General features: G+C 39.9%; 1 pseudogene; it reads right to left on the reverse strand.

The window, feature by feature from the left end:
• Positions 1-22,753: 22,753 nt before the first annotated feature.
• Positions 22,754-22,896, reverse strand: LOC121827043 (U1 spliceosomal RNA; annotated as a pseudogene).
• Between the last annotated feature and the right edge of the window lie 49,193 nt (positions 22,897-72,089).

The following is a 72,089-nucleotide window of genomic DNA, read 5'->3' on the forward strand; positions in this document are numbered from 1 at the left end:
TGCAATCAGTACTCTTTACCATGGCTTACAAGACCTTGGTCTTCCTCCCTGCCAGAACCAAACTCATCTTGAAGCATTGATTCATTTTACTGTAGACACAGCTGTTGTTATGATCCATGAGGTGAAGATCACACCTCACAACCTCAAGGACCTTGTATTTCCTGCATCTTCTTTCTGGATGATGGACCTTTTCATTGTCCCTTCAACGAGCCTCTCCCTTACCAGATATTTGGAAGGCAATCTCTTGGCACCTTTCCATCTTGGTCCCACTTTTTGGTCCTACATTAGTATACTTTCTAGACATTAAAACAGAGCCTGATATCAATCAAAAAATATCAATGGAATGAATGACTGAGGAGCATCCATCCATAGCTACATGCCTTGGTCTTTCATAGCATTCATGGAATTTGTCGTGGTAAACAGGAACCGATTTTCATAGTTTAGGGTAAAAAGTCTTTGGAAATGTGACTGAACTGTTAAGAAGTGCTACGACTGTTAAAACATAATTATTATACTCTGCACCACTTAAATAAAACTACATTTACTGCAGGCAAATGAATAACAACAGAAATTTCAGGATTATTAGAGTTTGTTTACTAGTTGTTTCTTATAAAATGTCAAGGGGTTTTCAGTGGTGTAGACAGACCAATGCATCCATGTCTAAGATTTTATCCAGGGTGTGGTAGTGGTGCTACAAATGAATATGTATGAATCACAAGACAAAAAAAAACCCACCTCTGAAATCAATTTAAATGTGCAGTAGGCAGCCTAATAAACCCTCCAGAAAGATGACTATTCTAATTGTTGAAACTATTATAAAAAAAAGATTACTTAATGTCATTGAAAGTTGTTATTTTAACTTGTCAAGTGTACTTACAATGTGATCTTATTTTCATCAAAGAGAAAACTGTGATATTTAAATACATAAAATTATACCTAATGAAAAGTTTGAGCAGGTATATGACACAATGTAAGCAGTGGGTAGGAGAATTATGAGTCACTATCTATACTTTCAAATTTTTCTACAATGAACTGCATGTTTTAATTTATAAAAACAGCAATTTGTCAGGGCTTTGAACAGATATAAATATATAAAAATGACTCATATATCCTCTGGAAAGAATATTGTCAAGCTGGGCATAGTAGCTTATGCCTATACTCTTAAAACTTGAGAGGTGGAAGAAGGTGTATCAGGAGTTCAAGTCATAGAGATGTAGAGAAGGTTCATTCTGTCCTGGTCTGCATGAGAATTTCTCTTTAAAAAACTAAAATAAAGTTAATAAAGAATATCATCACAGTGAAAGACAGGACAAAGAATAAATGAAAAACAATTGTGTCTCTTTATTCCCTGCCCCTCCCTCATTCTCTCTCCCTCACAGCAGCCTTTGGCAATACTGTTTAGTGCATAGATTCTCTCCACCCAAGTGTCTCTTTTATTTTGTCAATGACTGGAAAACACTGAAGTGTAAGGGAGTGTCATGATTTAATTACTTAAGTAACAATTGGTATTGGGTTGCTCTAGGTTTATTTTCTTCTCTTATGAAAGATGATTCAGGGCAAAAAAGAAATCTGTAACTTAATTACTAGTCACAAATTGTATAACTATTAATATTGTGATGGATATCATGAAATTGATTCTCCCCAAATACAGCAGTTAAATGATCTTAGTGACCTGCTTTGGGGGTGCCTCTTATGTCGTGACAGTATTAGTTAGAAGATGCTTCATTCTTTCAATTAACACATGAGAAAATCCAAAGCCAGCATTTTTATGAGCTAGGGAATCTTAACTGGATGATTCCCAATGATACTTTTGACATTTGTGGTTTCCATTTCTTCAAATTGTTCAATCAAACCCAAGGAAGCATGTTCAACTGCACAATAAAGAAAAAATGTTGTAACAATGAAGAAACTAAGAGCCCTGGCCTTGAATTTTAGGGCCCTTTTTTTGGCATGTAAATGTGACACAGAGTGATTGTGTCCTTGAATTTGAGGAGAAGATGCAGTGTCATTCAGAGATGACCCTTGGATCAAAGCACTGGGTTCCATGTGCAGCCCACAATGGCCCTGTGTTGAAAGACCATAATGGATATCATGCAAGGTCCATATGAGTGACGATGGTATAAAAGAAAGGTTATGGCACGGCCCTATGGAGTCCACTTTGTGGCTAGGCCATTGTGTTCTGCAGGGTATGTAGGCTTAGGGGGAGTAGGTCATTGACACTGGAAGCATGTGACATTCACATGAAAAATTCCTAGCATATGAGTTAATGACAAATGACCTCTTCAGCATTTGAAAGTTCAACATTGGGCCTTTTCTACCCAAGTAAGGTGACGGGAGCCAATAGCATATCTGCTGAATATTGTCCTCAAAAAACAGCCACTGGAGAGGAGGTCAAAAGAAGTCTTCACTTCATTAACTTGAATTCTTTGCTTTCTTAGTACAAATTGGATTTGCTTATTCTATCTGTCCTAGGGTATGCCTGTATCTAAAAGTAGTTTACAATTTTAATAAAGAGTATATTGGTTTTGCTACTCTTAAAACGGCCATTTATAGAATGAAATATATTTAGAACATACAACAATTTCATGTAATTACTTCAAAGTAGATATAGTAAAGAAATCTTTGTGGGGCTGAAGCCAGAGCAAGAAAGTGAAGACAATGGGATCCTTGTAGCTTGAGATACCACTCTCTTCTTGATGGAAAAAAAAATGGGTGGTTATTTGTTAAATATTAAAAAAAATATATATCCTTGAGAAGAGAGACACTAGTTCTTACAGTCCTGGAGCTCAGGAGGAAAGAAGGCTAGGTTGTGAATAGAAAGCACCCAGTAGCAACAAGGTTAATGTCTCTAATAAATGAATATGAGGCGCAAGGGTGATGGGCTACAATACTGAGGTGCATCATTCCAAAATGGGATGGAAGTCCACCATGCCAGCCTGGGCAACTGTGAAACTCACTGTTATGTCCCAAATACCAGTCAAAACTCTTTATGCGCAATTCCTTAATTCTTGTGAAAGGCACTTGATGTGGTTACTATTTTTGTGATTATTTAAAAAAATGATGAAAAAAAACAATGAAGGGATCACAGTTTACCACATTTATATGACTAACACATAGTGATAACAAGCTTTAAAGCATTGTAGCCAAATTAGAGACTCCTCATCTTCAATCAACTCCACTCAGGAATTATGGAACCAGGTAATTTAAAAGCCTTGGAGAAGTATTCATATCTGGTCAGTGTGTTATTTGAAATATTTCTACCAGAGGTTAATTTTGTCCTGTATAATATTTGTGGTCCACTCAATTATTGTGAGTTTTCTCATAGATAACTTGAATCTGACACATGCGGATCCCAATGAATTTTAATGCCTCCAATGAGAGAGCTGTTGGTGAGAAAGGACTGCCAGTCTCAAGACTACACTTCCCAGCCTGCCTTCCATCTAGGAGGAATTGGGTGACTAGTATGTTGGATGAATATAAGATGTAATCCATGTCCTTTACAGGTCAAAAATGATAAGTATCTGTGTGTCGTCACACACTCCTCTTCTTTATCCAAAGAGGACAGTGTCCTTTGATTCCAGATACCAGGTTACCTTAGTGAGTCACTGTCTGACAAACAGCTCAGGTCCACCCTGTTACACAAACACTGTACATGGCATGAGTAGGAAATGCACATTCAGTATGCTCACTTCCTGGAACCTGAGACTGGTTACAGTGCTTAACCCTACAAGGTTAATTTTGAATATAAAAGTGACTTAAAAGTAAAAACAGATATGAGGCTCCTATTAAGTGCCTGTCAGCAACAGCTCATCAGTGTTCATCGCCACCCCCCCAATTCTAGTTCTACTGTTTAATCTTATCTCTAACAAATTGGATAGAAAGGGCTAGATGAAAATTTGTAAGTAAAGTGGGTTGCACTGTGTCTTTCAAGGCAGATGTGAATTAAGAGAAGTAGCTTACTTAGAATTTCTTTTTTTTTTAATTTTGTTTGTTTGTTTTGTGATCCCAGGGATTAAACAATTAAACCCAGAACTGTGTTCTTGCCAGACAAGTGCTGAAACTGAGCTACATCCCCAGCAGTTTTTCAGAACTTCTTCATGATGTGTGGTGTGTGTGTGTGTGTGTGTGTGTGTGTGTGTGTGTGTGTGTGTGTGTGTGTAACCCAGAGAACAACCCCAGGTGTCATTATGCAGATACAACCCACGTTTCCTTTTGAGGTACAGTCTATCATTGGCCTGGAACTTACCAAGTAAGCTAGACTGGCTGACTAGGGAGCACCAGGGATCTGGCTATCCCGAGCTCTCTAGCACTTAGATTTCAAGTGTTTGCAGTTACACATAGATTTTATAAACATGGTGCTAAGAATCAAACTTATATTTTCATATCTGCAAAATGAGGATTACCAGCAGCTACTTCTCCAATGCTCTGGAGCAATTTTTGAGACCCTGTAGCTTTTTTCTCATTCTTATCTAAGTATCAGCCTTTACCTTAATCAGCTATTTAAGACTCATATCCTCCACACCGTATTACTGTTCAAAGAGACACAAATGATAGCTAGACCATGACATGTGCCAACTCTGTTTGCATTCTAATGGACTAAAGATTGCCACCAAGCTTCAAGCTTTGACTGCTGACATACTCCAGCATCCATCACTCTAACCCACAGAAGGGTATTCAGGTGATGGAGGTTACCCTTTTCCTGAACAGACCATCCAACGAGCCCTGCCAAAGCCATCTGAGAGACTCACGTGATTTCTATTAGATGGAAGATACATGCCCTTAACACATTTGACTCTGCCCACGAGGCCCCTTACTACCACTGAGGCTATGCCCCACACTGACTCTCTTGTGTCTCCATGAGCCTTTTCTAAGACATTTCTGTAGGTCCTGTGACAAAGCTCTTAGGGGCAAAGACAACTCAAGGCTGAAAACATTTATTCCTTAATAGATTCTCCCCACTGCTTGTTTCCTGAATTCCCACCATTATATCTTCTTAAAATCTTTCTCCTATCTTCATTTTTTGAAGTAAGCTATCATGCTATAGCTTGGGTTGGCTTGAAACTCATTATGTAGCCCAGGCTAGGTTCGGACTCATGACAGTCCACCTGTCTCAGTCCCAAGGGCTGTGATTACCATCATGAGCCACCACATCCAGCTATTTCCACCATTGTAAACCCATTTGTTCCTCTTAGATTTTTAATTCTTCACATCTCAAAGGGACATTCAGTGTTTTGTACTTTGAGTGTTAAAAGGTGGTTTGTCTTTGGTGATGAGAAGAGGCACTGGCATAATGAACGTGCATGACAGGAATTTGTGGGGACTGACCTTCTGGAAGACCCTCTTGCCTTTCTAGTCTTTTACATAACTGGTTATTTCTGATGATGAGCTGTCTCCTAGGTACTAATTAGCGTACTGTGACCACCGAGAGGTGACATCCCTTAGTACGTCTCCTATGCATGTGACCCCTTCAAAACTTCAGGCTGTCTTTGCCTTTGACAGATACACAGTTAGACTGGTTTCTGACATTCACAATGAACTGCTGACACATATATTTGGTGTTACTCATATATTGCTGTATGGTACATTGTGACATACTTAGTCACTTAAGATTATACACAGTCATTCTTGTCATTCTATAGGTCAGATGTCTAGGCACAGATATTTTCAAACCTCTTCTTAGAAATTTCTTAGCAGGCTGTAATCAAGTTGTTCAGTAGAGCTGGTATCTCCTCTACAATAGATACTAGTTTATGTATCTGAACCCAAGGTTGCTTATATCATTCTTAGAAAGATTTAGATTGCTGTAGGCTGGTACAGTGATAGCCTCAGCCCTTCGGCTGCATCTTGGCCAGAGGCATCTATCTACTCCGTGCCATATGGACTTTTCTATTATGGCCATTTTCTTTTTTAAGTCCAAAAAGAGAGTAAAAACAAAACTCTGATATCTCCTTTCCATATGATAGTTCTCAGTAATCATTTCAAACGTGCCTTAGATTTTTTTTTGTTGCTGTTCTTCTTAAAATCTTCAAATAGTTTTCCATTACATTTAGAGTCCAAACTATTTAATAAGGGAACTGACTGAGGCAGTGTCTAGTTCTCTAATTTAAACTAGTTTTTTTCTCATAAGGTCTTCAATCACTTCCCCTAATGCTCCAAGCTTATTTCATACCCAAGGGTCTTGCTCATGTGGCTTCCTATGTCTTGGTCTCAACATCAGAAATTAATTATTATTCTTTATGAAAACTACCTTCTGTTCAATGTTCTTTCTTAATCAAAGAAACATCTCCACACACATTTTCAATCACATCATCTGATGTTATTTTCTCTTTAACATTTAGAACTCTTTAGAATCATATTTTTATTGTTTCTTTGCTCTGTATCCCTACATCAAGATTTAAAGTTAATATATCTCATTATTATTACTAAATATATACTATATTTATATATTTGTAAATATATTTAACATTATTAAATATACACCATATTTATATGCTTATATTTATTTTATATATTACATAAATTCTATATATTTATAATATATTGTTAAATTTATTATATCATATATTATAATCTATTTAATAACATATATAATATTATAGAGAGAGAGAAAAAGAAACTAGATGTGCTTTTCCTTTTTTATAGAATATCATTGGATGGATGGATGGATGGATGGATGGATGGATGGACAGATATTCTGTAACTATTTCAGGATGCTATAAAGTGATATTGCTATAGCTCTTTTGTGGGAGGGCTCATGTGGTAAAGGAGAATAAGTTCTTGAGCCATGGGGACCTGTCAAGTAGACAGACAGACTCTGTCTTATAGGCAGTTTTCCATACAAAGCGCAGTATCCTCATAGACGGAAAGTCAGGAGTGGCAAGATTTGAAGTGCTTTTGTCCTCTGTACAGTCGAGAGAGTTCTGAGTAGCAGACACACCGGAACTAGGTGTGCACAAGCAGAGAAGGTAGACAGTGGGGAGTAAGGTATCTAGAAGGTATCTGGGAATATTGCCTGACTACCACTTCTAGTGGTATGAATGCCACTTCTAGGCCATGAACCATGCAGAAGGAAAATGTGGCTGCTCAACAGACCATGGCTAAGCAAGGCCAAGAGACAAGAAAATCCTAGAAGAGCAGAAACCTAGCAGGGCTGCAGGACATTGAAAGGCCAGCAGAGCGGCGGCGGGGTGGGGGGTTGGGGGGGAGGGGGGCGGGGGGGGGGGGAGGGGGGCGGGGGGGCTTGAAACCATGAGACATATCCAGAGTGCAGAAGGCAGCCTTGCTGTGTCGCCCCCCCCCCTCTCCGAGCTTGTCACTCTTTATCACCGTAGAACTTCAGTTGACACAGAAGTGACTGGAGTCCCTTCTCCCTGCTATTTCACTTTTGTAAAGGGGAGAAAGTATGATACTCAAAAGGTGGTTAAGGTCAAGATCAAATTGCATCCCCTTTGGCCATTTACGAAAAGAGGTCTGATCATGTCAATACTCAGAGCATATCTCTAAGTGAAAGAAATGTAACGGAACAAAGGAACTCAGAGGCCCAGTTCAGAATCTGACCTTTTCAGATGGCAAGCTATGTGTATTTGTGTGTTTTCCTTCCTTAGCCCTATTTTTTCCAACTACCAAACAAGTGACACCCCTCCTGGATATACACTCAAAGGACTCCAAGTCAACATACACAGAAATACTCTCACACCCATCCGCATTTCCTGCAACAGTCACAATGGCCAAGTTATGGAATCAGCCTAGACACCCACAAACAAACAGAAAAAATAGATACAGAAAATAGGATACATATTAACAATTGAGTTTTATTCATTCTTATTAGAGAATGAAAATATGGATTTGCTAGGAAAATGGATGCAACTGGAGACCTAGTGAAATCAGCCAGACTAAAAAGAGAAATGGTGCCTGTTTTCTCTTATTTGTAGAGACTGGATTTCATATAAATACATAAAAGCATGTGTATATGACAGTGAAGGAAGAAAAGCAGGAAGGGAAGGAGGGAGGGAGGGAGGGAGGGAGGGAGGGAGGGAGGGAGGGAGGGAGGGAGGGAGGGAGGGAGGGGGAAAGGGGACATTATGAAGGGATGCACAGAATCAATGTAGATGATGTACTTGAAAAAATTGTCCTTATGGAAACTTCACTATATATTAACGAAAATAGACCAGTAATCTATTGACAACTACAACAGAATCACATATGGAACGGTCAAGCACAAGAGTTACACCTTCGTTCCAATGTTTCCAGGTACCAGGCAGATTTTGCCAGTGGGTAAGGTAGACTTGGGGGTAAGGTGATGCCAGAGGAGGGTTGGGAAAAGGACAGCCTCCTTAATGGAACCACATATGAAAATGAGTAAATAGATGTACAAATTATTCATAAATAGATATTCAGACCATCAATTAGATACTCTTGCTAGCATTGTTTTGTGGCTCCTAAGAATGCTAACATAGTTTGTGCTTCTACTAATTTTACTTGTTCCTAAAAGTTGTAAATTCGGTGTATCCACTAGATTCCAAGGAAGAATGAGCCCATTGCATTCCAAGGGAAACTGAGAGTGCTTACTATGAATCTGTATAAGAGAGGAGGCTTTGACTACCTTCACCAAGCAGGCTTTCTTGGAAAGTAGAGGCAGCCTCTGAGCATGTGCTCTGGTTACATATGCTGTGCAGGACTTTCCTGTGCCCATTTCCTACTGAAGCTCACCACAGCTACCTTCCCAGCACAGCTTGGGATTTCTGTGTTCCTCTGACTGATCGCCTCTGCTCACCCCTGGGAATGTGGACAAGTGGGGAAACTGGCACCAGTGTATAGGGTCTTACATACTGGGAATGCATAGTTCCCTGTGGATCAGGCTTCTTGGTTGACTCCTTCAGACAGCACAGCAAACACACAACTAGATGTGGTAGCCCCAAGGTGTTCCCTTGCACAGAGAAACCTAAGGAGGGCAAGGGATGGCAGGCAGAGTGCAAAGCAGGTCGGCATCACACATACTAAACGCCTCTCCATCTGGCCTGGACCAGGGAAGCAAACTCCAAAGTGAAAATAAGGTTGCATGAAGTCACCTTATCAGTTCTGCATCCATGAACCTCCCAAGAGGCATGATAGCGCTAATGGCCAATTTTTGACAGGTCATGAGTACACTGTTGTTAACATGTTATTTTTTTTCTTTGGGATTGCTGGAGGCCGTTTCTCCACCTCCCTATACAACATCTGGTTTTTCTTCCCACTTTAGTCTGGTAACTGATGATAGGTGGCCTTGTCACCTGCTGGTGAGATCAACACTAAGACTTCCCACAGTTCTCCCTGAAGAGAAGCGCATGTGCCCTTTAGTGAGTCTTGTATTCTTGTGAACATTCTTCCCTCCCCTTTAGGAATGACTCCAACTTCCACCTGCAATTCCCAAGTGTGCATGCTTGTAAAAGTGCCACTTCAACACCCCGTTTCTAAGAGCTCTTCTGAAATGTGCTTTACACCCTCCCACCTGCTAAAGCCCAGAAATTCTAAATTCTTTGCTTGGAATCTCTCAGCAGACTCATGAATATCACTAAGATGTATCCTAGCATCTTTCTACACCAGCCCCCAACAACTTGATACTCAGCACACGTTCACAAGGAAAAGGCCAGTAATTGGTTTTGCTGGGAGAACAACCTCAGAGATAAATGTCCTGTGTACAGCCATTTACCTTCCCTGGGTGTGTGTGTGTGTTTCTGTCTCCGGTGCCAAGCCCTCTCATTGCTCACTCCCTGCACCCAGAGTGCCATCCTGGTGACGGAGGGGCTGTCAGAACTGTCACCAAACAGCTTCTGGAAAAGGTGTATCATTTGGAGAGGAGGCTTGCTTTCCTGGCTCAGGCAGGCAGGCACATGGCTCCCAAATCAATTTGCTCCTCCTTCACACAAACCTCTTTTTAGTTACCGTGTCAGAAAGCAGGCTTTAAAAAGAAAGGCTATTTGGCAATATTAATTCATTGGAGTGGGTGTGGGAGGGGAAAGAGCCAGGTGAATTCTGCACCCTCCTTTCTTATAGAGGACGTTCAAGCTGTTTCTCATTGAATATAGAGATGCTACTTTCTGGCTTCTATCTCTATAGTCCCTTGAGGTTTCCCTCAGCAATAATTGTCTGGTCTCACCAAATACCTAGAGCTAGCTCCATCAAGCTGCTGACATTTTACAGCGTGTCGGTGTCTGTTTCATCTTCATGGGGAGCATGTGTTATTTCCTCAGCCTGGAGTGTGATTCCCTCCCTGGCTGCTTTTCTAACCCAGAACATCTTCGTCTGTTGGTATGAATGAAGGTCATCTGGTCTAGACTGGAGCCGTCTTTAACCTGCCTCAGTTCCTGTCTGGCTTTGCATTTCCTCAAGCACCAGAGCCCTGCAAACACTAGCTGTGGAGTCTCCTGTGTGATGGGTGGTCTGCCTAAGGGGCTTCCCTGATTTCCCATCTTGGAGGATAAGTGCCTTGAAAACATGACAGATTGCACTGATAAGGGCATCAGCCTATCCCCTACTGGATAGTCATGGTATTCTCTTCTTTCACATGGTGTTACAAGGCTTCAAGTTCAAAACTTTCAACAGATCATTACTAATGGATGCTGTTGCCATCAAGGCATGCAAGACACTGTATTTGAAATTCTGGGTTTTTTTTTATTCCAACCCCATCCCATTCTAGTGATATGATTTTGGTGAAAGTTCTCATCTTTCCCTAATTAGTCCATTGGGTTTTACTCCAAGAACTCCAAGAAACAACCAAATGAACTAAAACTCTATGAAGCTTTCCAGTATGTTTCTTATGAGAAATGAACTAATAACCCTCCCTGGGCTCATGTTATTTGCAGATGGACAGCACTGACAATTTTCTTGCCTATAAAATATAGACAGTGTCATTTATCATTGGGTGTTTACAGATGATGTGTGAAGAATTACACCACATCTCTGTGTGTACGTAAGTAAACAAATTCTGCACACACCTTACATATATTTGTGTGTGCATATCTGCATGCCTGTGTGCAAGTTAGGTGTGTATTCTATCCATGTTTGTGTGTGCCCATGTAAGTGAATGTGTTTTACTGTCCCAGATTTGCAGCATGGTTCTTTTAATCAGGGCTTTAGGTCAGTGCTCAGTGTAGAAATTACAAGTAAAAAGATCTCTTGGGGTAATAAATTTGCCATTTCTTTGTAGGATGCACCACACGCTGGCTTTTCTAGCCATGATTACTTGAATGTGTCCTTCACGTTGTCATGTATTAAAGAGTGGATATGTTGAAAATAATTGGAGACGGGGCCTAGGGAAGGTGATTGAGATTAGCTGAAATGGGAGTGGGTCCTTTAGATGGCATTCATGACTTTGCTAGGAGGAAGAGAGAATACAAGCTAAGACTCATCCTACCTCACCACATAATATCTACAGCCATGGTATGGTGTCCATCTCCTGCCACGTGCCTGGGGTTCTCAGCCTCTAGAACCTAAACCAATCTCTATCTTTGTAAATTTTCTAAGGTGCAGTATTTGTTTATGCCAGTGAGAATATACCATGACATGAGGTTTCCATTGAGAATTCAGAAAACAAAACATGAACCCTGTCATTATTTCAGAAACTCCAACCATCTCTAGTCACTCCACTGATGACCCACCATAGGGCTAGAAGGAGAGCAAATCAATCATTCAACCAACCACTTGTCATGCTGAGTGACAAGTCTCTGAGTTTCTATCATTTATTCATCATGTGATACTCTCCACTCAAGCCATTATATGGTCTTGAGCAGCACTGGGATGGGTGTGTCCTAAGCTTGGAAAATGTCAAGTCCTATGTTAGAGGGTGTTTTTGTTGCTGATGTGATTGTTTTCCAGAAATGACCAACCAAGCTGAAATATGGTATGCTCGAGCCCTTCCTAAGTCATGCCAACATTGTTCTGACAAGCCTTGGGCTAATCATACTTTCTGGGTATCCAACATCTCCAAAGTGAGGCTGTCAACAAATAAGAGGAGTTAAAAACACTCAAGCTGTGAGCATCATCACCCATGGCAACCTTGATGCAGAATCTGAGAGGGCTCAGACACTGCCTGTGATGCACTGCCACTGGAGGAAATTAAAAGAGGAACAGAGGAAATGAAGCTGGATCCTGGGGACAAGAATGCTGAGTTATAGCCAGAGCAATCACTTGCCAGCATTTCAATGCTTGCAGGCAGAAATACAGTAATATGTGTGTCTCAGACCCCATTGCGACAAAATGGTCAAAAATGAATGCTGGACACAGAGTTAGGATCTAATCACTGGACACAGACCCCAGGTCTGCTTGCATTCAAGAGCCTGGCCGGAGATTTATTATACAACCTCACCAGGTCATTTTCTTTGACTGTAACATAAAGAACTATTACAGGTATTTACAAACTTGTACAGGCAGCTTTAGATGTCTATGGCTTTCACATCAAGATTAAAAACATAAAAAAATTCATTTCTATTGAATATGTACAGATCTTCTAGGAATTCTGTGAATAATACAACGTGCCCTGTTAATTTGCATTTACATTGCATGAAGTATTCTATCTAGAAATGATTGGCAGCATGGGGGTTACGTACAGGTTATATGCAAACATTATTACATATTATAAGAGACTTATTTTCATATCTGTAAGTGGCCCTGGAACCAAGTCCCCATGGATACTAAGGAACATCTACATGTTCAAGATAGGAGCAATCTGTTCTATAATGGGAGCACAGTCATTGTTTTAGATCTGCCACACTGTGACCATCTTGGGCCCGACACTGTTTTCTGAAGCTCCAGAAATTGCTGCCACCCTCAAATGGAGCCTCCTCTGAAAAAATTCTACCTAGGCCAATCAGGCAGCATGAACTCTGCCATTCTTCACAGTGGTTGAGTGTTCCTAAGGAAATAGACATCAGAGTGGCCACAATACTGCCTATACTGCCACTTTGTGAAACATTGCTTAGAACTTCTGAATCTTTGGTTCATAATCCAGACAATGAGAATTAGAAGTCATAGATTTATGATGAGGAAAACTTAAGATAGCATATAGTGAGACACACACACCATTCCTGTTTAATAAAGCTGGGAAAACAGACCTGAAACCAGTACATTTACATGAAAGTTGTGAGGAAACACTCCCTATCCTAGTCATGATTACAAATAATTACATTATTACTTCCTATTCTTACTCAGAGACATCCTGATTTCTAGTGCTTATACCTTTCTTACCTTGGGACATCACAGAGTACTGTGACTATGTTTGGCCCACAGCACAAGTGGTAATGATGGGTGACAAGCTTTTAGTTTCCTGCCACTATCCTCCTACAAATGCAAGACCATTCAGCCCTAAGATGAACACACAATGCATAGACAGCCAGGTGGAAATGGGACAGGATGAAGAAGATTAAACAGAAGCCAGTCCTCAGCCCTCATTGCCCAAGCACCAGTGTGGTAGACCTAGAGATTAACCAGGCACGGCAGAGCTGTGGAACCCTCCATGGGTATGCCCCTGAGTAGCTCCCAGCATATGTAGAATACTTAAGAAATGATCATGGTAGACAGTATGTAGCCATGTGTTATTTCTTGGAATTCAGAAAATTGATGAATAGTAAGCAGTGCTCTTCCCATGAGTTTGCAGGGAGTCACAGGGAAAAAAAAGGAAAGTAGCAGAAGGAGCTGTGACATCCCAGATATGGTCCCAAGGGCCACAGAGTCAAAAATAATTAGATTTTTATAATTCTTACTAATTCTAAGATGACTTATTTTTTATTAAATTTTGCTGTTGGTATCAGCTAAAACCAGCTCTTCTCTGACTCGTATGTCGCTACGGCTAATCCTGATTGTTTGAGAGCAAGAACAGCTTTGCTGCGATAAGCAGCGATAGAGCAAATGTTGCCATGCAGGCCTCAGATGTATTAGCCTGTGAACTGAGCTAACCTCACAGACTTTGCCTGCCTCCACCTCATCCAACAGCAGCCATTTCGAAGAAAGAACTCTCTGCTTACAGAATCTAGAATGCTCATGGCATTATATCAATATTCTTTGCTACTAATTAGACTTTAGGTTTTGATGTTTTAGTATTAGGTAGTCGATACTTTTTTTATGCTATAAGAAGAAAATAAATCCTAGAGCTGACTAAACAGCCCATGGGACAAAAACCGAAATACAGAAAAAAAAAAAAAAAAAAAAACCTTTGATCACTCTCCTTCTGGCTCTCTTAACCTCCTTGGCTCTATCTATCTATCTATCTATCTATCTATCTATCTATCTATCTATCTATCTATCTATTTATCACTATCTCTTGAAATATGTCCACCACCTGCCATAAAACCCAAAGCAAAAGACCCTTGCCTACAAATGACCATCCAGGTCCCTGAATAACCATTGATACTAAACATGACTCTAACTGTCTTCATGTAGACAATGACCAGGCTAGCTTAATCAGGCTGCTCACCCTGCCAAGTTAACAATACCACTGGAGGAAAATATAGCAGGAACGGCTACTGTGTTATATTCTTCTGAGAAGGACACGGGTTTCAGAATTTTATATCGGCTACCGGATGCTAGAGACACAAGGTGCCTCTACATAGTGTACCATCTGAGTTGAATGAATCGTACATTCCACTGGAAAAACACATCAGAGAGTAAGGCAAGTAAGAAGCCTTCTCTTGCATAGCTAAGGAAGTCTGTATTTCACCATGCAGCATCAGTGGCTTGTCCCTCCCAGGAGCAGAGACAAACATGGCGAATCGAAATAGAAGCAAGATCCAGACCCTATCCTCCAGGGTATGTGGGATACTAAAACCACAGACCGAATGCCATTTAGCCTATGGGTAATTCAGGCTCAGAGTTGTTACCCAGGCTGCCTAGGCAGTTTGAAAGGATGAGCCATTTCCTGAACTTGCAATATCCATTCATGGGACATGGAGTAGCCGTTGGTTCTGACCAACATCAAGAATTTAGCAGTTATTTCTTCTCACAACTAAAAGTTATAACACATTCACTAAACATAGGAAACCGGAACTAAAAACTTAGGTAGGTACTATGTTTAGATCTTACCCAATATACAGTAAGCAATGAAGAGTCTAGACACAGGATCAGGAAATCTAAGAACAGTTCTTGTAGATTCAATGAAAAGTATATTAAGGAGTGCACTGACTTGAATGAACGAGATAGAGTTTGCAGGTGCTGAAAGTCTATGAAGAGACTCTAAGGTAGAGGTACTACCAGTCCTACATGCCCACGTGCAAATGTACATACATGGTTTTTAATCTAGATTCTGCCTGTGAGAGGAAACATGACACCTGTCTTTCTGAGTCTGATTTATTTTGCCCAATGCAGAGATTTCCAGTTGCATCCATTTTTCCTGTAAATGTCCCATGTGTTTTCATTACAGTAGGGACTCAGCTTCTCTAAGCATGCTCACAGTTACCCTTCTAGCAACAGACATAATTTCCACTGGACACACACTAACCTTTCTCTGTCTTTTCACTGCCATGACTCCAGGAGGACATGGCAAGGTGTTTGCTTTACTAAGCTGTCCATTTTCTCTGGGGGCCAACAACTCCTTCTACTGAAGGCTAGAACCTTGCTTGTATGGTCAGCATACCAGCTTACCCGCTTCCCACTCAGCTCTTTAATGCTGGGACCTTAGGGGCACATATGCAGAACACAGAAGAAAAACAAATTAATAAAACATCAAGAGTCAAGGGCTAGGATCTGCAAACCCTATAACCTATGCCTTGACCAAGCAAGTCCCGCCACCTGCCTGAGATCATTCCTGCTCAAACAGAAGTCCACACATTTCTCACAGAGGGCTTGCCCCTTAATGAAATCCCAGATCTGTTTTGTCTTGCTACTGAAAGTCAATTCTGACACTGGACAAAAGTCATCTTGGAGAGATGAGAGTGCATGTGTCTAACTCTTGGAGACAATCATGTGTGATCTTACAGAGCTTTGTGGATTGGCAGGTAGGGAGAGAAAGGCATTTGCCCCTTTCACTCTCACCCTATCAAAGTGACCCACTTTTAGAAATGAAGTAATGAGCGTAAGACAGTATCGATGTATAAAGGAACAGCCAGCGTCATTTGTCTCCACTAGAGTTCACAATCAGGTAAACATAGGACTTCCAGCAAAAGTGTGTATCTCTGCATATAGTTTTATATATTCTAGTAGTAATATTCTGTATGTGTATTATTATTCATTTTCTTGGTGTCTATGGCTATGTGTACAATGGTTACGTGCATGCAGGTAGACACATATGTTCAGATGTGTGTGTACATATGTGGAACCCAGAGGAAAACCTCAGGAATGGTTCCTCGGGTGTCATCCAACTTTTCTTTTTGATTGATAGAGTCTCTCACTGTTCCGGGTTTGACAAAATTCAATGGGATGACTGGACACAGACCCTCAGGGATTCTCCTATTTCTGCCTCCTAGGCCTGTGATAAGAAGCTCATGTCACTGCACTCACATGTATGATGTGAGCTCTAGAGATTGAAAGCAAGTCCTCATGCTTGCACAACCAGCATTTTACCAACCCAGTCTTAGATTTCACATATAGTTTAGATCTATGTCTCTTGTCTCTAAAGTTGCGAGAATAACACTACCCTTGCCGTCTAGTCCATGGGCTAATTAAGTGAGCCATAAAATTCTAAAGATAATCATGACATAAAATAGTATCTGAAATAAGTTTGCAATTGTTACTGTCAGCACTGCCAATTTCAGGCAATGCTAATTCACTATGCTTATAAGGGACTTTCAGTGTGCTGAATGTTTTCGTGTTCAGTACTGGTTATTGTCTCCATTTATAGAGCATAAAGAAGTTAAGTGGCTTGCCCCAGGGTTCAGGCTAAAACTGACTATGCTGTGACTATGGTGGTTAAGAGCTTGGCTGTTGACTTCAGATTGGAAGGATATAAATCTTTGCTTTACTACTATTTTGCTATGCAATATTGGTAACATTCCTTAGCCACATGATGCGTTCCATTCTTTACCTCTAATAGGTTGTTGTGGAGTTAAAATAAGATAATTGATTAAAGGTACTGGGAGATGCATCTGGGAAAAAGCATTTGCTCAATAAACTGCACATATTAATCAATGAACTGGGATTTTCAGAGTCCACAGCTCTTTACACAATAGAGCTTCAAAGATAGCATACCGAAAACTCTGCCTTAAAGTTAAAATTAACTGGAAATTGTGACTATATGTCTACTCACATGTAAGAGGTGGTGATAGTAGTCACCTGGTAATATATGCCAAGTACATCAGAGATATACAGACTATGCAAATACTCTGTGTGCCTACACACTCCATGATATGACTGGTTTTTTCCTTAATGTACATTATCAAATAACCATAAAAAGTAAAGAGGAATTTCAACTCTCCAAGAGCTGCTAGCAGCCTACTTATGATATAAGCAGGCTGTCTTGCAAGCCTCTAGCCTGTTTCCTCAAAGAAAAAAGGAAAATACTGTGAGTGGCATAAATGGAGGCAGATTCTGGTGATATAGAAAGACAAGATCCAGAAAGAAAGTTACGATACTATCACATGATGGAGCTGAGATTTGAATTTGGGTTTGCTTCAACTTCTTGGTCTACATACATTTACTGGTATTCCAAATTTCCTTTTCCTTAAGGAAATAAAAAGAGAGATACAGATGTATGCATTGGCTATTATAACAATTGCTAAAATTAAATATGATGAGATGCACGTGAGGAATCTTTCACAGTGCCAGGCACACAGTGGGCACTCACAGTCATGTAATACAAACTCGACCACTATTAACTTACCTATCTTGGGTTACAAGTATCATAGAGTTCAAGGAACTAACATGAAGTCTCACATAGGCAGGAATGCAAGAGAGTATATGGCTGGAATTAGACAGGGATTTACAGAAGTGAAATTTTGATGCTAAAATTAACAATTATATGGCAGGGAAAGAAATACTGTTCAAGTATGAAGTGACTCAGACAAGAGTCTCTGACAACAAGGACTGAAAGGTCTGCAAGAATGTATGTGAGCAAGGAGAGTGGAAGCAGGTGCACTCCACACCCATGCTGAGGTAGCTGGGAAAAGCTCCACCCAGAACAAACTAATGCTCAAAAGTACTGTAAAGTAAAACAGCAGAGTCTTCACAACTCTGCTCTGTGAGCAGTTGATCAAGGAAATTAGAAGCACTCTGTGTGAATGGTGATGATACATAACTAACCTCAGGGAAGACCAACACAATTCCATACAGTCTTTTTTTTTTTTTTCTTATCTTCCCTGTAGTCTCAGAGATCAGTCTGAAAGCCTGAAAGGCCAAATCAATGTCAGCTTGTCACATGTGATAGGAAGAAGGTGGGATGGAGGCCTGAGCAAACGTTAAATGAGCTGTAGCACGAATCTTAAAAGGGCTTATTAATAAAAACAAACCTGAAGCCAGGTATTGGGGTGATCATATGCTGGAAGATCAGAGAAGCAGAACAAGCCACAGCCACCTTACCTCGCCAATTCCTCAGCTGATCCTGTTTCCTCAGACTGGAAGCTTCTGAGTCCTCATTCAAATGAATCTCAGCTAAATTGCTGCTCAAAAGCCTAAAAGCTTAACTGAGACTCTAGTTCCTGGTCCTCACGCCTTATATACCTTTCTGCTTCCTGCCATCACTTCCTGGGATTATAGGTGTGTGTCACCATGACTGGCTGTTTCCAGTGTAGCTTTGAACTCACAGAGATCCAGACAGATCTCTGCCTTTGGAAAGCTAGGATTAAAGGTGTGTGTGCCACCATTTTCTGGCCTCTATATCTAGTGGCTGTTCTATTCTCTGAGCCCAGATAAGTTTATTAGGGTACGCAATATATTAGGGAACACAATATCACCACAATGAGCTCACAGCTGCCAGGGTCAAAGGGTCACCAGCAACCAGCAGCTGCTGGTGCACAGTTCCTCCGGGCTGATGTCAGAACCTTTACTTTTACACCTGGTGATGTGCAGCATTTGAGAACAAACAAACAAAAACAATGGTACCTAGCTTGTGTGTTAAGGAAATTGCCATGGCTTCTGGATTGGGAAGAAATGGGAGAAGGGCAAAGGTTGAATCCAGATGAGTGACCATGTAAAATTATACACTAAAGCCTCAAGGCGGAAATGATAGCACAGTGGTCCAGGAAGTGAGCCTTAGAGGAAAAGAAAGGCATATGCACAACAGTGGAAGCATTTTACTATGAAAAAACATCAGATAAACAAAAAATAATAATAACATGAAAGTCAAAACATTACCCACCAGAAAACCAGCCCATGGGATGCCTTGTCTTTCCTAAGGTCATTTTTAAAACTGTTGTATTTATATTTGGTATTATAACATAATTACAACATTTTCTTCTTTTATTCCATCCATCCAAAGCCTCCCATATCACCATCTTTGCTCTCTTTCAAATTACAGCCTCTTCTGTCATTAATTGTTGTTCTGCATTCACACCACAGACACACAGGTGCAAACACAGACATACAGCACACACGAGCACACACACACATATACAAGTATATATATATATATATATATATATATATATATATATATATATATATTTGTATATACATATATATATATATATTCCTAAATATATAAGTACAACCTTCTCAGTCTATAAAATGTTACTTGTATGTATCTGTTTTCAGGGTAAACCATTTGGTATTAGATAACCCGTTGATATGGGGAGGACTATTTCTCCCAATCTCCCCAACTACATTCTGAATATTTGTCCTTATAGCCATGGATAAGCATAGTTAGTCCTCGACCCTCATCAAAGAAACTTCTCTTTGCAACAGCAGAGACTATTCCAGAAAGTCACAACCAATCAAAATACAGATTTGTTGAGCCCAGTTTCAACTGATAAACATACAACACACCTGCACCTAAGTCTCATGAGACACTACAAGAGAGGGGTTGGGAATATTTTAAGAGGTAGAGAAACCAGGGAATTGGCTGTGAACATGTATTCCTAGGAATGTCAGAAGCCACACCCAGAAAGTCTCACCATCATGAATGCCTAAACATGAGCTGAATAAGGATGACATCCAGTGATGTGCTAAAGTGTATGGTGGAAACCTGTAGGTTTATTTTTCTCAGTAGCCTTTGGACAGTGAGAAGCAAACACAAATCTTAAATACATCAGCATATGTCTCTAAAAATTAAAGAATTGTTAAAATATAACCACATTGTTGTTTTCATATCTGAAAAGCATAGTAGTTCCTGAACAGCATCAGATATCTAATTAGCATTCAAATGTACTCTCTTGCCTCATATTTGTGCTTTTAAATTTTCCTTTGGAGATCAGTATTCAAACAAAGTCCATGAACTGCATCTTGTCCATGTCCACTAAGGTATTATAGCCTAGAGATTCCTCTTCCATTTTGTAAAGATTTCCTTAATTTAAAAAGAAGAAGGTTAAGCCGGGCGGTGGTGGCGCATGCCTTTAATCCCAGCACTCAGGAGGCAGAGCCAGGCGGATCTCTGTGAGTTCGAGGCCAGCATGGGCTACCAAGTGAGTTCCAGGAAAGGTGCAAAGCTACACAGAGAAACCCTGTCTCGAAAAACAAAAACAAAAAAAGAAGAAGGAGGAGGTTGTTAGTGTGAGCGTTATAGATTTTGCTGCATTGTAGCTTTTGCTAGATGTGTTTTGGCGGTTCTTTAGCATATTTCTCTGGAACTCCACCTCTGTAAGCTGGCGATGACAGTTGGATTTTTGATTAGGATTCACTTTTCTAGAAGACTATAGATGATGAAACATACTTTCATTGGTAGACAAATGTCTGATTGTCCTATAAATGCAACAATTACCACACTGCTCCACCAGGAATCATCCCCTCGGCTTTATATCCCATGTTTTCGGGAGATATTAAGAAGCACAGCACTCGTGCACTAATTTAGGCTTAAAATTGTGGTATTGGAGGCTGGGGAGATAGTTCAGAGGGTAAAGTGCTAGCCAAGAAAACTTAAGGACCTGAGTTTGGATGCCCAGCATCCACATAGAAGCCTGGCATGACAGCAAGCACCTGGAACCCTACTGCTGGAGAGTGTAGACAGAAAGCTCTCTGGGACTTCCTGGGCAGCTAGTCTTTTCCAATCAGTGAGCTCCACATCCAGGGGGAGACTTGATCTCAAAAACTAAAGTCTTTTCCTTTTGTAAGTCTTATTTGGTCCCTAGCCCCTTCAGATCTGTTTCTTGGCCACTAAGAAATGAACAAACTTCTTCCACTGCCTGTCCTTAGAATAGCCTACTGCTGTGTGGCCACAGGCACAAAGCAATGGGACCAAGAAGCTGAGACCTCTGAAATGTGAGCCAACATACACACAGCCAGGGAAAGCTGACTAACAAGCCCGGCAAACATCCATCTGTTTATAGAATAGAATCATGAAGTAGCATAGTCCTCTACAAATTCACCTATATTAGTAGACCATTAAATTTGGGTTCCTGAGTAATGTCAAATGGTACAGGAAAGTTTGTGTCAATATTCACCTTCAGAAGGACATCTGGATTGCTCCTAGTCAAGAAATATTGTTAGGAGAACGTCTGTGAAGATTTGTGTAGAGAGTGCTGTGTGAGGAAAGTTCTCAATTACCTAGGATATATGCGCAGGAACACAATTGCTGATTCATGCAGTAGTTACACGTTCAATTTTAAAGAAATTTCCAGGCAGGTTTCAGGGTAGTTATGCCATTTTTCATTCCCAACAGCCATATGTGAGGGAACCAGTTTCTCTGCTCTCTCACTTTCATCTTTTTGGTTTTTATTTTCCTTTGTGTCTCTGGCTGTTTAAATTTCTTCAGCACCATTCACTAAAAAGTTATTCAAAAACCACAGACTTGTGCACACAGTTGAAAAAAAAAGCCACAGGTCTCTGAAACAAGCTGTTTGTTATGTTTATAATCTATTTGCTCTCTGTTTTTCATTACTCCCATACACATTTAGGTTCCCCATTCTGCCTTTAGGGATTACTGCCAGGAATATTTGGGGGTTTTGGTTTACTACCCTGCCTTTGCTGATACTGGGATGAAAATAATGTGTTCTTCAGGTGGCTCCACTTGCTTGATGGGAGTTAGGGTGACATAATTAAACTAGAGGGTGCTGGCACCCCAGATCTCCACTGTGTCTCCTCTGGCAGAACTCCACTGAGTATAAATAGGACTTGCCACCTCATTCCCAGGTATAGTAGAAACCTGGCTGTTCCTATCCTTTCTGTTCATCTTACCTTGGTGGGGGGCAGTGTTGTTTCCAGCTGGGTTTCTTTCCTCATTGATTTATCTCTGCTAGCCAGCAGGGTGATTGGGAAAGTGCAAGTCTAGGTTTCCCACGACATTTTCTGAAATGGCTAATTGTGAGGACATACTTGTTCTGTGGCTTTTGGCAAGAATATGATGCCTATTGTCTAGAAAGTTCCTGTCTTCCTCAGATGCTCATTTGCTATTCATTAGGATACATACAGAGAACAGGATTTTGAAGCAACCCTTGGTTTGAATTTACTGGCCATTTGAAGCTCCCATTCTCATGTTCCAAATCTCTATATATGAGGCACACAAGGAAATCCTAGGGAGCTCACCAAATGGTTTCTTTGTGTTCCATGGCCCAATATTCATTTTTTTCTCTTCATCTTTCAGCATCTCATGTTTGTTATAAATACAATGTCCAGGGATTTTGCTTATATTTAGGGGCAGGGAAAGTAGAAAAATGCAAATACTACATATTCCTAGAGGTAAAAGTCTATCTTTTTTTTTTAAACAGGGGAAAACTTGAGCACACTCTTCCACTACCACAAATTACACAGGGAAATTACATGGACCAACACATCCTGAGTGCAATAGAAAAGTCTCGCCCTGAGAAAAACACCTTCATGATTATGTTATCTCCCCTGCTAGGGAAGTATCAGAAGTCGACTTTTAATGCCCCAAATGGTCACTATTTTCATCAAGAAAAGAATCTTCCATCTGTCATCACTCCCTGTAGCAGGCTTTCTTTGGAATGCCAATCAGCTTCCAAATAAAGACATGGAGACTTAATATTAGTTATGAATGCTCAACCTTAGTTTAGACTTGTCCCACTATCTCTTATAACTTTACCTGTTTCTCTTCATTCATGTTTTTGCCTCAGTGCTTTTTACCTTTCTTTCCTTCTGTATGTCCTACTTCCCTGTTTTCTCTGTGTCTGGTTGCTGGAAGCTGGCTGGCTGGCTGGCCCTGGGCATCTCCCTCTTTTCCTCCTTTGTTCTCTCCTCTCTCATGCCTAGAGTTCTCCTCTTAACTTACTTTCTATGTCCACCAGCCATGCCTATCCCTCCTCTGCCTAACTATTCATCCTTCATCTTTTTGTTAGACCAATAAGATGCCTTAGGCAGACAAAGTAATAATCTTTACATAATTAAACAAATGCAGCATAAACAACTGTAACACATCTTTACATAGTTAAAGCAGTATTTCTCCACAACTCCTCATCTGTCTTGCTATCTTGGCAATCATCACTGGTGCCCTTGATTTCTGTACAGTCAGGTGTTCTGCATTCTTTATCTTTAATCTGTGTAAGATTTTGTGTGTGTGTGTGTGTGTGTGTGTGTGTGTGTGTGTGTGTGTGTATGTGTGTGTAGACAATGCTGCAGTGTGGTCACTAGCAATGTGATTCTGGAAACACTTTATGTTTGGTGATTCTTCTTTTGCTTTTATGGTTTTGGCATTTTCATTTTTTACTTTGCATGTAGCACACAGATCATTCCAAATCTAGTTGAAGTAATTTTAGTATCTATAGTTGTATCAAAATTGCTATGCATGCTGCATAATTTAAGGCTCATTTGTGTTACTGCCATTTGAATTTGAAGGATTTTTTACTTCTATCTTAATTTGGGGTGTATTTCATAGTTATATAGCATAGAACACAATTCTAAGTTAAATACCTGAAATAAGGCGTGTACACGGGTGCCTGGCATTCTCCTGCGCTCCGTCTTTGTGCTTCTCCCAACATTGACTTGAGGTATTAAATTCATTTTATAAAGCATATGTTGAGAAACGCTTTGTTTCTGACCTTTGTATCTGTAATTGTGTTTTTGCTGTGCATGCAGAGGATGAAGAGGGCCTTCTGTATCTGTTCATCCCTGGATGTGTGGCATGTAAACTGTGAGCTTCATGAGCCATGATATCACTTTGCAAACCAATTCCAAATTTTCTTCTTTTTCTTAACCAATTTAGATCCTCCCTTCTCCTCTCTCTCTCTCTCTCTCTCTCTCTCTCTCTCTCTCTCTCTCTCTCTCTCTCCAATAGCATCAGCTTTACTCAACATTCCTTCACTTCTCAGTTCCTCCCTTTCTAAAGACCTTATGTAGGGTGTGGTGCCTTACTACTTTTGGTACTTTCACATCTACCAATATTTAATGTTTTCACAAAATCCCTATCTGGGCTCCCGCAGTGGCCTCTCCTACCCTTTGTACAGAGTTGCTAAGGAGAAAATGGGATGGTGTTTTATTTTTAAAAAGTTGTTGTTTTTTTTTAAAGGACCACAGGTGTTGCTGTCTCCTTGGCCTGGATCAAGACTCTACTATAAATTCCATATCAAAAGTGTCACTCTTTACCCCATCTGTGATGACCTGTCTTCCAGTCAGTCATCCTCCATCAGCCAGGGTGCAATATTGGACATCAATATGGATAAGGTTTCACAATCTGGGGTCAACCAGAGCAGATAGCCCTCCTTTTGACATGTCATCAGATTTATAGTTGCCTAACACTACCACAATGCCTACATCATCATCTCTCTCCATCTCACTCTGTAGACAATGTATAATCTCTCATCATCATCATCATCATTATCATCATCATCACAGAGGATGAGGGATGAATATAGTAAAGTAAGTATTAAAAGTATTAAAGTATGAATATAGTAAAGTATTTTAAGAAAACAGACATTCAGACAACTTCTAGCCAGAATACCCTTGCAATTGTTACATTTTACTATAAGTTTGTTAACCTCACTAAGCATAATTTATAAGTTCCATTTTAATGTAGCCATTTATATGTAGGTGAAAACACAGCAGATGGTGAGTTTGATATCATATATGGTTTCAGGTACTCAGTGAGGGTCTTAAAGCATATTCCTATGGATAGGAGTGCACCCCTCATGCAAGCAATGTGCTGTGTGCAGAACTCTCTCCAGGAAGAGATGTCCTTGGAAATAAGTTTCTTCGTGATATTATAGCTATAGTGGTGTTTCCTTGGAGTTCCTTGTTGCAAATAAAAACTAACATCCAAGCTATCTAAATTAAAGGAAGAATCTATTAGAAATATAGAAGGTTTCATAAACCTGAACAATGAGGACTGAAAAAGCATAGGGTATATGTGACTATTTGGGGATGACAGGTGGTAAACAGAGCAACTGAGTTATCTGGGAAGTATCTATAATGATTGACTTCGAGCTAAAGATAGCCATGAGTACCCAGGAAAACCACCTCAGCCTCTATGAGTGCACCAAAAATATGGGTGAGTTCATCTTTATATCACCTTATCCAAAACTAAGTCCTAGACACAAGAATCTGATTGAAGAAGCCAGGGTCATGTGCCTTCAGGCTGTCTGCCAAGTGGTATTAAAGAGTACAAAGTGCTCACCTTTGACCTGCATCATGATGGACTTCCACTGTGGGGAATATAGCACCATATGCTACCAGTAAGATGTACAGTGGGTGAATTTGCCAACTATAAGAGCATGTTTAATATTGGACAGCTAAAAAATAAATGACAAAATCTTCATTACACAAGATAAAAAGCACTTGCAGATAAGACACTTCAGCCTTGGAACTCTGAGAAAGTAAGAATACTGGGGAGGATATAGGTCTGGTGACAAAATACATGAGTTTATAATTTCCAAAAGGTAGCAGATGTGGGATTATAAACAGTGAGATAATAAACTGGGGAGTGCTGGCAGCAAGGAGCACACTGAGGTGAGGTATCAAGACTGATCAGCATCAAGGTCAAGAACGGAGTTGGTCCAGCAATATTCTGAAAGAGCTTTATTGAATGGCTCATCTGCTACCATTGAAATATTGTAGTGCACAGGAGCTAATGCTTTCAGCTATGGGATTATAATTCAAACAGAAGTTAAAAGCCAGGAATCCTGGGCCAAATACACTGAAATAAATGGAACAAATGTAATTGGGGCAAATGTGAAATTTTGCATGTAAGTGATGGCTCAGAAATGTAGTGACATAAATAACATGAAAGATCATATAGCTCCTGGCCTCATTTGACCAAGATGCTGATACGAAGCAGCAAAGGGCAGGAATACCTTAGGGACTCACAGCCAGTGATGGAACCAGAATTGACACTCATGCTTCAGATTTGTTTCCTTTAAAACTCTTAAGAACTACTCCTATAGGAGCCCTTTAACTTGGCACCCATTCCTAAGATTTTGATTCAAGGAGGCTTCAGAAAGTATGTACTTAATAATGCCATGAGCATTGTGTAGCTGCAGATACACAATAACATAACCCTAACCCATATTGGAAGAAGTACAGAACCATAGGCTGGAAGTGAATGTTGCTTCGACTTGTCCCCAGTCACCCATTTCTGGATAATACTGTTTAGTTCTTCCAATTATGCTTAAGAAAATTTTAGTTAATTAAAAAGATTATGATTGAGGAAGGGGGATGAAGAAGGTTCTGGAACCACAGAAATCATTGGAGGAAAGGTGAATGGGAAAAGAAGCAGGTAAGGAAAGATGGTGGCTGCTCTCGTTTATATGAAAAACTGTTTAGAGAAAAAAAAAGAAGGGTTTTCATAATCCTGAATCAGGATGACTTCTGGGTGAAGGCAATAAGGCAAACTGCACCATTATCAGGGAATGTGGGCCTCTGTGGGTGGAACTATATAAATAAGACTTCATTTCTCATGCACGGAGTCCGTCAGTGAGGGATACAGCCACGTGCAATATAAGCATCCTTTCAACTCTCAGCTATTTGTGGTTCTATTACTTTCCTAAGGTGGACATGACTCTTTTTCTCCACAATATATCAAAGTCTTTGAAATTAAGCCCATTATAATATTTCAGGAAGAGATGACCCTATTTTACATTCCTTATGGTCCCCTCAGTGCCCAGGACAATGAAAAGTACACAGGAAATATTCAGTCAATACTGGCAGCTGACAAAACCTTTGAAACCCCTTTCTATTGCTCCCCTTTCTGCCACCATCATTGATCCTGACCCATCTATGGCAGAGTGGTAAAGAAGAAATTGCTGGACCCATATATGCACAGTGTTATAAGGGTGTCTTCAAGCAAATAGAAAAAAAAATGAGAAAAGGGTGTTAAGATGTTGGTACTTGGGCAAAATTATTCTCAAACATTTACTTGTTGAGAACTAAAATGTTAATGTTGACTTCACACAGTATACACAAGAGCACACAGCAAAGCTCTGGGTCATTCCTATGCTTTCTTTTCCTCAGCCCAGTATGTTTCTCTACAACCATCTTCTTCTGAGATGCAAATTATTACAGTAAGATGGGGTGGTGGGTGAAGGGACATTTACAACAGAGCTTCTGGTTTCCATGATAACTCTAATAATGGATCTATTACTCTCATGGTGTGCTCATAGGACAGTGATTTCAGTACTAGCCTCTGTGTACTCAATGCAAAGCCAGAAACAATACTGCATTAGCTCTACATGTTGTCAGGAGAATTGATGTAAAGTCTGTAAAATCACAGGCACTCATGTGAATTCCCTTTGTGTTTGTCTCTGAGAATCCTCCAAGCAGGAGTCATTCCATGAAACCTCTCAGGGTTTCTCACTGTAGGAATTTTCACAGCTACTACCAACAGGATTTCCACACTAAGAATGGAAATTGTGTGTTGATCCACTTGCCTGCTCTGTTCAGTTGGTGGTGAATGCCCAGAGCACTACTCAGAGTGCATTTTAACCACCCAAGGCATTTCAGGAAGAAACAAAAGAGAACAGAGGTATTTCTGAGTACCACAGTGGAAAGGTACTATAAGATGGTCATGTCATGGTCTACATGAACCATACAAGAAATGAAAAACGGGACAATCTATATTAGAAATCTGAATGTGAAGTACACTTAATTCATTGAAATTACATTGATCTTGGTTTTTATAACTGTAAAACGATTGAAATTAACAAATTAATGGTGATAATGATGACAGTTATCCTGATTCATTGAAATATTGAAAAGGATGATTGTGAAGGCATTTGGAAAACTGGACGTCATAAACCAATAAGGAAATGCAGCTCATAGGGTGCAATAGCAGAATCAGAATGATAGAGGAGTCCACTTGGGTGGTCTGGGTAACCAGAGGTGCTAAAGAGAATATGAAGAGAAAAGAGTGACCCAAGAATCCTACACAAATTATACTATTAATATGCACAGGTTCATCGTACAGCATGCCCTGCTCTTCAGCCTTGGATGTTGAGGAATCACTCCAAAACAAAACCAAGCCATTGAGGAAGAAAACACTACCATTGCCAAATTAATGAGCTGTTGTTCTATCCTCTGCACTCAGGAAAAGTGAAGCTGGCCTGTAAGGGCTAAAGCTCCTGAAGCCCTTTATCCTCTACAGAGACACTACTCGTCTGGCTCAGAGAATTGGCAGGCCTGTGTGGCAGGCCTTTACCTTTAAGGTGAGAAGAAAAAGGAAGGGGAATCCATCTCTGATAAATGGTGGTAAGGGGTTAGTTATTCAAACTAGTTCCTATTTGTTAAGTTCCAATGTTGAATGAAGCACCCAACTGCAATGGTTAAAAAGGTAAATGATGTTTGCATAGACAAGGCCCAAAAAGGTTTTATTGGAAGGCGAAATGAGCCAGATTTGATGAAATAAATCAGGATGTGGTATAAGAAAACACATTGTAGGCTAAGCAGACTCCCATGAGTGGAGTGTAGTATTATTTGCAAAATCATGAATATACATCTGAGACCTACTCAAGGTGGAGGGTGGGCATGTGTATGGCCATGAATGTAAACACATGTGTGCTGATGTCGTACTCCGCCTGCAGTGATGGAGGTGGGGTAGGAACAAGGGACATATTAGGAACAAGAAAATTTGTGCTGAGAACCTGAGGCCCTATGGGGGGGGGGAAGCCTAGAGAAACTGTCAACTCCTCCAAGTGGTGAACAGTAACAGCAGGAAGTACGAAGGTAGAGACTCACAAGCTCTGCTGTCAGCCCACACTGGGACAAGCTGTACTAACATCTGTGATAATGGATGTGTGGTTTTAGTTCCTGGCTTCAGATATAGGTACCCTGATATCAGTTCTACTTTATCTAAGCAGCTAACACCTCCCTTGGCTTCCTGTTTTTTGCTCATTGCATGCCACTTTTTCCATTATAGCCCTTAGAATCACTGCTCTCTTTGTTTAAAGACTTTATTAAAATTTTATGTGTATGAGTGCTTTGCCTGCATGTATGTCTATATATCATGGATATGCAGTGCCTGTGAAGGTCAGAAGTGGGTGCTGGATGCCCTGGAGATGGACGTACAGACTGTTGTAGTTGCTGGGAATTAAACCTGAGTCCTCTGGAAGAAGTAGTCTTGACTACTGAATCATCTCTCCAGCCTCAAGTTACCGCTTCTTGACACACACACCGCCCTTCCATCTCCATCACTAACCACATTACTTTGTAAGTTTTAAGATTTTCTCTGGGTGATCAATTGCTATCCTATCCAGAGATAGATTTAGCCCCTGAAGGATTCCTGTGGATAACATCTAAACCCTTGAAATCTCTCTCCTGATGGGTCCCCAGGAGTATATGACCAGTGAGCCTGCATAGGAGGAACCAGTGGCACTGTATTAGCTTCCCAGCACTACAACATATATTGGAGGCAATTAACTTACAAAGACACTGGGTTTGCTTCTGCACACATTTCAAAAGCTTTAATTTATGATTGGTTGACCCTGTTGCTTGATGACTGTAGCAGTGCATAAGGTTGGGAAAGCATGGCAAAGCGAACCACTCATCCCATGGCCAAGAAGATCCAAAGGAGAAGAAAATGATGCTAGGTCCACTGTATGCTTCAGTAGCACAACCACGGAGAGCTGTAGATGTCTACACAGGCTTAACTTCTTAAAAGTTCTGGACTCACATTCACTGTACTGAATAGTTTACATGAGGCTTCTGCTTATCTATAAACTGATCAATCATCACATTGAATTCTGACCAGCTGGCTTTTGAGAGTGAGAAAAGATCCAGGTAGAAACACTGTCTCTGTTTTAAGAATAATAACAGTTGAAATAGTCTGTAGCAGGTTTTGTTTTAGGCCACCAACCAGCTCCCAAATCATGACACAGATTTATTATTAGTTATGCTCGACCTTATCTTAGCTCTTGTTTTAATATGTTTATCTACATTTTCCCTCAGGGCATTTTACCTTTCTTTCATTCTGTGTATCTTACTTTCCTATTTCCCTTGTGGCTGGTGGCCACATTGCTTCTGGCCCTGAGCATCTCCCTTCTTTCTCCTTCATTCTCTCTTCTCTTCTCTTCTATACTTATTTTTTCTGCCTATCAGCCCTGACTATCACTCTACTGCCTAGCTCTTGACCATTCAGCTTTTATTAGACCAATCAGGTGCCTTGGGCAGGCAAGGTGACACATCTTTACATAATTAAGCAAATGCAACATAAACAAAAGCAACATACCTTTACATAGTTAAAGTACTATTCCACAGCTGCCCCTTCTGAACAATTGTTCTACAGGTAACCACCTGCCCACATATCATGGTCCTCTCATAAAATGTCAGCTGGCATTGTCCTAAATGGCTCACATGAGGCTCCACTCTCCACCTCCATATTGGGGGGGGTGGCATTTTCTCTTTCAAAGTCCTTGCCATTGGTCTGCCTGGCCACAGGTCATTCTTTTCTGTTTTGCACAGGATAGAGGTGGCCATACAACTATGTGGGATGGTTTACCTTAAAGTGGACACATAGGTACGTAATAATGAAGGGAAAGGGAGATTAAAAGCCTGCAAAGTAAGTTTAATATCATAAAATATCCCTAGTACCATCCTTCCCCAAATAGAGCAGGTATGTTCTTGGTGACCTTGGGATAAATGATACGAATCTACATTCTGTATTATTTTATAAGTACCTCTGACAGTGTAAACCCCTCACCATGTTGAGGTCATTCTTATGTTCAAAGTGCTCATGCTTCATTAAAAATTATCTAATGTAGGCAAACCAGTGACTTCATCTCATAATTAGCTAAGGAAACTGTTATTTGTGCTCGCTTCGGCAGCATAAATACTGAAATTGAAATGATACCGGAAACCATTATTTAGTCTAAGACTAGAGGACCACACTGCTGGTGCTGAGTTGATGAACAACAGTGTTTCCATTTCTAGTGATGTGCTTCTTGAGGGACTTTCCAATTCTGCCTTTTGTGTCATGAACTCTGCATGAACTGTGACTCTACCACAAATGCCTTGGCAGCAGCCATGGAATCAATGGAAATTGACCTGCTCAGTGGTGAACATGGCAGTCCTGTTACTCTAAGTTAGAGCTGGAATCCAAACCAAGGAAAGCCAAGTCCTGGGTATTCTGAAGATTTGCAGTAAATAAATAAATAAGCAATGGCTGAGAATACCTGTCTAGAGAGCTGAGAATAGAGCCAGAGACAAAAATGATATATTAAATAGTGACTCTTGTTAGGCCAAAGAGAGAAAGCTAGAAATGAGACTGGGAATGATGCTTCTTCAGGAACAAGGATTCTTGTTGGATTCTCCCTCACTCCAGGTTACCACCCTTCTCAGACTCAGGCCCTTCTTTTAAAATCCTTAGACATAATCATGTTCTCTGGATTCATCTTCTCTTGCTTCATGTCACCTTACACACCTCCAGCAAAGTTTGATGTTTTTCCTTTATTCTTGTATCAAACTAGCAACCACATTATCACTACAACAAAATAATTCTGAGAATGTTCAACCAGATGAATAAAATCATTTTCTAATTTCCTAAAATTCTGCAGATACTCTAACCCTGAACTATACTTTCGGCCCTTCTAATTTCAAATTTTGATGCAGACTCACAAAGCTATTCACAAGCCATTCTCATTAGTTTTTTTTTTTAAAAAAATTCCCATAAAGCTAAAATTGGGGCTCGTATTCTGCATATGGTGCTGATCGCCAGTCCTCACCCCATCACCCACTTCTCTTGGGTCTTTAACAAAGCTAAATATGAACATTTATGTGAAATGTTATTTCAACCACCCTCATCTTCCAGTTATCTTTTCCTGCAAGGCCAATTCTAGCCTCGATGAGGAGTACATTCCCTACCTAACTTTGTTTCTCATGCTGGGTCATGCTGGCCTTAATTTGTTTTTAAATCAGTCTCTCTTCAATTTCCATGTCTCATATTAGTCATGTCCACTTTGATATTTGTGTGTATGTTTAGCACCATCTGTTTGGTTAGTTCTTGGCTACTTTTTACTTGATTTCCCCAAGCTCTGTTCATTAACTCGTATTCCATCCTCCTCTCCTTCCTCCTCCCCCTGCTCCTGACCCTGGCCACATTATATCCTCAACTTGTATTCTGCTCCCCCTAAGTGGCACTGTCTCCCCATCACCAGCTACTTCATTCACTGAGCTGTCAATCATTGTGCTGATAGATTGTGTACCCCAATAAAGCTTACCTGGGGATCATAGGACAGAGCCAGCCACTAAATTAGATACCGAGGTCAGGCAGTGGTAGCACACACCTTTAATCCTATCACTTGGGAGGCAGAGATCCATCAGGATCTCTGTGAGTCTAAGGCCACACTGGGCTACCTGAGAGAAACAGAACCAGGTAGTGGTGACACATGCCTTTAATCCCAGGAAAGCATATGGCAGGACACAGAAAGGTATACAAAGTGTGAGGAAACAGGACCTTGCTCTCTTTAGACTGAGGATTTTGTACAGGTAAGAACTTGTGGCTGGCTTGCTCTGCTTCTCTGATCTTTCAGCTTTCACCCCAATATCTGGCTCTGGTTTTTCTATTAATAACGACCATTTAGCAATTCATGTTACAAATCATGACTTCCTTGGTGGAATATCTTCTATCTTTGCTTTTTTTGGAGGGAGAGTGGAGAGCAAAAAAGCACATTTTAGTGCATCCAAAATGTGTAGATAAATTTGACAAAGATTTCTTTTAGTTTCATAGTAAATCATGGAAATAAGTAAATTAACTACTATTTACATATAATTTAAGAAAATAGATATTCAGAGATTAAATTATCTGTCCCAGGCCTAATAGCTTATAGGTTGCTGTGGTGTGGGGTATGGATTTACACTCACCGTTTTTGGCTCTAAAGAATTTGTACTTTCAACCCAAACAAGATGCTATGAAGTCAAAGAAGGTGTCTTGTTAACTCTGGGGAGGAAAAGAAAATCATGGGTGAGAACTGTCACAGGAATGATTGAAGTTCAGGTACATGGTAGGCTTCCTATGGCACCCCAGAAAATCCAAGTTCATATGTGACCTCAACTTATGTCTTGTCATAAACGAAACTTTATAGAAATGAAATTTTCTCAGTTCCCTGGGATTTTTGAGGTCATGTAGAAGCAGTCCTTTCAAAAATCTTTGTAATGTGAAAAAAATTCATAACTATATAGAAAAAGCAAAAATGACAGTGAAGTGGCCTCTTAAGGTTGTGTGTGTGTGTTGCCACATTTACTCAGCTGCATAGCTTCCTGTCGATCTATCTCCAATTATTCATAGATCATTTTTTTCTGTCATCATTCAGATACCTAAAAGAACCTCCTCCTATATGCTCACATAGAAATGTTCACACCTAATAAAATCAACAATAATTTTCTTATAACGTAAAACTATCAGACAGTATTCAGATTTCAACACTTGTTCTCAAAATGTATAGCTTAGCATCATAAAAGGGCATGATTTGGGCTGGAGAGATGGCTCAGAGGTCAAGAGCACTGGCTGCTCTTCCAGAGGTCCTGAGTTCAATTCCCAGCAACCACATGATGGCTCACAACCATCTATAATTTGATCTGGTGCCCTCTTCTGGCATGCAGTCAGAATACTGTATATATAATAAATAAATAATTCTTAAAAAAAAAAAAAAGATTGTAAAAGAAAAAGGGTTCATTAAAAAAAGGGGGGAGCATGATTCATTTGATTGTCAAATCTGTTAAATTCTTTATCTGAAGTACTTACCAAATGTTATTTTCCAAACCTAATTTAACAAACATGTTTGCTTGCACCCCTTCTTTTGCTTTTACCTTGCTGTCTCTGGGAAGAAGTTACCCCACCTGCCCCCCTTTTTTAATACAAATGTCCCATATTAGAAATGACTAATCATCTTCTCTTAATATTCTTTAACTTGCTGATCTATTCTCCAAATTTCCTGCAATCCAGAAGGCAGAGCTAAAGACTTAATTAGTTTCAGGTTAAATATTTCATGGGAGACAGCTCATGCCTGGGAGGGTGCTGGAGTTCACTTTGCATCACAGCAGGATGCAAGCGATGTCTGTTTGACCTTCTCTTAGTGATGCTGAGATTCCCTGACAACCAGAGTTTTCCATTAGAAAGCCACGCGCCTACTGTGTAAAGAACAAATTGTGTGTGGTTGCTATTTAAGCACCATGCACACAGTTATCCCAGCCATTCCTTGTTGTTCCGGCATCTGTTCAGGCCTCTGTCTTATGACAGCATTGACACCTCCAGTTAGAGTGAAATCTAGCACAGTGTTGGTTGCTAAAGAAGACTCTCTTTGAGTATGCATTCTATATTGCTTCTATCTCCAGACTCAGAGTTGTATAATATATACTCAATAAGGCTTTGATTTTAATGATGCTAATTCTCTACCATTTAAATGCAGACTGTGATATATCTAGTATCTTAGAAAACCATTTAGAATGTGACAAATTGGAAGCCAAAGTAAGTGCTCTGATACTAAAGACTACATCCGGGATCACCCAGGCATAACACAGCATGTGGAGAACATGGTATATTCATATGATTTTTGGACTGTGATCAGTCTTCAAGTTGTTCCCTTCATTTGACTTATTTTAACCTTCGTTTGACTTATTTTAACCTTGAACCCTTCATGCCCATTTCAAGACTACTAAAGGAATTGTTTCCAGACCCTAGGGAGCCAGTGTTTTAAATATTTTCAGAACAATATCATATATGATGTGGTTTATTCTAAAAGCTGGTTCAATGGTAGGATGGGGGACTGAAATGAAGTAACTCTCACTAACACACTGCCCTACTCACAGAATGAAACACAAAGCACTGAATTGTGGGGCACACAATCCCAAACCCAAACTTTTAAAAATATATGAATTTACAAGTAACACAAAAAGAAATACTTGTCTATTGCAAAGGAATGTCTATTTGTTTTCTATCAGATTGTACGCCTTTGGAAGCAAGGATTCTGTTCAATTCATCTGTACATATTTTCCCCCATGTGCTATCTACCATCTCAACACCAAGCAACATCAGAAAAGTCTTTATTGATTGGGTTAGTAAGCAGCCATCAATAATCAAATCAATAAAATAGGAACAGCAACATATCATTTTCAACTATCAAATTAGAGATGATGTTTATACTGTTTGAAGCATCTGTGGCATTAGCTGTGTATAATAAGCGGACCTCAAAAGAGCTAGGACAGCACACATTTCTTAGGGCAAAGATAGAAATATTCTAAAGTGTTAACACTATTGCCTCTGAGAGGCAAGATGTGTAAGTAATATTTTTATGTTTGAGTCCATTTAGTATTTTCAAAACATAATTCAACAAACATGTTCACTATTAGGGGAATGCAGCATTTAAAAACAGCCCTTGACCTGTTTCCTCATAGAGGACTCTGCATTTGTGGGCCACAGCTCCAGGGAAAGCAGCAGTTACTGTTATTCTTCCGCACATTTGCTCTCTGGGTCAAAGTGCCCACATGACCTTCGTGTAGTGGGCATAAATATGTGTAACTGTGTATGTGTTTTTCTCTTTTCTTCTTTATTTCTTTCTTTCCCAGCAGGTGTGTTTGAATAGCAGCCCATTACGGCTTGCTTGGTGCTATAAATATTTATAAGCACACTCCAAGGAAGCTATTGTATCATAAACCAGCCAGTGGCATGGCCGGCTGCTATTTCTGCATGGAGGTGTGAGACAGCTTTGGGGGCTATGTACCCAATCCAACATGAAGCACTGTAGTATCTGAGGTGGGAAGGTCTAGAGGTTTGCGAAAGGCACAAAGTCTGTCTCTGAAGAGATGAGCTCAATGGCTATGGATTAGGTGGGAGCTCTGAACTCAATGCACTTGAGAAGAAAGCTCCTTATCCCTAAATTAAAGGAGGCTGTTGAACAGCTCAATTAGCCCTTGGAACATGCAGGGTGGAAAGTATTCTCACTTGTAATTTAAAAGTGTGTGTGTGTGTGTGTGTGTGTGTGTGTGTGTGTGTGTGTGTGTGTGTTTGAAACCAGCACTAGTGTACCATCAACAGATAGTCAAAACTACTGACCATTGTGTTCTAAAACCATGGAAGCCCCCTCCCTGCCCTGCCTGGTGTGGATGGATAAACCATGCTATTCCTGGGGACCAGAGAAAGCTGATCTTCTACACTGAGACTTGGGACCCCACCAAACAGAGAAAGGTTGTGTACATGGCCTAAGACTAGCCTGCTTGGACAGGAGATGTCAGCGACTCTGAACTCCACACAACTGTGTCAACCATTGCTTACACAAGAATGCAATTTGCCAGTTTTCAAAATGAGCTACAGGTGGGCTCATTGACAAAGGCCTTTAATCTCAGTCACTGAGGCAGCTGAGACTGGAGGACCACAAGTTCAAGAACTGTCTGGGCTATATAGTGAGACATTTGCCTCAAAATAAAAAGTAAAAATTGGTGCTAGGATGTTATTCAAATTCAGAGCACTTGCCAAGTATGAGTGAGGCTCTGGGGTCCATCCACAGCAGGAAACATGAATGAGTGATGTGCTCCTCCAAGGTTTCCAAATCACTGAAGCCTTACCATAAGTTTTTCTACAATTGCCAGGACTTTGAATCCAGGTTTGGTATTTCCTTCACATCCTAACCCTGCAATCAAAAATACTCAGCACAGTCATATCAACACACACAATTGTATTTTCTTTAATCTGTAAAATACACACATTGTATTATCTTTGTTGGAACATGAAAACTGTCAACTACATCGGACACCTGGTAAGTGTTTGGCAAAGATTGGTTCTTCTTTCTTTAATTATTACATTTTACCTTGAGTATGAATGTCTTAACTTAGACGTACTTCCTCTTTCTTTCCCCTAACTCTCTCATTCCAAGCAGAACTTTCAACAAAAGCTTATAGACATTGTGGTTTATTTGGGATATGATCCCAGGGAGGAAGAACAGATGAGTGAAAGGAGAGAAAACACATGTGTGAGTGCATCATTCAGCTGCTCCTTGCTGCAGGGAACCAATGCTCAGTCCTGCTGGAGCATCTATGGAAATGAATGAAACATATTCAAGACGATCTGGGAATGAAAGGAGGAAACACTTTCCAGAATCTTACTCTGAGGTGCCTTCTCTAGAACCTTCTTGGAGCTGGTTGAAATCTTTTTGAAACTGTTTGCCACCACATGGTTGCTACAAGGTGGATTCAAGGGGATAAGGCAGTGGCTTACAAAAATTATGCCATACAAAAGGCCAGAACTGCTGCTGCTTTAGGCTCAAAGCTGTCCATGCCCATCTTAAGGGCTGATGGACCAAAAATACTCATGAGTCTAATTTGTAAAAACTAAGGATTTTGGTAGAAATGACAAATGAGCACACATTTCAGATCTGACAGCCATCCTGATGAATAAGACCTTTCTAACATTAGTGGGCAGCAACACCACACTCAATACTCTAAAGAGTACAATTGTTTAGCCAGGGTTCCCTAGAGCAGTGCTTCTCAACATTCCTAATGCTTTGACCCTTTAATATAGTTCCTCATGTTGTAGTGACCCCCCAACCGTAAAATTATTTTATGGCTACTTCACAACTGTAATTTTGCTACTATTATGAATCATAATGTAAATATCTAATATGTAGCCCTCAAATGGGTTGTGACCCACAGGTTGAGAACTAATGTGCTAAAAGACCAGAATATATATATATATATATATATATATATATATATATATATATATATATCTTCTATAATAGTGGAGTTATTAGAATGGTTTACAGGCTGTGGTCCAGCTAGTCCAACAATGGATGTCTACCAACAGAAGTTCCAACAACCAAGTAGTCATTGCATCTACAATGCTAGATGTCTCAGCTTGTCTTCATTATATACTGGAACCCCAAAGAAGTAGGCTCATAATGCCGGTGAAGAAACAGACTTGCTGAGAAGAAGTAGGCAAAGAAAGAGCAAGCTTTCTTCTTCCATGTCCTATGTATAGGCCACTAGCAGAAGGTTTCACCCAGATTAATGGTGGATCTTCCCTCCTCAAAGATCCAGACTAGAAATGGGACTTCCCACTTCAAGTGATTTAATTAAGAAAACAAATCCCTCACAGGTATGCCCAATCATTTGGGTATCACTTAATCCCAGATGTAGCCAAGTTGACAATTAAGAGTAGCCATCATAACAATGTAGAATAGAGATGTGATGTTTGATGTTAGATGAATTGGTAACCTGTGGACTGTGAGAAAATGTATAGCTCTCTGCATTTTCTGTTGGACTACAACTGCATCTGCCATAACCTATAGTTCCTATTCTTCATTGCCTGAGTGCCAGAGTAAGTGGGAAGGAATGCTGTAACATAACGGCAATGTCAGACAGGATAGCCATGGAATTTTCTCAGAGTTGAAGCATAAAGGCAGAGCTGTGGATATTGAAACAAAAAGAATAAACGGCTACATTGACTCAAAAAAAAAAAAAAAAAAAAAAACAAAACGGAGGGACCTTTAATCTAGTGTTGCTTGTGGTCAGTCAGCCCCTAGAGTGTAGGTCCATCAAATGTAGCTGTTTGGGAGACCCAGGAAAGTCAACACCACTGCTTTGAGACATTCCAGAAGGAATAATCCATGAAGTCCTCCTTAGAAGGATGATCCACAAATCCTTTTTCATGTTATTGTTTGACTCTTCTGCATCTTCTAACCAACAATGGATAGTGTGATACATGTTTACAGACTCACTTGACAACATAAATTAAAATGCAAACCTTTATAATTATGGGGGAACACTGTGCTATCACCTCTACTCCTCTCTGAAATCGATATCATAGTGACACTGTTATTACCTTAAAGAACCACTCAAGTAGTATAATCAATTTCAATGGCAACCCTCCTAAAACCTGTAACACACGTGTGTATGTATGTGTGTATGTTTGAGGGGTACACTTCAGTGTTTTTAAAACAATGAATAGAAGCCGGGCAGTGGTGGTGCAAGCCTTTAACCCCAGCATTCAGGAGGCAGAGGCAGGGAGATCTCTGAGTTCGAGGCCAGCCTGATCTACAGAGCTAATTCCAGAAGAGCTAGGACTGTTGCACAGAGAAACCCGGCCTTGAGAAACAAAAACAAAAACAAAAATGAATAGGAAACCAGTAAATTTTTCTTTGATGTTCCAGAATTTTCATTATTAATATCCATTATCCTCCCTCTGTCATACAGCATTGATATGTGACAAGCAATTTGTCACTATTCAGGATGGCCCTTCACTGCCATGATATACATTTTTTCTTCCTTTGCTATTAGACTGTCATCTGTCACTTCCTTTGTCAGTCTTCCTGCTTCCTGTTCTCTGCGGGATTTATAATGAGTACGGTGCTCATGTGCTATTATGCAAATATCCGGACACAAGCACTAAGAGGGGACAGTCATATTTTGAATGTATGTGCTTATATGCAAATGTTTTGTGCGAAACAATTTGAAGTATCTTCTGAGTGTCTGAATATTCAAAATGTCTGAGGCACATCATCTGAGATAACGGTGTCCCTTAGACATCTGCACATACTGTTGTCATAACATGTAACAGGGCTATACCAAAGGACCTCGCTGAAGTGGCACGTGGAAAGCTCAAACAATGGCACCATACCCATGCAGATTAAATACGTGGCAGCACTCCCGTTGCCCTGTCCTTGCAGCCATCATCAGGAATGCACTTGCTCACACACGCTGCCTTCGCACCTTCTTGGTAATGCACAGCCACGTCTTCACTCCCGAATCTCATTATTGTGTCTGCATGCCAGGGCAGCTGGTAGGAAATTGAAAAATTCTTCCAAATCCCTAAGACGGCTGATATGTTGAAGACAGGGCTAGGGGATCTGGGTTCTAGTCAGCTGCCTAACTGGGCAAGTCACGGCCCCTCACTGAGGGATTCTTTCTCATTTTCAAAATAAGAATCCAGCTCATTTTCTGAAATCTCTTTTGGCTCTGAGATCCATGATTAAAATTTTGAAAGGAAATGGACCTGACACTTCCAAATCATGAATTTTTTTTTTGTTGTACATGCCTAGTTATCTGGACTTAGGATATCAATATGAAATTTTGCCAGCAGAATTTACATTAGAATTCAAGAATCATGTCAAATTTGGACCTAAGCATTCTCTATGATTTGACACACTCCCTCTAACAAGAGCCCAAGCTAATAGTTAAAATAGTTAACCATCAGTTTAGTATAGACCCCAACAAATGAGGAAAAATAAGCAACCACCATGTCTGTACTCGGGCAGGAGACTGTGACTACCCATTCCGGGACTATCATTTTCTGAAAGCAGCATGCTTTTGTCCCCAGCTTGGTGCTTTTCTTGTGAAAGCTGAAAACAAATGGGCATTGTATAAATCAATGGTCACGCAAAGTACATGAACACAAACATGTCAACAGTGAGTGTGTGGGTCCTTACTTGTGCCTCTAAGAAAGAGGTATGATGAAAAAAAAAAAAAAACAACAACAACAAGAAACGCTGCATTTTCTGCCCGAGAGGAAAAAGATGTCAGTAAGGTAAACCAAGGAGGAGCGATCACAGACTTTGCTGGAAAGAAAAACAGAAGGAGCCATGTCATGGTTAGGCCAGGGAGAAAAATATTCCATAAAGAATTTGGCAAACCCCAGTGCCAAATTCTGCAGAGGGAATGATGTCCTGTTGCTCTTGGCTTTCTGGTCAGTTTCTTGTTTCCTTTACTTTCCATTGAGGATGAAGTTTAAAAAAAAATAAAGAGGCCTTAGAAAATATCACTTTGCCTCAGTCATTCCTTTAAGCAATAGATGCAAAGACACAAAAGGCATCCTAGGAATAGGAGAGCATCTCTATGCATGACCTCTCTCTGTTTCTCTCTCTCTCTCTCTCTCTCTCTCTCTCTCTCTCTCTCTCTCTCTCTCTCTCTCTCTCCCTCTCCCTCTCCCTCTCCCTCTCCCTCTCCCTCTCCCTCTCCCTCTCCCTCTCCCTCTCCCTCTCCCTCTCCCTCTCCCTCTCTCATTACTGTCATCCCACACACGGAGGAGAGCTTAGTCACTGCAATCAACCGTATGTCACATTTCCTGTGTACTAGTCTGTCTGCTGCTTCTAGCTGGCTGCCAGATGCATGGACAGATGTTCTACATGTGGATGTGGATATTTAGTTCCCAGTATCTTCATCTTCTGCAAGAACATCTTCCAAAATTTCCTAATGGTTTTAGTGCAAGTTAATTTTAGGTAAGGAAGAGTATAGGGTCACTAAGGCAGAGCTAAGAAAGTCATCTCTTGCTCTCAAGGTGATACACTGCCTCTTTCTCTGTGGTGCTCTGCTTTATACAAGAAGTGATGGGAAACCACAAAGAACTCAGTTGTGGCAAATTTATTCTCGTCTAGGATATGAGGCAGGTACATGCCCATTTCTAGAGCCCTGGTAGTCAATTTTTTTTTGCACCACTGCTGAGTCCTTTGCTTATTTGTGAGCATCTTCAATGGAATGAGCACCTCGTTGGTGTTACCGTTACATGAGCACAGTTTCATGGTATCTCTGCAATGAACTTCTTAGAATCTGATCAGAGCTTCAGGTGAGGGTCTCTTGCTGAAAAGGACAGGTGCATGGAAAAGTTTAACCTATATGCTGTCCAGTTAATGGAACCTGTGGCCCACAACCAGGATCTCCACCCACACTTGCAGCCATCTTATTAGAATGAGTTCCAATAGCCACAAGGACCCAAGAGTGTGTCTTGACTATAAGAACTTAATCTTATAGAGCAGGAGTTTTATCACACCAATAACAAATCTCTCCTCTTGCTCTGTTCTCTTCATCCATTCAATGAACCATACATCTGTGTGAAGTAATCCTCGGATCTGTCAGTGAAGAAATGACAGCTGTTATGTCCAGTGCAGAAATGAGGACTGTGGATAAAGATGAGCGACCCAGAGTCAAAGCAGTAATAATTTGGAAAAAAAATAGAAATACCCATTCAGATTATCTAATTATCTCAGCATCCATATCTATGTGTTCCTATCAGAAGGACAGAGTATTATGGGAGTCTAGAATGACTTTTCCATTAGGTCCAGTACATGTTGGCTCTTCTTCCTGAGATGAAAGACCACAGAGCCTTTCTAGACTCCTGTGTCTCATTCTTAGATATTCCATAGCTGGTCACACTTTATGCCCCATTAATTATACTGTGGAGATTTTTTTATCACATTCTAATCTGCATAAATGAAATGCACATAAGTTGGTATATGTGTACATATACAAGCTACTTCTCAAGTTCAGATGTATGTATATTACTTTAACATCTCTATGTCCCATAACTCTTTTAAAGGGTTTAAAACAGAATAGTGCCTGAGCAGTGTGTAACATGAATTGTATAATTGTAGGTAGTATTTGTATATGAAGCTTTTAAAAGCAGAATTTGCCACCATCTCTCTCGATGAAATCCTGGGAAGGATTGTGAGATAAATGTGCCGTCTGGTAACACTTCACTTTCCTCTTCTGAATCCATCCCAAATCATTTTATAGGTGTCCCCTAATGTGTGACATTTTTCTGTGTTGTTTATAAGTCACAGAGTAGCTCTTATAGCACCACCCACACATGAGTACTATTTGTGCTATTGCTGTCTTCCTGGAGAAATCAGGCCTATGGAAGTGCCCACAGGTAGCACTGACATCACCATTTCACAGCATCCCTACTGATATATTCTGACTGCATCCAGAAAGAACTCCAGAGACACAGGATTTCTGGGTTAAGCTCTGAAGTTTCATCTGCAACAACACTTGCTCCTGTGATCCCTCTTCCCTCTCTTCAATTGAAGACTAGGCCTTACCCTCTCTGAGGAGCAGATGGAGCTTGGGATGGGTGGAGGGGAGGGGGTAGGAGAAGGGGAGGCAGGGGAACTGGGATTTCTATATAAAATGAAAAAAAAAAACTTTTTAAAATTAAAATATATACAACTATATTTCTGTTAATATTTTAAAAACCATCTATTCTTGAGAATTCTATACATATATGAATAAAATGTGACCATATTTATCCTCCACACTCTTTCTTCAACTCCCCCATAATCTCCCTAAGTAACAAGGATAGTGGTTCTTGTTTGAAAAGGAAGTAGACATACTTTTCATCCTCTCTATCTATTATCAGGAACTAAAACACTGCCACCTTCCATGGAAGACAAACACAGAAACATTGAAAACTGGAGAGAAGAAGGAAGACAGAGTAGCTAGGAATTCAAAGAACAACAGTGGATGGAATTCATGAGATTTGTTTTGGTCTCATGCCTACCAATGGCGGGACTGAAATAATTGCCAATCAAGAAATTCCAGAAACCCTGGGGAGGAGGTTTATAACATAACATTTTTAACAACATCTAGTTTTTAATAGGAATAAAAAGGATGTGCAAAATGCACACAGGGAATCAATAGAAATTATCTCCAAGGATGTCTTGATGGTGAATTTATTAAAAGCTACAAATCAACTGCTTAAATATACTCAAAAACTTTTTTAAAGGTTTAAAAACTAAATGAATGTAAATGAACAAGGTCTTCATGAAAAGACAGTATCTCAAAAGTGACAGAAACTTTGAAAAGGACCAACTAGAAATCGAAGTGTTGAAAACAAGGAATGAAGCAATAACGGATGAACAGGAGGAAGGGGGAAAGAGTTGGGAAAAGAAAGGAGTTGTAGGAAAGGAGAGTAACTAAAGAGAAAAGAAAAGAAACAAAAAACAAGGCGAGAGAAAAAAGTATCATAATGCCATATTCATAGTGCTGGAGGAAAATTATACCAACCAATAATTCAATTTCTATCCCAACTTCTGGAGTGACAATAAAGGCCCATTAAGGAAAAGCTCCCCTGCTCAATAGAATAGAATCCCTGGGCTGGGGGAAGAACTAACAGCATTCATTCCATTGGTCAAGTCAATCCACCTGCCAAGGGTCCACCCCTAGGAAGGCAGCCTTATCTTTAGCCCTGCCGAATACACAAGCACAGCAAGTTTCCTTTAGTGAGATACTGTACTTTTCCTTTCCAGAATTACCTCTCCCTAGCAAAGTCCCTACAAGGCACCATGAGGTAGGGCTGCTCTGCCTGCCTTCCAAGACTTAAATGAGAAAGACTCAGAATTCTCTGTTTCTATTCTCTCAGGCCCCACTTTCTTACAGATGCTGCCCAGAATGTACATATGCTTTTGCTAGTACTTTGGGTAGCAACACACTTTTTCTAAATTTTCCCTCCCTAACATGTGGCTGCTTGTCCACCGTGTAATGGGCACACTTCCTTCGAAGAACATTTTAATAGTTCCTCAAAAACCTCCAAACTCTATGATTCATAATTTGTCTCCTAAGTGTATATTCAAAAGAATTAAAAATATATTGCTGTGACCTGAATAGATTTGGGATTGCTCTGACTGAGGCCAGAAAGGAATGAAGAAAGGACAGAGATAGGCACACACACAGAAAAGCTAGGATCGAGTGGACAGTGTGCCCTTATGGAAGCTCAGGTATTTATTGATTATGTACAGCACAGCAGTGAATGGAGGGGGTGGCTCAGCTAATCTCAGTAGGAGTCTCTGTGGGGGAGCAGTCTCAGGATGTAGTGACCTGGAGGAGGAAGCTGCAGCTCATATTTTCTGCTGAAGGTTTTCGCTGAAGGTCAATTGTTCATCAATAGTTTTTCCTGGACCAGGGGAGACTTTGCCATTCCTCTAGCCTCATCAAGGAAAGATTTTGCAATTTCTATGGCTCTGAAGCATTAGAGTTCTTAACATGACCATGCTTGTGCTAATAATACATATTTACCCAGGATTTCATTCACTCCCCACAGTTTGTATGTATTTCAATTTTGTAAATGACTGCTCAAGATCCTATTTTTCAGAATAAGTTAACAAGTAAAAGCCATCCATATATGTCAAAACATGGACAAAACATTTCATACAATGGAGTATTATTGGGGCATAAAAGTATAAAGTTTATGATGTGTGTTGCAATATAAATATCAAAACCGTCATACTAAGGAAAATGGAGATATAAAAAGATCATATATTGCATTATCTTATTTATGTGAAATAATTCAGAACACACACATTCAGAGAGCTAGAACAAGTGGATTACTGATTATCCAGCATCAAGACAAGGACAACACACATACAAATTGCTAAAGGGAATGGAGTTTGCCTTTAGGATGGTGTAAATACTTGGAAATCAGACACTCAAGGTTGTATAACCTTGTAATATAATAAAAACCATTCAACTGTAAACTTCAGGATGACTAAAATGATAACACAATATGAAATAAGTGTTTTAATAGCCTTACAAGTGTTAAGAAATTAAATACATAATTTTAAAAACTCTCAAAAAGAAATCTCCTGGCCTGGATGGTTCCACTGGATAATTATATACCCTATTGGGACTCAATATTGCCAGTTTCATACAATTTCCTCCAGAAAATGGAAGGGGCACTTCCAAATTCATTTTATGAATCCAGTGTTATTCTGATACCTCAAATAAGCAAAACAATATCAAAAAAGGAGAAAAGAATATTACAAGTAGGTAACCTCATCAATGTAGACATAAATATCCTTAAAATAAGAGCAAGCAGGATTCAGAAATATATAAAAAGTGTTTTATCCCAGACCCAAGAGAGGTTTATTGCAGAGATGTAAGGCTGGCTAAATATTTGAAAATAAATCACCATAATCCCACATATTAACTGACCAAAGAAGAAAAAGCATGTGTTTGTTCAAGCCAGTGCAGAAAAAGATTTTTTTGAAATCCAGTACTCAATCTTGGTTCAAATTACTCAGAAAAAACATAGAATACAGCATCTTACATCTAAAAAATCATCTACAGGTGATTTAAAATAACTTGCTAATGATGAAGTACCACATGCTTTCTGGAATCAGTATCAAGACCAGAATACTCATAGCTTCCACTTGTGTTGTAAATAGTACTGTATCTTCTAAGCAACACCATAGGAAAAGGACCAGAAAGACAAGGCACACATATCTGAAAGAGAATCTAAACCTACACCCCTTTGCAGTGGGCATACTATTGTATGCAGGCAACCCTAAAGAATATATAAAATAACTTTTAGAAAGAATAATGAGCTTTTCAAATTCTCAGCTGAATTTTAGACTTATCTTGCACTGTCAGTACGATATTATTAATAATTGGGTAGAGATCCATTAAGTAGAAATCTCACAAAACATGTACATGACATAGATTTTGAAATATGCAAAATATAAACAAAAGAAAGCATAAGGAGCTTAAATAAATACAGGAATATACTATATTCATGGATTAGAAGGCTCATTATAATACTGATGTTAATTCTTTCAAGGAAGCTAATCATTTTGCAACTCTTCCTGTCAAAAGTTCAGCAATGTGTGCTGTAGACATAAGCAAGAGTATTCTTTAAGTTTAATGAGTAATAATAAAGTTGGAGAAAGACTCTACTTCATATCAAGACATTATATAATAATCAAGATTAAGTGATATTGATCAAAGAAAATTTATAATAATCAGCTGAACAGAATAAAGATCTTAGAAAGATATCCACAGGAAAATAATGTGCAACTGATTCTTTATAAAGCAAATCAGTAGAAGAATATGATCACTTCTAATGGAAAGTGTTGAAAAACTAGATATTTATAAAGATCTTTATTGAATATTTAAATAGAGATTTGTTAAAAGTAAATCAATCTTGGGCTGGTGAGATGTTTCAGTATATGAAGGTGCTTCTCACTAAGCCTGATAACCTAAGTTTGATCCCCAGAATCCATGAGGTAGGAAGAGAGAACAGACTCCTGCAAGATTTCCACTGGCCCTCCCTAACACACACACAGTGGCAAATGTCTACATGTTCAGATGAACGTGCGCATGCATACACACACACACACACACACACACACACACACACACACACACACAAATAAATAAATAAATACTGTAGTAGTTAAAAAATTAATTCTACCTTATACCAAATGACTCAAAATGAATTGTTGGCTTAAATACAAATGAAAAATTGTGAAAACTCTAGGATAAAATGGGAGAAAAATCTTCAGGAGCTAAGGTTAGGCAGAGTTCACGTACTTTGACTGTACAATAATTAAAAGTGACATGACTTAACTGTAACAAATAACATACTGAGAATAATATCCAACTGAAATTGTGCTGAAAGTTGGCATTGGAAATATGTGAAAAACTAAATACACTGAATCTCTCTGCATTGTTGCTTACAATTCTGTGTGAGTCTACAATCATTTCAAAATAAAAGGTTCAATTTTAAAACTGTGGTAGAAGAATTAACAGGGACTCTGGCTTGATTGGCGGATATCAGAAGAGACTTCACTGAGGTGTGAGACCTAAATGTGATGTGAAGAAGCATGTCACATAACTGTTTTTTTCTCACTGATTTTTGATTTTTTGATCACTTGATTATAGCCCATAATACCATTTCCCCTGTTTGTTAATACCCCCCATCTCAGACTATAGTTATGTCACTCTAAGTTTTTGTTTAAATTAATTAAAGTTAAATGCAATTAGAAATTAAGCTCTCCAGTCACACCAGCAACATCTCAAGTTTGCAATTCAGCATGTACCTAACAAATCTACAGAAGCTTTCATCATCATGAAACACTCTGGTAGTGAACCTGGCAGAAAACAATACAAGATGCTTTGCTAACTGCCCTGCTCTGGGCTGTGTTGTTTATTTGCATTTTTAATTCTGTCTCCTTGTTTGCTTTTTACCACAGACACTACGCGTTCCCCTTATGGCTGAAAGAGCTGACACTTTAGATCTGTCTCTCTGCTTGGCCTTTTTCATCACCCTATTCACCTTTTGTAATACAGATGTCACCTTGGTAATATTTTCTTTTGTTCCTGAGGTACAGTACAGAGTTTCATTAGTGACGATGACTTACTAGTAAACTGTTTCTATTTCAGTTTGTCTGCAAATATCACCTTGCTTTCTTGAGCTTCAAAGAAGGGTGTTAAAAGAAAGATGCCTTCTTTTAACTTTGAAAATAAAACCTCACTTCTTTTCTGGCTCCCACTATTATCTTTGAGAAATGGACAATGTTGTAAACATCACATAGTAAATACTATGTCTTCTTTTTTTCTTATATCTGCTTTAAAGCACGTTTTCTTGTCTGTTACATGAAGTGTATTAGAAAATAAATTTGATTTTATTTCTTTTTATGGTATGATTATTGGTCTTTCTATATTTGGTGACTGATACATTTTATCAATCAGGGAGTTTAGCCATAGCTATCCAAATACTACCTCTTTTTTTTAATGTAATCTCCCTTTGGACTCTAACTAGACTTGTATTGTCCCTTCTTGCGCTATCCTCTATTTCTCTCGGGCTCTAATATTTTCCATCTCTCTGCATTTTTGTGTGGTTTCTATAGGTTTGCTTCCCAGACTTCCTATCATCAATTCTTTCATGTCCTGCATTACATTAACGCTCTATCTTTCTGTGTCTAACCTATAATAAAACTCATTTTCTATGACTGCTGTATTCATTCGATAGGACATGCCATTTCTTGGCTTTATCTGTCAAGACACTTAATATTACCATTCTTCTTTCATCACACATTCTATCTGCTTCAATACCAATTCTTTATATTTCTTAGACATGTTTTCAGTACTCTATTGCCCACTCCCAGTATAAGCGTAAAGGGCTGTTTATGAACTTGTGTTTTGTTTTCTACTTAATCTTGTTCTTCAAGCCTTCACGTGTTTCGTTTTCTTTTCTTTTCATTATTATCTTACCTATGAAAAGTCACTGAAGTGTGGACTAGTGTTTCACCAGCCAATATGTATTTTATTATCCTTATACAAGTTAAATACTGAATGATTAACTTTGAATACCTTAAATATCTATTTGAAATTTAAATTTTGTTTTCTCTGATCATGAGCCTAGAATCAGTTCTTTTAACACCTCCCCTCCAGTTTAACAGCCATGAAAAACCTTGTATATATCTCCCTCAATAGTAGATTAGTTTTTCTTACTTCACTTCCACTACTGGAAAACTAGTTTTATTCTGAGCCCCTATTTTTACTTCCTATCTGATGCTGGACCAGGTTTTCATTGAGACTCAGAGAATAAACTACCATAGCAAGAGCCAGATACTGGAGATTCATACTTTCATTTCCTCTGTTATCTCTAAGAGTTGATCCTTTTACCCCTGTTCTCAAACCAGCAAGACAGTAGTTTATTCAGTCCCATCACAAAAGAAGATCATATTCTCTCCAGTCTACTGCACAGTTCAGATTCCTAAAAGATCCCTTGCCTCTGAATTGGAGAATTTAAATTCAACTGCAATTCAGAGTAGACATAGGAACACATGTTAGAGGTTATTGAAATAGTCTAGGCAAGAAATTGTAGCTTCATATACCACATACTTGGAAGAAATGGATATAGTAGAGAGATTTTTAGAGATGTTTAAGAAGTAGAATTAGCATTATTTATGGTGAAATAGATTTGATTACTGAATGGGTATTCAACATAAGGCTCCTATTTGGGATTGTGGACAATTTATATAGTTGGATAGGTGATAGGATTGATGAAGAAAGGGATGAGCTACACGGTTAAAAAAGATAGGCATAGGTTCAAGGGAAGTGTGGTCCTTTTGAAAATCTAGGTAGAAAGTATAATTCTGAGAGTTGGAGCTAGAGGCCAGACTGACACAGGCATGCTGGACTCACCCTAGGAGAGGACACAGAGAGAAAGAAAAGAAGGCCTAGAATTGGACCTTGAGGACTTCAGCTTCTACTGTCCAAGAAGAAAAGAAAGAACCTACAGAGATGATAAGTAATGCCTAGAAGAATGCAGTGTTCCCTTTTATCTTACTTTTGGTTGAATGCCTATGGTCAGCCTGTTGACCTCCCAAGTATTCCATACTTGCCTTGATTTATCCCTTAAAGTCTAGTTGAAATGACATCACCACTACATGGTCATGCTCAAACCCTACCCTAACCCAATCCTAGACTAACACTTTCATCAAGGTCTATAGTCCTTTTCTCTCTCCCCATGAAGGCACCAAGTCAGTGACCTTGTGTCGTCCTGAATTCCTGATTGCAGACCTGCATACCACTGTTTATTCAGTGCCTAATACAGCACCCTCCTCTTGCCCTTGCACCAAAGGTCATTACCTTCAATGCCATTTTCTCTTCCTATCACATTAAAGGCTTGCCTCTCTAAGCAATCCCTTGCAAATAACAACACTGAAAGAGTTGCATCAATTTAAACAAAGCAAACAAAGCAAATATCTGGCATGAGAATTAATGAACTAACATCAGGGTGTGTGCCCTTCATGAGGCGGCCAAAAAAGTAAAGGAGGTATGTGGAATAATTTGGCTATGATTAAGCTGGGAGAGATTAGGGAAGCAATTAGGGCTAGAGAGGAATTCTTAAAGAGATTATATGATGATAGGGTGGTGGGAGAGACAATGAGTAAGGGGTGTCTAATGGTGAGTAGTAGTTTGTCATTATGGAGACTAATTGCTGAGGACAGAATAGTTGATTCTGTTGCCTTTGGGTGGGGGAATATCCCAGCTCAAGTTATGTAGAAAAGCAGCGCTAGGAAGAAGCTTTAAGACTCTGGATTTTCCTCCTGGTGTTCATGCTTAATATGATTGCAAGAGAATGGCAAGCAGCTTATTTGACATCCATCCCTGAAAAATTGGGACAATGTCAGCAATTGGAAGCAGGTGGCTGGAATATGTGAAAAAGTGTCATAGTGAGGTCAATTGTACCCTCAGTGACAGACATACATGAAATTGTGACAAAGAGGTTATGTATCAGCACACAACAACTACGGTACCGAGCCTCATGTACTAAGCTTAACTTTGAACCCTCTGTTATTTAGCTACACATTTCCACTTACTTCTTATACCCCATGATTTCCTAAGCCAATCCCTGTTTTCCTGTCAAACACAACTGCACATAATTCTACAAACATTCCACACATACTATTCCCATTATACTTTTATGCCCTCTCTTGCACAGTGACAGCTCTCTACTGATCTACACACACATAGTTTCTTCTATGGCTCCCCTTCTAGGTATACACAAGACCCACCTACTTAGTTAGCAGAGCTGCAATCCAGCTGAATCCTAAAACCCAGCCTTTTTGTAACATCCAAGGACAGCTGTGTCTGTGCTAATATCTACCTAATCTACCCAGGCCCCGAGTTGTGTGTCTGGCAGTTCATGGCAATGGCAGAAGCAAAATAGCACAACAAAGCTACAGAGTGAGTTAGAATCTGGGTCTGTCCCAATCCAGCCCTTAAGGAATTTATTTAGCCTTTCTCTCAGTGTTTTCATTGGTTGGATTTATATCATAAGGATGTTGAAAAGTTAAGCATGCAATGTATATGAAACACCTTAAATATTCATTATAATCCCTCATCCTTCAGCTAGAACTCAGTGTACAAATCCTGGTGAAAACTCTCTATATCTATCTGTGTATCTATGTATCTATGTATCTATGTATCTATGTATCTATGTATCTATGTATCTATCTATCTATCTATCTATCTATCTATCTATCTATCTCAGTATGTGTGTGTCTATTCCATGGGCTATACTTTTCTTGTTTTTATTTGCTTCATCTAGAACTTTCACTCACTAAGCCAATAGTGAATGAAAGAATAACCAAACACATGAATAGGAAAAAATACCAGGACTATTTCAGGTTTGTCTGAAATGCTTCCCTGAGCATCAGGAATTCTGATATTTTAAACAAAAACAAAACTAAACTCAAAACAAAGGCCAATAACCCTGCTGAGTTATTTTTTGCTTTACTAGTCCCAGTGACCAAACTGACCTTATGATACCCCTAAGGGAAAAACTGTGCTTTATAAAGGTCACATGGAAATATGGGATTATGTCTCCACTAAAAATACGGTAGGAGCTTGGTTCCAAACTAGATTCATTTAACAGTTGGTGTTTGGGTTACTATTTATTAAAAAAAGTATTTCCTCCTTCTTTGCTCTAGTTTGGATCCCAGTCCCCATGAACTTCAGCTGTGTCTTCATCTTCCTGTGTCATAGTCTCTTTTTCCAACGTGGCTTAAGCAAAGAGAGACAATGGCATTAAAAGGAACTGGGAAGACAAGAGGGGAATTGCCTCTACAGGTCCATCAAGCTCTGACATCTGACTCCATGCAAAAGAACAAACAAGTCCTGGAATGTATCTCAGTGATGGAGAGCTTGCCAAGCATGCTGGAGACTCTGGATATGATCCCTAGGCACTAAAAAAGGGAAAAGGGAGAAACAGGAAGAAGAAAAAGAGGAACAAGGAGGGGGAGAGAAAAGAGGAGGAGGGAGGTCTTATAATGCAGAAAGTGGTATAAGCAAGCCTCCAGAAAAAATGAACCAAGAGGCCGGTGTGAGGATGCTGTACACAGGAGGCCCTCCACCCCCATTGCCCAGCTTTGCCAAGCTTCTCTTACTAATTCAAAACAGGTGACAAGGAAGCAGAGCAGTGTGGTAGGGCAAGCAGAACTCCGCTGTCAGGAGCTGGAGAGGTGCTAATTGTTAGTAAGATCTTATCCGGCTCAGTTAGCTGCAGCATTTAACCTCTGGCTCCTCTTAGCTGCTCCCAGCACTTCTGACACCTGCAGCGGAGAAAGCTTGTTCCCTCCAGGCCTGCCCAGCCCTGAACTCCACAAAAGAAAGACCCTTCCTGGGGAAGTGGACACCTGGTGGGAAGCCAAGGAGAAAGGTCAGAAGGACAAGCTTTCATTCTTCATTCCCTAGGACTCCTGTTGTTCAGAGTTATCTGCATGCCTTTTTAAGACTGCCTGAGTCCCCTGCACCTTGATTAACTGTGGGTCTCTGTGTTAATCGCCATTTACTATATAAAGGCTCAACCCAAGATGGGACATCCATGCAACACCCCTACTCCCATGGCTCAGAGATCATTGCAGAAAAGGAAATGGAAAGATCATAAGGGCCAGAAGTGGTGGATAACTACAAGGAAAGTGTTTTCCAGCACAGCAGGGAAGTTGAACATATGAACTCACAGTGGTTGGGACAGTATGCAGGAGACCTGTATAGATCAAGCCAGACCAAATTCCAGCATGGAGAGAGCAGATGGGCATGAAGTCTCACCCAGCAGGGGAGCTATTGGCAATTGATAGCATCTGAAAGAGAGTCAGTTTTCTTTAAGGCTGCGGCCTCTGGTAGGTTAACCACACACCAGTGAAGAGCCACACATACAAGAGTATATGAGCAGTACAAATTGGACTTCCTATTTTGTTTGTTTCATTGGTTATTAAAAAGAATATGAAGTTGGATAGATAGGAAAGAGGTACTTAGATCCAAGAAGAGTTTAGTAAGAGGGAATATGATAAAAAATGCCTTGTAAGAAATTTTCAAATAACTAATAAACAGCTCTCTCTCTCTCTCTCTCTCTCTCTCTCTCTCTCTCTCTCTCTCTCTCTCTCTCTCTCCCTCTCTCTCACACACACACACACACACACACACAACTATAATTAAATATTAGTTTGGGCAGGGCTGTTGAGTAGCTTGGTAATAGTGTGCTTGCCTAGCATTAGTGAGGCCCAAGGTTCAGTTCTTACTACTGCAAAGAGAAAAGAACAAAGAACACTTAGAAGAGGGCCAGGCTCAGCAGAGAATGTGGCATATGACAGTGTTAAATGAACTAATCTAATTGTTATTACTTAACAAGGATACATTCTGAAAAATGTACCCATTCATGATTTTTGTCACTATGGGAGCATTGTAGAGTGTATTTTTAGAAGTTAGTGGAGGGGACTGATAACACATAAGGTTAAATTTGACCCCTTCTTTCCTACTTTCATCTTATACCACACAAAAGTAAGAGCTTGAGGGGAGGTGTAGCTGGAAGTTTTCCTATGCCCACCCAGATCTCATAGCCACGTGGTATCACAGCCACTCAGACACAAATGAACACACAGAGACTTATATTAATCACAAACTGTATGGCCTACTGGCTCAGGTTTCTTGATAGCTAGGTCTTAAGTCTTAAATTAACCCATTTCTCTAAATCCATACTTTGCCACGTCAATCATGGCTTACCAGTGTCTTTACATCTTGCTTCTCATGGCGGCAGCTGGCAGCATCTCCTCTGTTCTCCTTTCTCCTTCTTCCACTCAAGTTAGACTGTCCTGCCTAACCCTATTCTGCCTTACCATTGGCCAAACAGTTTTATTTATCAACCAATCAGAACAACATATTTTCACAGCAAACAAAAAGACATTCTCCTATCAGAGAAGGCTCACGACACTGTCATATGAGGGTTTTGGTTTTTTGTTTTGGTTTGGTTTTTTTTGTTGTTGTTTTTTGTTTTTTTTGTTTGTTTGTTTGTTTGCCAAATGCCATAACCCTAAAATGGTACTTCCCAGTCTTTACATCTGCGACCCAATGAATTTTTGTTGATATAACTCATCCACTCTCTAGCATTCTGTTATAGCCACAATAGCATATTAAGACAAACAGAATCCTTATCTGCCTCATGCTCACTGATTTTCTCCAAATTTTAGAATTATACCTGACATGAAATACTGGAGAGAAGAGCTAAGGACAGGCTGCTATAAGAGATAGAATTCACTATGTTCCAATCTCAGTTCTTCCACTTCCTAGCTGGAAAATCCTAGGTGAGCATAGCCTTTCCTATGCCTTTCTGAGAATGGGATGTAGCAGTCCTGGATGGAGTCAATCTCTATGAAGTACTTAAAAGTAGTGGGTATTTAATCAAAATTGGCTGAATTAAAATAATTTTGAGACCTCTTCTGTGTCAGGCAATATTAATAATGAAGATGAAAAAAGATATATGCTTGTTTCTAAGGCACTTCAGACTGAGTGTCTAGTTAAGACTTGTTGCTCAGTGGGTGCACAGCAAAATCACCCCAACTTGCTCAGAGGAGTCAAAGACAGCCTCAGAGTGAAAGCTAAAAAAAGAGATGGACCTCAGATAATAGAAGAAATAAGTGAAGATCTTACAGATCAAAGGCCAGCTCTAGTTGGACCATAGATGGTTTTGTAAAACTTTCCAAGGAAGGTGTGAACAAATATTCCTCACCACATAAAAGGCATCAACAACAGAACAAGTCTGTCTTGGTGAACCAATGGGTTTATTGATGTTGCTTGCAGGAACACGGGTGAGATGTTACTTAGAGAAAGGAGTATGTTGAAATGTTTCAGGAACATGGGTGACTCAAAGGCAAGCCCAACCCCACATAGGTGGCAACTCACAAATGCAATATCCCTAAAGCTCCTTGAACACCTTGCATGCAGCTCCTTGGAAGTCTCCTGGCCCTAGAAATTGCTTACTGCTTATGCAAACTCAGGGAGGGGCCTTGGGAATCATATAAATTTGTGCTCTTCTAGATCTCGTAAGTCTCTTTACCTTTTTGACATTTGTGACCCTCCCTCATCCTTCTGAGGTGATCTGTTTCACTTTGAAGAGAATATCCAAACAACACACTCAGAGAGAAGTGCTAGCTGAGTTCAGAAAGACTTTTATGCTAGAGAAATGAGCAGAGATGTCAAGTACAGAGGAATAGGTGATATTTAGGTTCAGTTGGCTGTCACCTCCACACCATCATAGTCTCTGGCAATTGTCCATTTCTTTAGGTTCTTCACTTAAGGAAATATGACAACATAATTCAGTCAAGCCATGTGAGTTTGAGCCTCATCATGCTTGAGCCTAGAAATGGCATTTTTCAAATATCTTAGAGGAAGTTTAGTAGAGCAGTGCATGGAATTTGCATGAAGCCATAAATGCCCCTTAGCCTTTGAATCTTCATCTGTAAAATGGTTTTATCGTAAGATTACTAATTTTAAGAATAGGCAAAGTACCAGGTATTGAATAAGCATTCAATATGTAGAAGCTATAATTCACAATCAGTTCCTGATCTCCTTTCTTCCTCTGCTGTTATTTGACAATACAATCTAATGAAATAAAATACTACAGGAAAGAGCTTCTGTTTTACATTGGATGTGAGTCCAGTAATGCTGATAGCTACCTACCTTCTCTGTGCCTTTTCTCTGCCTGTAAAACAGGAAAGGAAGGATGCTACACCTATGGAATTATTGTGCCAAGAACTGTGAGGAATATATGTACAGCACATAATGTCACACATGGCAAAACTGTATTAGTTCCTTACAATGACAACAATTGATATTGATAGAAAGCAGGAGTGCAAAGAGTGTAGTGTAGACATAGTAGTCAAGAGAAGAAGTTAAGGAAGTCTGTCAGTGCTACTTGCTGTCTAGAGTCAAATCGAGGATAGCTTTCCACCTTCCCTTGAACAGCTGCACCCCATGATAAGAGGGTTGTTGTATGTCCATGGTCCCCAGGATACTCTGAGGAAGAAGAAACACTTTCTTCAGTATCCTAGTGGCAGGGGAGTGAGAAATGTGTGCCTCAGATCCTTAGTACTAGGAATCAATTTCAGAGTTTCAACCAGTCGTTCGACTCACTAAACTCTCAGCTCCTGCCTTCCCACTGATGACTTTTTTTCTACCAGGAACCCAGCCATCTTTAGGTTTCTCTGGGGGCTGGCTTACATTCTTCCTCCCTTTCCTTCTGCTTCCGCTCTCTGTCCTGGTGAGATCATCTGATTATAAAGCAACAGTTCTCATCCTTCCAATGAGTGGGAAAATGTAGCATAGAACAAAGAACGTGGAATTTTCTGCTGGGAAGCCTTCTATGTGAATTTGAAATGACAATAACTAGATATGGGACCATGCAAAACAGTCATCCTCTTTGAGACTTGGGGTTTTTTTGTCCAATGAAGATGTGCGATGCTGATTCCAACTGTCGCTGTGTGTGGAATCAGCTCTAACTTCATGATGTAGAAGAGCCACTTGATTACACTCATGGGTTTTTGTCAGTCAATAGAAAAGTCAGAATCAGCTGCTTTTCTCTGCCTTGTGTCCAGGGATGAACCTAGGAAGATAGAAGACTCAAAACGATTGAGATATGATGTCTTGAATTATCTAACAGCTAATTTATTTGGATACCTTAAGCCTGGATTGGGAGGGTTCAAAGTGTGGGGCCCTGATAGGAACATTGCAACAAAAATTCTCCTTGCTCACAGAATTCTCAACAGCCTCACAGAACATGGCCTAAGAGTAGTTGGTACCTATACAGAGCTAACAGTTCCAAAGCTGAACGCCCTGGTCAGTGAGCTAGAAATTGTAACACACTGGAAATCACACTTTATATGGTATTCTGCTAGCAATAAGCAAGCAAGCCAGAATCCTGCCCAGTTTCAAGACTAGGGAAATTAGCCTCCATCTCCAGATGGAGAAGGAGGAAGCTGTAGAACATCTTGAGAAGGAACCACTGTTTAAACCACAATTGGTAAATATTATCTTCCACACTCCCTTAGGAATCATCATGAAGTTGAAATAAGATGTATCACAGCAAAGCACTTGGCATGCGGAAGATGTTTATCAACCTGCTGCCTATTCCTGAAGTGGTAAGAGAAGTCACAAGTTCTCCATTGTTGACTTTGGATAGCCACCCTTTGGAAAGTTTCAATGCTCATATTTTCCTCTCCCATGAATCCTAGAATTCTCAGGTAATTTTTCATATCTGAAATTAAACTGGATATATAATATCTTTTCTTTCCAATAATAATTATAACAGTCTGCTGAATGTTAGACCTTGCATTAATGTATAAAATAAATCTCTATTTCTATTATTCACAGCCCTAAAATACTTGTAATATTACCTCTGTTTTACAAGTGACTGAACTAAAAATCAGAGTTAATGAACCATTGTCCAATGTCACCTAGGAATTCAGAACTAGAACCCAAATTCTAAACTAGGTCTAGGTACCCTGCTCTAAAACACTTTTTCTTCTGTTCTACTTGGCTGTATTCTCATGTCAACTTTGATCACATTCTGATACATATTGAACAACCATGTTGCCAAAAATAAAAACACGTGTGTATGTACCTGTGTCTCAGACATATTTATCAGCATTACTGATGTGAGGGATATACATGATTTATAAATAATAACGAATACAAATTATTATTTAGTGAGGCTTCTCCACAGCCAAAAGAATCTTACAGACGTTTGCTAAAGTCTTGTTTTTGTACCCAACTGAGTTTTCAACTGGTGAATTAGTAGAATCCCAGAACAAATGTTGGTAAAATAGAAAGGAAATAGTGACTACATATGTGGGAACTTCATTCATTCATCAATGGTTTATCAATGGCTTGTTGGCTGTCTGGGATAATGAAAGTATACTTCCTCATTTTTATGCTATTCATAATATATCACGGAGGTGTAGTAGGTGTGAAGTAGACTTTACAACACATTGAACTAACGTATTTAATATGGGTTACTTTCTGGGTCCAGATAAACAATCCACAAAACAATAAATCAACATTTGCTGATTTCTACTGTGCAAACACTCCCAACATGACCACTTTCAAGCTATAACTCACTGAAGATCAAACTGGAAAGAGACAAAGAGTAGCATGATATTATGTGGTTCTATCTGTCCACCTCACAGATACAAAGGGATGTATAGCTGCGAGAAAACAATTAATAGAAAAATGTAGTAAGTAACTAGGGAATGATGAGCTTTAAATATCTGTTGGCGTTGTTTATATTTAATTTTATTTATGTAATTTACTGGCTAGCAATGATTATATTTAACAACTACCTGGCCAATTCCTGAAACATTAACAATCAGCTTTTTTAAGGGATGGAAGCCATATTCAAGATGCCACCAATGATTTCCATATGACTATTACTCACTTCTGTGCCTCATAATACATTCTGTCTTCTTTTCCTTTGTTTTTTTACTTTTATTCCCAGCATGCACTAGGACAGGGGTGCCAATATTGTGTATTGTGAGGTAACAAAACTGCTGCCCTGTCCATGATTTTAAAACTACTTAATCATTTTACTTCTCAAGGTCACTATGAATTTTTCTCCTTTTAGCCTGAAGAATCTCCCCGTTCTGTCTTTCTGTCACCAGTCAGCCTTCTCAATTTGAGGTGAAGCCCCCCGATTTCTCTAGGGTTGGCTGATGGAAACAGTAATCCCCAAGTGGTTCGCTTCACTGATGTAAATGTACCCACTGGCCTTAGCCTCACTTTGAGGGGCTCTCAGAGGCAAATTGTTCCATTTTATGTCCATGCTGTAACTCATTAAAACTGTGTTTCACTCCAGCGTTCTGCTCATTACAATGGGCAGAGAGAGCTCGGCTTCTGGGGAAGCAGAGTTATAATGAGGGCAGAGTGTTCAGCACAAAAACAGCTCCTAATAGCTCATTAGAAAAATTGACTAGTTAGGCAGAACTGTTGTTCTCTCATTTTGACTACAGATCTGAAAGCCTCTCCTTCTCCAAAACCAGGGGCTCTGAGGAAGATCCCCAGGCAAGGCTAGGTGGGCTGGATGGCAAGACAGGCTTCCTGATGGGGTTGACTTGGAGTTTGCTTAGGGTGGGGATAAGTCTTTAACATGAGAGACCACTGGTCTTGAAGATTAGACCTTGGCTTTCTGTGTGGATTCCTGTGTAGTTCTGTGTTTTTGCCTGTAGGAATAAGGAAGTGGGTAGCAAGAAGAAAATAAGATGGGGACAGCCCATTGCCACAGTGACTGAAGCACGATATCAGTAGGTGGTTGGGAATTTTGAAATGTCCCGTCATTTGCGTGAAAGTTCCTTCAGCCCTTATGCTAAAGTCATTTCCTCAGCCCCTGATTTATATTTAATTGTGGACTCTTATCTCAATGAAAATCATCTTCATTATTATGATAATTAAGATCATAATTTCCATGAGTCCCTGGAAAATCAACAGCCCGCCGGTTCAAGGACACACAGATGGAAGTAAGTGTGTAAGTCAGCCAGCTTGTGTCACCACATTATCATCATTTGTAACACAGTTTTACCTGCGGTTTTTAAGCCCTGTAATTAGGTTTTTAAATATTTTAAAATTGAAATAAAATTGCATCACGTTTCTCCTCCCTTTCCTCTCTTCAGCCCCTCCCAGACACACTTTCTAAAACCCCTGCCATGTACCCCCACAGTCTCAAACTGATAGTCTCCTTTTCTTCAATTATTATTGTTACATACATATATATGTATATGTGTGTGTGCTATATTCATGTGTATACACAAATATACATGGATACAACCTTCTGAATCTCTTGTTGTTGGTTGGTGGTACATATATGATTTTAAGGCTGATCACTTTCATTGGAAACAAATAAGGGGACTCATGTCTGGGAGAGGTTCATTCTCCTTTCAGCAGTCATTTGTTGCCTGAAGTTCTTTTCTAGGGGTGAGAACCACAAAAATTTCCCTGTCTACTTTAAAATGTCCATTGACATTGCCATGGTTTCAATCTTGTTTGTGCGGCCATTTCTGGGAGAGAATGGTTCACAACAGACTTGCTGGTGTTCTCACTTTTACAATCATTCCGCACCCTCTTCTGAGATGTTCTTTCAGTCACTGATGCATATTGGTGAAATTATTAAGGCCACTCCACATAGTTAAAAAAGAGGTTTATTTTGTGGGGTAACTTACAAGTGAAGGGATAGGTAACAGGGTCTGGGAAAGGTGTAGGGCAGTCCAGCGGTGTTCTCTGGAGGACTCTGCTCAGTCTACCTCCAGTGACCAGGGTCCAGGAACCAAGAGAGTCAGCCCATCCAGATCTCAGGTCTTCAGGGTCCTCTCTCAGCCCTGCCTTATATGTGTGACAGTTACCGAAGCCTCAATGGGGATTGAAACTTCCAGATCAAAGCTGGAATGGCTACCCACTACAAGGCAGGAGCTTTCAGACAGATGTATTCACTGGGGCTGGGCTCCTCACAATCTGTTGATCTTTGTACTGTGTCTGGTTGTGGTTTTCAGTAATAGTCTTCATTTGCTGTAAAGAGAGGCTTCTTTGGTGAAGAGTGGTAGCTACACTCATCAGTGGGTATAAGAGTAAGATTTAAAACGTAGTAAGGAATTATGGGGGTCTAGCAAAGTGGTGGTAGGTGATTCTATTTTAAATCCAAGATATTCTACCTTTCTCCCTTTATTTCTTTTTCTATTTGTTCTTTTTCTCCTATACTGGGGATTGAATCTAGGGCCTCACACATGTTAGACAAAATTCCCTACCATGGAGCTACATCCTATTCATTTTAAACATTTTTTAACAAGGTCTCAGTAAGTGAACTAAGCAGTTGAACTGTCAGTGTTCCTGCCTTAGCTACTGTTACTGGGATAGTCAGGGTCCCTGCTTGGACTCTTACTTTCATTAATAAAAACTTAAGAACAATTTAAGAAGAAAGCTGGAGGACAGTTTCATTAGAGCTTAAAACAGAAACTTCAAAACAGGCAGGCATTAAATTTAAACAGCTGCCTAGAGGAGAGAGAAGGAATGCAGGGAGGGTTGAGGGAAGGAGGAAGAGGAAGGGGGGGTGAGGAATAGAAGAACAAAAAAGGAAGATGAAGAACAAGAAGATGGAGGAGAAGGAGAGGAGGAGAAAGAAGGAGAAGAAGAAGAGGAAGAGGAGGAGGAAGAGGAAGAGGGAAAAGGATGGCATTTGAGTTGGGCTGTCACGGAGGTCAGCCACATGGTAGAAAAGCTGTTATGTGGCAGGAAGGAAAGCTTTTGAGGAAACAGGTCCACAGTGTTAACGAAATTAGGTTTAGAAAAGTGATAGAAAGATGAAAGGAGAATAATGGTCAGACCCAACCAAATCTTGTGGTAGTAGAGATTATGGAAGGAAAAAGTATTATTACATTAAAGTGATAATTATTCCTCCCATCTGGACCCACCTTCCTGAGGGGTGGTTATTTACTTGGCCTAACTGGTTTAACTATCAAGGAAAGAGACAGCAGCATTTCTCCCAGCAGAGGTAGAGTCTGTTCTTTATTGTGACACTATGAGGCATGGCTAAGGAATTATTTCCTTTAACAACCTGCTACATGGAACCCAATCCATGAAACTGAACAATTGGGCCTGCTTTGAGATGAGGCAAAGGGCTTGGGGCTTTGATAACTTAGATTTCTTATGGAACTCCCTTGGCCCAGATATGCCTTTGAAGTTGCATGGAAATCACAGCCTCACATCAAATGCCTGGCAGAGGAATGAGATCTCCCTGTAGACTCGGCTGTCCATCTCCTAGAATTACAGCTTGGTAATCAAACAATAGCCAATGTTTTCTCAAAGATGTTCACCTCGTATTTGTCACTATTTTTGAAACTGTTACAACTAAATACATGTGTTTTTTAAGATCAGGATTATTTAAGCAAATCATAATGTATAAAGAGAATAAAAAGTATGTTTAAAATATCATGGATTTATATTTACAACATGGAAGAAGATTCTTTCCTGCTAGTGAGTGAAGAGAAAATTGGATTATACACTACCACAACACTGCAAAATATTAGATATAGGTAGATATACACAAATAGATATAAAAATGTCATTTCTGGGATTGAGAACTACGTTCAACATATTTCATTCCATAATCTCTGTATTTTAAAATTATTTATAATAATAATGTATTTTTCTGCAAAAATAACACAAACATTTAAATTAAAGAGAGGGAAGTTCTACTTTCCATTAGCATTACATCAGCATCTGCCTCCCATAACCTTCCTTGAAACTGTTAAACTTTTACTCCACCAAATGCAGTTTAGCAATTTTCTCCCTCCAGGAACCAATGCTGCTACTGTTTGCAGCATTGGATAGTTATGGTTAGCTGTCCTCATAGGTCCTGGGAAGCCATGTTTCCCCATTTTCCAGATCATGGCCTCACAGTAGCATACCTGTGCCTGTATATACATACATGAACTGGGCATGGAGACTAGAGGGGGGGACTCAGATTTTCCTGAGTTTTTGTATACCCCACTAGAAGAGTATGTAATAAGAATCTAAAGTGGTCTTATTAGCAAAAACAAACCCAGAGCCAGGTATTGGGGTAAGCACTGAAAGATCAGAATGTAGTGGGTAGCCATTCCAGCTTTGATCTGGAAGTTCCAACCCCCATTGAGGCTTCGGTAACTGTCACGCCTACAAGGCAGGGCTGAGAGAGGACCCTGAAGACCTGAGATCCGAATGTGCCGGCTCTCTTGGTTCCTGGACCCTGGATGCTGGAGGTAGACCGAGCAGAGTTCTCCAGAGAACATCCCCCACTGTGCTACACCTTTCCCAGACCCTGTTACCTATCCCTTCATTTGTGAGTTACCCCACAAAATAAACCTCCCTTTTAACTACGTGGCATTGCCTTAATTTCACCAATATCAGAGAAATAGAACAAGCTACATGCAACCTCACCTTGCCAACTTCTTAGCTGATCTTGTTTCCTCAAACTGGAAGCTTCTGAGTCTTCACCCAAATGGATCTCAGCTGAACTGCTGCTCAAAAGCCTAAAAGCTTAAAAAGCCTCTAGTTCCTGGTCCTCATGCCTTATATACCTTTCTGCTTCTTCCATCACTTCCTGGAATTAAAGGCATGTGTCTTTCCCAAGCAAGACATGAGATCTCAAGTCCTGGGATTAAAGGTGTGTTCCACCATGTCTGGCTCTGTTTCCAGTGTGGCCTTGAACTCACAGAGATATGGATGGACATCTGCCTCTGGAATGCTAAGATTAAAAGGCATGTGCTACCACTGCCTAACCTCTATGTTTAATATAGTGGCTGTTCTTTTCTCTGACTCCCAGATAAGTTTATTGGGATGCATAATGTATCATCTACAGGAGTACAATGTGAGTTTGCTACCAATCACCTATGCTCTGGGTTACAAGGAGCCCCAACAAGAAAACATTGTGGTCCATCGGCCCTTGGCACCTTAAGAAGCATTCCTTGTGCCCACAAGCTCCACTTGTGCCCACTTCTGCCAGTAAGGCAGCTTTCCCCAGGTATTGGCAAAGCCTGGCTTTTACATCAAGCTTCACATCCCACCTGATGCTGAAACCTTTCCTGGGGTCTGTAAGACACAGGATGTTAACAGCATTTATTTGCGAATAGAAGTCAAAAGGCTTATGCTGTGGGATGGTCTGTATGTCAAATGTGTTGCTCTGATTGGTCAATAAATAAAACACCAATTGGCCAGTAGCCAGGCAGGAAGAATAGACGGGACTAACAGGAAAATTGAGAGAAAAGGAAGGCGGAGGGAGACACTGCCAGCCGCTGCCATTACAAGCAGCAGGTGAAGATGCCAGTTAAGCCATGAGCCACATGGCAAGGTATAGATTTATAGAAATGGATTAATTTAAGATGTAAGAACTAAGCCGGGCGGTGGTGGCGCACGCCTTTAATCCCAGCACTCGGGAGGCAGAGGCAGGCGGATCTCTGTGAGTTCGAGGCCAGCCTGGGCTACCAAGTGAGTTCCAGGAAAGGCGCAAAGCTACACAGAGAAACCCTGTCTCGAAAAACCAAAAAAAAAAAAAAAAAAAAAAAAAGATGTAAGAACTAGATAACTAGAAGCCTGAGCCATTAGGTAAGTTTAAATAATATAAGAGTCTGTGTGTTTATTTTATAAGTGGGCTGTTGGACTTCCGGGGCTTGGCAGGACCCAGAGAGAAAACTCTCCAGCTACAGGCTTACTCTATTACCCAAGCCCTATCAAGACCAACTAGAGTCCCTAACTGGAGGTACTGATCACACCCTATGTTACTGTAATTCATTATAAGACCCTCATCAAAAGCAGTTTCCTTGACCTCTATCTATATCCCTTCCCAACAAACTCAGATACATGTAGTCAGACATTGGGCATCTCTCAGGTGTCTGCTCATCCAGTGTTCCTCTCTTGGGTATCTGCTCATCACTGTCTCTCTACAGGAACCCTTCCTTCTAGGCAAATGGAAGCCAACAGATAGTTACATGTAGCCAGCAGACTGTAAAAACACAATGGTTCAAACTGCAGCTTCTGCTCCTTTCTCATGCTTTTCAAATTATAGAAAACAGAAGCCTGAGTTTAACCACACACATCACATAACCATTTAGTCTATCTTTGGAAGACTCATATTTTTATTAGTACTTGAAAAGTTTGTAAAGTGGATTTTGATATCCACCTCCCTCCCCCAACTCCTCCCAGATCCATCCCTTCTTTCCTTCCAGACATAACTTTGTGTTCTCTTTAAACAGCAACAAGAAAACATCAAGTCTAATTTAAGCTATGTGTATACTTTTGGATATGTGGCTATCCATAAAGAAGCATGGCCAGCCTACTAGGAGGAATACTCTTAAAGGAAAGTGACTGTTCGATCACCCAGTATCTATCAACTGTCTGTAACTTCTCAGCTAGAGATGGAACTTCATGACCATATCCCCTCCCCATGATGGGATTTTGTCCTTGCACAGGTATTGCACATGTGGGCACAACTGCTGGGAGTGCATGTGTTGAGCTGTCCTGCTGTGTCTAGAAACACTATTTCACCGTAGTCATCCACTAATTCTGACTCTTGGGATTTTTCCATACTTCTTCCACAATTACCCCTGAACCTCGGGAGGAGAGAGTATGATATAGATGTCCCATTTAGGGCTCAGGGTTCCACCGTGTCTTATTTTCTGCACCTTGACCGGTTGTGTGTCTAATCACCACCTGTTGCAAAAAAAAAAAAAAATGCTTCTTTGTGGATAATTGAGAGGCCCTGTAATTAATTGATTTAACAAAGCATTACTAAGAGTTGTTTTAATAGGGGGCAGGGAAGATTGTAGTAGTCAAAGAGAATACCAGAAGAACACAGCCTGCTGAATCAACTAAGCAGGGTTCATGTGGGCTCATAGAGACTGAATCAGAAAGCATGAATCCTGCATGGGTCTGTACCAGGACTTCTTCAAAAAAAATGCTGTCTGTTTAGAAGAATATAGTAGTAGGTTTTCCCTTGAGGCCTATGATCTGTCTGGCCACAGGTTCTTCATCCTGATAATGGTGTTGATAAAAGGGTTGGTTGCATCTTAGAAAATATAATTAGAAAGTTGTGGGCCTCTCACATGATGTTCATGCCACTATTGAACTAGTGGGCATATCTTTTCTGGCCTGTCAGTTTTGTAATTTTCAGAGTTCACAGCTAAGTAATATTATGATGACTTTTCTCCTCTGATATTCTGCCCAGAACCTTCTAGAACTATGAGACCTATTCAGTATGGATGAAGCATACAAGTGAGTATGATCTTGATTTCTCCATTTTCTATGACTCAAGAATTTAGTGTTTTCAGTAATAATATCTTTCTATCACATTTTGTGGAGGAACCAAGAGCATTGGCAATAGCCTATAATGTTTGGGGATATGTAAGACCTCACTGGCCAATCACTTCAAAAGAAGCAATCCACTTCTGGCACTGGGCTTTTTATTTGTTATCCTATGGTGTCTAGTAGAGCTCTTTTACCCTGTCATAGAGTAACTCCATTTAAATTAGTTTTATATTTCTATAAATATAGTATAAATATAGATATAGCTAAAGAAGTTTCTATAATAGTAGGTTACCATATGACATTTTTAGAGGCCTTTGGTGTTGTTAGCTACCCTTCTCCATATTCCTTCCTCTACCCTTCCCTCCTATTCTCTACCTCCAAACTATCCTTTCTCTGCTTGTATAACTCCATTCCATCTTCCCACCCTTGAAAGCACTTTTGTGTCCCCTTTCTAGTTATCTAGACTCTAAGGGTAGTCCAAATGAAACATATATAACAGAATTCATCTTGCCCTAGTCAGAATGGCTAAGATCAAAACAACAAACAGTGATAAATGCTGGTGTTTATATAGAGAAATTCAAACACTTATTCATAGCTGGTAGAAGTACAAACTGCTACAGCTACTATAGAAATCAGTGTGGAGGTTTCTCTAAAAGCTAGAAATAGATCTACTATATGACCAGATATGACACCCCTGAAATTTTACCCAAAGGACTCTATTGTCCTACTATAGAGCTATCTTCTCATTCATGGTCAGTACTGTTATATTCACAACATCCAGGAAATAGACATAATCTAAATGTTCATCAGCTGTTGAATACATAATGAAAATGTACATCCACACAATGGAATGCTATTCAACTATTTTTTTAAAAAATGAAATTCTCAGATAAATTGATGGAGCTGGAAACAATCATTTTAAGTGAGGTAACCCAGACTCATCTCATGTTGTCTCTCATTTGTAAATGTTAGCTGTGAATTTTTCTCATGTGTTTCTGCCTTTCAATGGCCTTTCCTGAAGAGAGGGGCAATGAATAAAAGAACAACCATGCATACTAAGGACCTACTGTGGAGTGGCACTATGCCTATCACAGGCTATCTCTCTTCTTCACAGATTCATCTTTGTGAAACAAGTAGGCTTAGAAATTAGCATTTAGATAAACATAAACTTTAGTTTATCCAAGCCCAACATTAGTCCAATGCTCTACTGTCCCTGAAAGAAGAATCTGGGGCTTCAGAAAGCCTTAATGGAAGCCTACATCTTCCATAAAGCTTAACTCTGCAGTATAACTGAACCCAATCATTTTACTCTCCTCTGAATATCTATGGCTATCCATCAATTAGGTAAGTTCCCTTGAGACATATCATCTACACCAGCCCAGAACTATCATTCAAATCATTTATAATTATTTTTTCCAAGAACATAAGTATCATCTCTCCCAGATGGCATGCTCCTCCTGGGTGTTGACTATGGCTTGTTCATCTTCATATCTCTCATCAGCACCTAACATGATCCTCAAGGTATGTTTGTCTGTTTCATTTAATTTTCAGGATATAAATTGAAAATACACATACTATATTAATCATTCAAGGCTCTTACACTTCTTATTATATAATATATTTATTTTACTATAAAATCAGCCAGAAAGAATGTTTTTGGGAAATATTTTAATGTGTCTTTGATGGGTAGAATAAAATATCCCTAACCATATCAATCAGAGCCTATTTAGATGATGTTTCATATATAAAATCACTTTTAAAAAAACACATTACAAAGTGAACTAGAAGTATAGCTCCACTGATAGAGTGTTTTCTTAATATTCACAAAACCATGGGATCCACACCCAGGATAGCATAAACTGGATATGATGTGAACATCTGTAGTCCCAGCACCCTGAGAGGTGGAGGCAGGAGGATAAGAAGTTCAAGGTCATCCTCAACTACATATGGAGTTTGAAGCCAACCAGGGCTACATAAAACTCTGTCTTCCAAAAGAAATTTTATTATATCATATAAATGAAGTCAATTATTAATATTTAGTAATATTTTATTGTTTTAATATTTAGTACAATTTATATTCAAAATTAGTAAATTTAATATTTGTGATGTTTAATATTTAATATGTTCTTATATATTGCAGTAATAATTACTACTTGTTTAGTACTGTTGTTATAACTCAAAGCAATTATTATCTGAATAAACAGTAGGTCTTGTTATTTTGTTCACCTCATGTCATCTGTGCTAATGGGACTCCAAACTGTTATTTTATGTGGTTAGGGTCATATGTGACAAAGATAGATTCTGATATAAGAAAGAGGATGACATTATGGCCTTCATCATCCCATGAGGAAATACAGCACAGAATTGATTTATGGTTACAGGTCCGGGGACTAACAAGGAACACAGGGAAAAGATGATAGTCCACTTAATATATCAAGAAGGAAAAAGGAATATTGTTTTCAATGCCTACAACTCATAAAAAAAAGAAACATTATATGTAATCACAAAATAATGAGAATACATATTTTAAAACATGGTTAAAATAAGGTAAAAGATCCTGCATATGTTTTGTGATTAGTGTTTCATGATTCAGGAGGAGGTAGCTCTAGGAATTGAACCTATGCTAGAAAAGCATTTTACCACCGATCTGCATCCCCAGCCCGAGCATGACTGAGTGCTTCCCAGGGGCCTCATTTCAGACTTTATATGCATAGCTATTCAGATTAGGGGCAGGCTTGGCTGGCTGTCAGCCAAGAACCTGCCCATGTCATGCTCAAGCTCAGAAGATAAGTTTAGGACTGAGTCCTGACTCCTTATTGGGTATTGAACACATAGCCTCCCAAACGCCAGGCAAGTACTCTCCCATTGAACTAGACCTCAAACTGTAGTTGCAGTTCAGGTATAATGACGTGATTCAGCCTAACTCTTCACTCAGTCCCTTTGTAATTTGTGACACAAGTAATGGCTCCAAAATGTGAGTGAGTACAAGTTGTTGTTTGTTTTTTTAAAATCACCTTCAGGCAGTTTAACTCCTTAGATGATCCCATTAACTAGAAACCCCTAATGGAAGCCATCTTCCCATTCTTCCATAACACCTTGATTTCCTTGTTTTATGTTTTCACAGGGGTTTCATTGGTTACTCTGCTTTTAGATTCACGGTCTTTAATGTCACACAGTAGCGGAGTTGAAATACCAAAATATTTGCTAGTATATTGACTTGAACTATTACTCTAGCCGTGCACTTATTTGGCAGAGTGTGAGCAGCAATTATGTCATCTTTCGTGAAAAGTAGACTTCAGAAAGCTTACCTTTCCAGGTGTTCGCAAGGCACAGGTGGGATCAAATACATAATTCTGAGCAGGGATTCTGACTCTCAGTAGCAATTCTTCATCCTCAATTTTGTACCAGATGACATTTGTCACAGAAAAGGCTAAATGCCTTTTGGCCTTGTCCCCACTGATTATACCTTGACTCTCTGTAGTTTGTGACCCACATTTCACTGAACCTCAGAATTCTGCGCTCTACCATGCTTGGACTTGTCCCCGATGTGGTAGTTCTGTCTCCTCCTGTCACTATTCAGCTACTTCATCCAAATTCAGAGGCCCAAGACCTTTCCTCAGTGCACTCTTGCTTAGAGTCGCTGGCCTAATAGTCTGTCACATGTGCCAGTTTGTTTTAGAATGAGTTCCTGCCTTGTTCCTATCTTTCTTCCCATTTCACCTTCATAAACCTGTATCACAATCCCCACTTGTTTGATGAGTCGCTATTCATGGACAAACTCTCTGATCCCCTAAACTCTCCTCCAAGACTTGCAAGCCTTCAGTGTTCTGGCTTTTCATTATCATATTCTACCTACCCAAGAGCCAGCCATCTGTGTCAATCTGGTTGGGGATATGGTAATGAATTCATGTTAGGAAGCATGGTGAGAAAACATATTTATCAACATTGCCCGTCATTTCTGTAGGACATTCCATATGTATTGCTCTGTCCATGGACTCAAAGTTGGGTCCTGAGGTAGCCACGATGTCGCTCTTACATTGCTGGATGTCTAAAGTTTCTTGTGGAAATGACTCTGCCTTCCTCCCTCTTGTTTCTTCATTGTATGGGGAATAGAATTAGACAATGAATGACCCTTTGAGAGACCAGGTCACAAGTACCCCTGGAATGGGAATAGATACACATCCATGTTTCATACGTTCATGATGATGAATTCAGCTTATGCCTCTTAGCAGAGATCTGGGCACCTTTTCCTTGGCTTCCTACCCTCATATAGCTCTACCCCTATTTAGTTATGTAGTTTTGAACTTGTGGTGGAAGTTGCCTGTATCTCAGCTATCTAAAACAAGAATATGCAGAATAAGTTTATTGGACCAAAACTATTTGTGGAAACCCAATGTGGAACATTTATTTAAATGGTGCCAAGTGGAGCACTGAAATTTTTTATGGCATTTTATACTTTGGCTGCTTAACTGCCCCTTAGCTTTCACTCCTGCCAATGACCCACTCTTCTTTCCTTAGGAGGAAAATATCAAATTTAAGGCAAAAGAAAATATTCCAACAAATAACAAATGACAACCGACATGATGATGCTTGTCTGGAAACCTTAGCCCTTGGGAAGCTGAGATAGGAACATGACAAATTTGAGGAAAGCTGGGCAGTGATGGCACAAGCCTTTAAACCCTGCACTCAGGAGGCAGAGGCAGGAGGATCTCTGTGAGTTTAAGGCCAGCCTGGTCTACAGAGTGGGTTTTAGGACAGCCATGGCTGCTTCACAGAGAAACCCTGTCTCGAAAAAACAAAACAAAAAAAAAATTGAGGAAAACTTGAACTACATAATAAGATATTATCTCAGAATTAAAATAGAAAGCTGGGAGGTCCTAGACCCTAGAGGAGAACTCACTTGGGAGTCGGGTGGTGGCTCCATAGATAAGAGCACATGTTCTTCTTGCAGAGGATTGGGATTGATTCCAAGTACACACATGGCGGTTAACTACCATTAGTAACTCCAGTTCCATGAGATCCAATATCCTCTTTTGACCTCCATAAGTATCACACACATGTAATATGCATACATGCATGCAGGAAAAATACTCACACATAAAATAAAATTAATAAGCTGAGTATCATTATACCCCTAGACTAACGTGGTTCTTGATCTTCTTTTTGAAGTGGCTGGCAGTCAATACAGAGGCTCACAACCAGTCAAAGTTCAGAGCAGAAGTAACGAGGGGGTACTTGTATCACACAGACATACACACAAACACACCTCCTGACTTCAAACTCAGGGAACATGGAAAGAAGTAGGAAGATGGTGCGAGGCAGAGGTTGTTTAGGACTGCTGTGGAAACAGCATCTTCTGGAAGTCCCCCTGCTGAATCTATAGCAACTGTTGGTTGCCTCCACTCAACTTGTGCAAGATCAAGCCAGTCAATGTTCCATAATGAACTGGTGTTGGGGAAGCTCATGAGGCTCCATGACTAACGGAGGAGCTGTTTAGAGGTGGCTGCTGCTGGGAAAGGGAGAGTCATTTGTTTCCA

The sequence above is a fragment of the Peromyscus maniculatus genome, chromosome 1 (assembly GCF_049852395.1).
Source record: "Peromyscus maniculatus bairdii isolate BWxNUB_F1_BW_parent chromosome 1, HU_Pman_BW_mat_3.1, whole genome shotgun sequence".
Classification (NCBI taxonomy): domain Eukaryota; kingdom Metazoa; phylum Chordata; class Mammalia; order Rodentia; family Cricetidae; genus Peromyscus; species Peromyscus maniculatus.